Source organism: Bombus affinis, unplaced genomic scaffold (assembly GCF_024516045.1).
Source record: "Bombus affinis isolate iyBomAffi1 unplaced genomic scaffold, iyBomAffi1.2 ctg00000187.1, whole genome shotgun sequence".
NCBI lineage: Eukaryota > Metazoa > Arthropoda > Insecta > Hymenoptera > Apidae > Bombus > Bombus affinis.
In genome coordinates this window covers 9,240-81,328 of record NW_026108894.1, presented here as the reverse complement: position 1 = coordinate 81,328, position 72,089 = coordinate 9,240, and the positions used below count along the sequence as shown (strand labels likewise).

The 72,089-nt window shown below is 38.8% G+C and overlaps 2 protein-coding genes across 3 annotated transcripts; one reads left to right on the top strand and one right to left on the bottom strand.

Moving 5' to 3' along the window:
• Positions 1 to 2,536: 2,536 nt before the first annotated feature.
• LOC126927652 (uncharacterized) lies at positions 2,537 to 3,010 on the bottom strand. Its single transcript, XM_050743692.1, has one exon. The coding sequence runs from the start codon at positions 3,008 to 3,010 to the stop codon at positions 2,537 to 2,539; it is 474 nt and encodes a 157-aa protein (XP_050599649.1).
• Positions 3,011 to 26,836: 23,826 nt separating this feature from the next.
• Positions 26,837 to 48,754, top strand: LOC126927653 (GDP-D-glucose phosphorylase 1-like). Of its 2 annotated transcripts, none has more exons than XM_050743693.1 (4): positions 26,837 to 27,463; positions 27,723 to 28,000; positions 38,461 to 38,563; positions 44,661 to 48,660. In XM_050743693.1, the coding sequence occupies exons 2-4, from the start codon at positions 27,812 to 27,814 to the stop codon at positions 44,918 to 44,920; spliced, it is 552 nt and encodes a 183-aa protein (XP_050599650.1). In that variant the 5' UTR covers positions 26,837 to 27,463; positions 27,723 to 27,811; the 3' UTR covers positions 44,921 to 48,660. The 2 variants fall into 2 exon arrangements, with proteins under 2 accessions (XP_050599650.1, XP_050599651.1); XM_050743694.1 differs by lacking the exon at positions 26,837 to 27,463 and adding an exon at positions 30,716 to 30,996 and having other exon boundaries at positions 48,619 to 48,754.
• Positions 48,755 to 72,089: the final 23,335 nt, after the last annotated feature.

The following is a 72,089-nucleotide window of genomic DNA, read 5'->3' as shown; positions in this document are numbered from 1 at the left end:
TTCGTTATAACGTACAACGTCATATAGTATTACCATATAAGGTATAACGTTATATACTATTACGTAATAACGTATAACGTTGTATATTATTACGTAATAACGTATAACGTTGTGTATTATTACGCAATAACGTATATCGTTGTATATTGTCACGTTATAACGTATAACGTCATATAGTATTACCATATAACGAATAACGTTATATAGTATTACCATATTACAAATAACGTTATATAGTATTACCATATAACGTATAACGATATATACTATTACGTAATAACGTAAAACGTTAGATAGTACTACTTCCCTATTGCTTCGATGCGTGACAGAGCGTCGGCTACGTTGTTAACTAGGCCCTTTATGTGACGTATATCGGTGCTGAATTGACCGATGTAGTCTACATATCGAAATTGTCGCGGCGAACACTTTTCTAACTTTTGTCTGAGCGCGTAAGTGAGAGGTTTGTGGTCGGTATATATTACGAAGTTTCTGCCTTCTAAAGCGTATCGAAAGTGTTTGATTGCGGTGTATATTGCGATTAGTTCGCGATCGTACGCGCTATATTTTTGCTGAGCGGGGGTCAGAGATTTCGTTGCGAACCCTAGCGGTTGCAATTCGTTATTCGCGTGTTGTTGTAATACTGCTCCCACTGCGTAGTCGGATACATCTACCGTGAGGCTGATAGGCGCGCCTGGTATCGGATGCGCCAGGATCATGGAATCCACGAGAGCACGTTGCGATTCGCGAAAGCTGTTTTCCGACTGTTCCGACCACTCTATGGGCTCGTTGCCCTTTTTCGCGCCTTTTAACAAGTCATTGAGCGGTTCGAGTGGTTCTGCGGCCCCCGGTATAAAACGTCGGTAGAAGTTTATCATACCGAGGTACCTACGTAGTTGCTTAGCGTTCGCGAGTTTCGACAATTTTATAATCGCTTCGACGCGTTCGGGCGGCGGCTTAATTCCGTCGGAGTTTACCGAGTATCCGGGGAAAGTAATTTCGTGCACGCTGAATTCGCATTTCGTGGGGTTTATCACGACGCCGTAATTATTGAGGCGGTTGAACAGAATTTTCAAATGTTCGCAATGTTGACTTTCATCGTCCGATGCTATGAGGAAATCATCGATGTACGCGTAGACGAAATCGAGCCCCCGTGTGATTTCGTCGACAAATCGCTGACATGTTTGCGCGGCGTTCCGAAGTCCAAACATCATGTTTGTTGCTTCGAAAAGTCCGAAAGGTGTTGCTATCGCGGTTTTTTCGATGTCTTCGAGCGCGATCGGAATTTGATGGTACGCGCGGACGAAATCGATCTTTGAGAAGATTCGCTTACGATGCAGATGATGCATGGTAAGTCTTCGATCGAAGTCTTCGATATGTGGCGGTGAGTACCTGTCGGGTACGGTGGGGGCGTTCAACGCACGGTAGTCGCCACATGGTCGCAGGTTTCCGTCCTTTTTCAGCACTACGTGCAGAGGTGATGCCCACGGGCTTTTCGATGGTCGCATCACGCCTTGCTCGATCATGAGCTCGAATTCCTCCTTTACCTGTTTAAGTCGATCAGGTGCGAGACGGCGGGGTTTGTTGTAGACCGGCGGGCCAGGCGTGGTTTCGATGTGGTGTACCACACCGTGTCGAGTCTTCTCTTTTCCAAAAATCGGTGGGCGGGTGAGGTCCGGGAGTTCTGCCAGGAGTTGGTGATATGGTGATTCGCCGATAATGGTCTTAACGGACACTTCGTCTGTCGTGGCGGTGTATCCCATCGATGACATTTGGGTTGCCGTGTCGATGAGGCTTTTGTTTCGCGCGTCCACGAGCAACCCGTAATGGCTTAGGAAGTCCACGCCGATGATGGGTGTTTTGACGTCGGCTACCGTGAAGTTCCATTTGAATGCTCTGCGTAGGGACAGGTTTAGATTGATCGCGACGGTATCGTATGTTGTGATCCGTGTCCCGTTGGCCGCGAACAACTCGTACTCGCTTTTGCTCACGGGCCCGTGTAACATGCTGCCCGGGAATACGCAAATATCGGCGCCGGTATCGATAAGGTAGGAGATTCGCGAGTTCCTATCCGTTACGAATATGCGGCGAGATGCTAAACCGTCGTCGTTTGCCACTTTTACGGACGGCTGGTTCCGTTTCCCGAATTCCAAGAGCATGGGAATGTGCACTTTCTCGTGCGTTCTCGGTGCTGTGCGTGGTAGTAGCATAGTCCATCTTGCCGCGGCTGCTCGCGGGAACGCGGACGGCGGCGGAATTGTGTACGCGAACGCAATTGTGATCGTGGTCGGCGATGTACGTCAGTTCTCAGCTCGGCAAATTGCGCTCGCATCTGGGCCATACAGGCGTCCATTCGCGCTAACCGTTCGTTCAACGTGTTGAAGGCGGTTGCCACGGGGTGCCCTATTCCGCTGTTCTGACCGGTTGTGTGGGTTGCCGCGGGTAGTTGGACTGCGCTGGTCGCGACGATCTGCCCTGTTTCCATGGTGGTTTCGAAGATGCTATCGGCGATTTGGATGCGGGTTTCTGGGTCTTTGCTCTATACGGAGGCTAGGATGCTCCTCACGCGCAGCGGGAGTCGGCCTTCCCAGACAGTAAGAATGAAATCGTCCGCTAACGCGTTGGTGGATAAATTTTTTAGATCTCGGTAGAACTGGGATGGCTTCCTATCGCCCATTTGTTCCTTCTTGATTACTTGTCGGAGTCTCTTGGCGTCCGATTCTCCCAGTCTCTTGATGAGCTCCTTTTTGACGAACTCGTAACATCTGGTCGCCGGCGGGGCGGTCAATACGTCTCGGATTAATCTCGCGTGCGACTTATCGAGGTGTGCAACAGCGGTCTGGAATTTTTCCTGGTCGCTCGTGATCCGAGCGGTTGCGAACTGCACTTCCAGCATCGTAAACCACAATTCAACATCGTCAGGCCAGAAAGGTGGTACACGGAGGAGCGCGTTTATCGAGTCTACGTTGCTACCCCCGACCGTCGCATGTTCAAAATCGGCGGTATCGGTCATTTTGCACTGTCTTAACTTCGCGGCGTTTGAAATCTCACAAGCACTATCACGATCACCTCATTCACTTAAAATCACGTCGGGGTCACCAATTTGAGGTGGCCGTGAGTTATAGTTGTGTAGTAGTTGGGCCTGGTCCGCTGTAATTGTCACTGGGGGTTGTAGATGTACTGCTGCTGGGTGCTGCTGATTTTTCCTCCGTTTTTTGGTGCGTGGGAGTAAAATCGGACTCCGGTCGCCGGGATTCGAACCCGGGTTCCGAACGTTCGCAACCTAAGACGTTAACCACTGCGCTGCCGTCGTCCAGCACTAGTTAGTGTCGAGTGGTGGTATTTGGCTTGTCGAGTGCCGCCACAAGTGTTTTGTAGGATTTTCGCTGCCCCCGGTATGAAACGTCTGTTACGCCACGAGGCTTGCCACACGCTGTATTTTCTAACCGTCGCTCGCAGCCCTACAATGTCGCAGGCAGATCGTTTCATCTGACCGCCAGATCATATATAATGTATCGACTAGCGCATAGCTGTCGCCAAGCAGCGAGTTCTGGAAACGTCGAATTTTGTCCGTTACGTTTTTCACGCAAGAACAGACATACGTGATCATAGGCGCGAACGGTGGCGTGACCTAAGTAGAGTGGGGGTCGTCTTAAACATGAGACAAAGGAATCATCTAAAGTCAGTTAGTTCCTTGTGACACGTCGAACGTTACACATTGAATCGAATCTAACACATAACGTCTGTCTCAAGCTGCGAAGTGCGATAGATCTCGTTATAAGCAAACCGCTAAACAAACCTTGACTGTTATCTTTTTCGTTTTTAATTGTTGATCTTTGACTGAACTTGTTGTTTCGTTATTTTTATTAAACTTTTATCAACCAACCCAGTATAGTTGTTCATATACACTCAAACCTAACCACCTCCATTCTCGTAATAGAAATAGGGGATCAATCAGTTCGTGGCGTCGATTGTTTAATCGTAACGAGAATTTACGACTCTCGTTGACGCGTTATCTAGCGATCGCGTCTCTCCGCGAACGGCCGAAACATTTTGGTCCTTTGAACCGGATTCAGTGTCAAGTGAAAAGTGCACGCCAGTGACACCCACTATCATACAGTGCCACGTGAACCCAACACAACCAGCAGCGGAAGCGTTACTACCCCGGCGAGGTCAGTAACGTAAAGGGTCGTCACCTTTGAAGAGGTATAATTCGGTGGTTGAAACGCAACCACACAACCTCTTGCCCCAAAGTGGACAATCACCAAACAGAAGTAATTTCAAACGATTTCTCTCTCAATTACATAACAAATAATGGCAACCGGAAACGAACTCGCCACCTTGCGTCGTCGCCGGGGCTACTATATCGCCCAGTTTACACGCTTCGCAAAAAAACTGGACGACATCGAAAAATCAGGCTGTCCGGAAGAGATCGACTTGATACAAATTAAAGAGCGTCTAGAAACCTACGATACGGAACTCCGTGCCTTACAAAACCAGATCATAGCTATAGACGAGGGAGAGATCGCGAGCGGCATTGAACTAGCGGAAGCACACGAAAAACTACAACGCCGAATAACGAAACAATTAATCAATATACGACGAAGTACGCCGTCACAATCGACAAGCGGCGAATCAGCATCCGGTCGCGAGTCTGCTTCGCTTAAACTACCGGAGGTTCGGATACCTACATTTGATGGCGCCCTCGAGGATTGGCAGTCATTTTACGATTCCTTCTCGACAACAATAGATCAAAATGAACATTTAACACCGGTTCAGAAATTTTATCATCTCCGATCAGCCCTGACTGGATGGGCCGCGCGAAGCATACAATCATTAGCCATCACCGAGGCAAATTACGCAATCGCCATGGACGTTCTTAAGGAAAAATTCGACTGCCACCGTCAAATCTGCATGCGTCACTGGGACTTGATTTTCGACTATCCGAAGATAACTAAGGAAACACCCGAAGCTATAGACGATCTTATCGAGACAGTCAAGGTAAATCTCCAAGCGTTAGAAAAACTCGGGGACCCAGTCACGTCAAACGCCATTCTCTTAAAGCTTTTCACGTCGAAGCTACCCTCAGCAATCATTCGCAAATGGCAACGTACACTACCGGACAAGAAACTGCCGTCATACACGCACTTGGTAGATTTTCTGAAAACACGGACGAATGGCGATAGAACGTGTTCAGCATCAACCGTCAAAAAAAGGGCGTCCGATCAACACGACCGTCGGCGACAGAACGCGCCGCGAAGTTATACATTCATAACTACACATAATACGTTGGTTTGTCCGAACTGCCACGGATAACACGAATTGTGGAATTGTCATGCCTTCAAAGCGAAGTCGCCCAAAGAACGCCTGTAAATCGCCAAAAGGGCGTCGCTCTGTACCAATTGTTTAGTCAAGGGACACGCTCTTACTCAATGCTCCGCTGGGTCATGTCGCATCTGTAGACAGCGACACCAAGACCTTATTGGTATCTGCACCATGACCATGGGCATAGCAAACCACGAACACGTGTCAACCGAACATCGAGCGGTCGATCGTCGAGCGACCGATCATCCAACGGTCGTTCTTCGCCTAGTTCACCGACCCCGCGTTCGTCATGTAGCGGTACTTGTCGACAAAGTCATTATGGTTTTTGCCCAGCAAATCCGCTACACAAGAAACCGTGTTTACTCAAACACGAGCTAATTATAGATCTATCGACCGTAGGCGGTTCCGATCATTAGTCAAAATCCGTCGTTTTTGCCGTGACCATAGGCTCGTGAGTCAGCTACCCAAAAAGCCAACAATTGTAAACAAGGTCGCGATCTCGGCGCCCGTTGGGACGTTTCGAGAACATCCTCGAAATTCAAATCCCAACGCCTGTCGTCAACTCCGGCGGATATAAATATAGCGGACAGGGTAGCGACGCATTCCTTAGTTACCGAGAGACACGAGCAGCGACAATTAACCGATACTTCTTTGCGCTGATCTATTAGCGACCGCGAAAAGAAACAGCAAGTATATTGTACAACTAGTGTACGCATCGGGTATATTCTAATAAACTACGTAGTTAGGTATACTCCGGTGTTTGTGTGAATTAATCAACACCTTATCACCTCAACTGGCGACCCCGACGTGATTTTTTTTTAATGTAAGAGGTGACAGTGATAGACTAGTCGCAGTGTGAACAGTATTGTCCGCAAATCACACGATGGAAAAGGAGAGCAAACCAACTCTAACCGGTGCTTCATTCCGCGTGCCGCCATTTATGCCTACGAAGACCGGGATCTGGTTTTCGATCCTAGAGAAGTATTTCGGCGTGGTCGGCATTAGCCACGACGACCAGAAAGCCTTAGCCCTCATGGGATTCCTCGATCCACAATACCTGGCGAAGATAGAGGATACCGTGTCCAACCTCCCCGCCACCAGCCAGTACGATAAACTGAAGAGCGAGCTGATCCGCGTCCTGACAGACTCGGACAGCGCCAAGGTTGAAAGGTTAGTTGAACGCGAAGAGATGGGCGACAGAAAGCCCTCGCAGTTTTACAACGACTTAAAGAAACTAGCCAGCCCGCTCGCGTCCGATGAGTTCATTCTAAACCTGTGGAGGAACCGCCTCCCAGATCGTATCAGGAAGTCCTGGCTGCAGTTCAAGATACGAGCATAGACAAACTGACCAGGACTGCGGATAGAATCGACGAGGCGTACGATCGTATCGGCCAGCGCGCGCACAGAGTGGGCACAATCGCCGAGCCAGCGGCATCGCATGCAGACAAAAACGACGCGCTGGCCGCCGAAGTCAGCAGGCTGAGGGAGGAAATTAAGGCTTTAAAAATCGGCGGGTATCGTCGACCGCGAAGACGCTCGAACTCTCTTACTCGACTCCGCCGCCGTTCCCATTCGCGAGACAACCCACGTCAGGACGGAATTTGTTTTTATCACGCGAGATTCGGCGATCGCGCCACAAAATGCACCATCCCGTGTAAGTGGAAGTCGGAAAACGACCGTAAAAGCGGCGGACGACGACGGCTTGGGATCTCGCCGCATCTTTATCGTGGATCAGAGAACGAAAACCTCGTTCTTAGTGGACACCGGGGCCGACATCAGCGTTTATCCCCCAAGCAGGCTATCCAGGGACGTGAAGAAAACAGCGTATGAATTATTCGCTGCTAATGGGACGCCCATCGCAACGTACGGCACCTTGGCGATGGAGCTGAACCTGTCCCTCAGACGTGCCTTCAAATGGCACTTTACCGTCGCCGATGTACAAACCTCCATCATCGGCCTGGACTTCCTAAGCTATTACAGGTTGCTTGTGGACCCAAGAAAAAGACGTCTTCTTGACACAACAACCCAGCTAACGACCCGGGAATACGCCGTCAACTGCGAACAACTCATGATTAAGACCGTAAAGGGGGATTCGGTCTATCACCAACTGTTTGCAAAATATCCAGATCTAACTCGCCCACCGGCCTTTGGGCGAGAGAAAATCCGGCACGGCGTGGAGCACCACATAGAAACCACACCAGGCCCACCCGTGTACTGCAAACCCCGCCGGCTCGCACCAGACCGGCTCAAGCAAGTCAAGGCGGAATTCGCAAGGCTGACTGAACAAGGAGTCATGCGCCCATCATGGGCATCTCCGCTACACGTCATCCTAAAGAAGGATGGAAGTCTTCGACCCTGCGGCGACTACAGGGCGCTGAACGCCCGCACTGTTCCCGACAGGTACTCTCCACCGCACATACAAGACTTCGCTCATCATTTACACGGACGGCGAATATTCTCTAAAATTGATTTAGTGCGCGCCTACCATCTAATCCCGATCGCGCCTGAGGATGTTAAAAAAACCGCGATTGCGACACCATTCGGCCTTTTCGAGACAACCAACATGATGTTTGGGTTTTGAAATGCCGCGCAAACGTGTCAAAGATTTGTTGACGAAATCACGCGAGGCTTAGATTTCGTATACGCGTACATCGATGACTTCCTGGTAGCTTCGGAAACTGAGGAACAGCACCGCGAGCACTTGCGGATTTTGTTCGAACGTCTAAATCATTACGGCGTTGTAATCAACCTAGCAAAGTGCGAGTTCGGCGTCGATGAGATAGCCTTCCTAGGCCATACGGTAAACGCGCAGGGTATAAAACCGCTCGCCGATCGAGTAAAAGCCGTAACTGAAGCACCGCTCCCCGCGAACATCAAAGCTCTCCGTAGGTACCTCAGTATGATTAACTTTTATCGACGTTTCGTACCGGGGGCAGCCAAAATCTTGCAACCCCTCAACGATTTGCTGCGAGGGGCGAAAAAGGGCAACATGCCCATTACCTGGTCGGAGGACGCCAAAACGAACTTTAGCGAGTCGAAACGCGTCCTTGCTAACGCTACGATGTTAGCGCATCCTATACCTGGCGCGCCCATCAGCCTCGCTGTAGACGCGTCCGACTTTGCAATAGGAGCGGTGTTGCAGCAACGCGCGAACGACACTTGGCAACCGTTGGGTTTCTTAACTAAACCCTTAAACGCCGCGCAGCGAAAATATAGCGCGTATGACCGCGAATTGCTCGCTATGTACACCGCGGTCAAATGATTTAGACACGCCGTAGAGGGGAGAAATTTCATTATCTTCAATGACCATAAACCCCTCACTTATGTGTTCGGTCAAAATCCCGACAAGTGCTCGCCGAGACAGTTCCGGCAGCTAGATTATATCAGTCAGTTCACGACCGATATAAGGCATATAAAAGGGCTGAACAATAATGTTGCCGACGCCCTATCGCGCATCGAAGCTATAGGAAAATCCGTGGATCACAAAACCCTCGCCGCCGCGCAAGAAAACGATGAAGAACTCCGCAATATTGTTAACTCCGGTACATCCGCGTTACAGCTTAAGAAAATTCGTTTTCCGGATTACGACGCGGAAATATACTGTGACGTGTCAAGCGACATCGTACGACCGTACGTACCGAAATCCTTGCGGCGCGACGTATTTAATGCACTTCACAGACTTTCCCACCCAGGAATTCGCGCAACTCAAAAACTAGTAAAATCGCGTTTTGTTTGGCCTGCGTTAAACAAAGATTGCCAAACATGGACACGGCAATGTATCCCCTGTCAGCAATGTAAAATAACGCGACACGTATCGACGCCGTCCGGAACATTCGGAGAGCTCGCAGGACGATTCGAGCATATACATTTAGACATTATCGTCATGCAGTACTCTCAAGGCTGCCGATATTGTCTAACATGTATCGATCGTTTTTCACGTTGGCCCGAAGCGATTCCTATACCAGATATGGAAGCAACGACCGTTGCCTCGGCTCTTCTTTCCACATGGATAGCGCGGTTTGGCGTCCCAGCAAAAATAACAACTGACCAAGGACGCCAATTTGAATCCAATCTCTTCAAAGAACTATGCCGGATGCTCGGCATTAAGCATTTGCGTACCACAGCCTATCATCCCGCGTCCAACGGGATGGTAGAGCGCTTCCACCGGCAGCTTAAAGCCGCAATCAAATGCCACAATTCGAGCAACTGGGTCGAAAGCCTTCCCATAGTTCTTCTAGGCATTAGAACCGCTATCAAGGAAGATCTGGGCGCAACGGCAGCCGAAATGATCTATGGTACGGGCATACGATTGCCAGCGGAATTTTTCGTACCAGCAAAACAACAGGGCAACGCGGAATTCGCAAACCGTCTGCGAGAGCGAATGAGCGAAATCAGACCTCTGCCGACTTCACAACACGGCGAGAAGAAGACATTCATGTTCCGCGATTTAGAAACGTCGCCGTATGTGTTCGTTCGTCACGATGCAATCGGAGGCCCTCTGCAACCGCCGTACAATGGCCCCTATCAAGTGATACAGCGTGGGGAAAAAACCTTTACCATACGCGTGAAGGATAAAAGCGTAAAAGTCTCCGTAGACCGTCTAAAACCCGCCTTCATCGTGTCGGAAGATATTGAGCACCTAGAAAGGAACGCACAAGCCCACGACGTGTTTGTACCTAGGAAAATCTTCCGACCGCAAAGCAGCGAGCAAGCGCAACAAAGCGACGGAGACGCAAGAGCGCATTACACCACGCGTTCGGGCCGGAAAGTTCGTTTTCCCGACCGCTTTCAAGCGGGTTTGAATTAAGCGGTTAGCAAGGGCACCCCCGCTATCATAAGTAAGCTAACATAAAAAAAGAACGTTAACACTGGCAGGGGGGTACTGTAGCGGTACTTATCGACAAAAGTCATTATGGTTTTTGCCCAGCAAATCCGCTACACAAGAAACCGTGTTTACTCAAACACGAGCTAATTATAGATCTATCGACCTTAGGCGGTTTCGATCATTAGGCCAAATCCGTTGTTTTTGCCGTGACCATAGGCTCGTGAGTCAGCTACCCAAAAAACCAACAATTGTAAACAGGTCGCGTGCTCGGCGCGCGTTGGAACGTTTCGAGAACATCCTCGAAATTCAAATCCCAACGCCTGCCGTCAACTCCGGCGGATATAAATATAGCGGACAGGGTAGCGACGCATTCCTTAGTTATCGAGAGATACGAGCAGCGACAATTTACCGATACTTTTTTGCGCCGATCTATTAGCAACCGCGAAACGAAACAGCAAGTATATTGTACAACTAGTGTACGCATCGGGTATATTCTAATAAACTACGTAGTTAGGTATATTCCGGTGTTTGCGTGAATTAATCGACACCTTATCACCTCAGTACTAAGAAGATTTTATTTATTGGTTTTCATTAACGATTTTTTAACGGTTTCATTAATGGTTTTCATTATTTTCATTAACACGTTCACGTCGGCGTGTTTAATTATGTTGTTAATTTTCCTGGTGATTTAGTTCCTTCAGTTCGTTACTTATTGAACTATAGTGTTGGTTGTAGGATGCATTCATCTATATACTACCTTACAGCTTCTATTCTTCTTTAGTTGGTAAGTGTAGAAGTTTGCATTCTATCTTTTAATACGAGAGTAAGTTCTCTATAAATTTCAGGAGTATTAACTTGGACTTTGACCTGATTATCTTTCATTTGTTTGAGAGTACAGTCATCATTGGCTATTTTTTCCATTAGTTCCGTGAGTGGTTCTTTGACTTGAGCTTCGATTTATATTGGTGAAGATTTTGGTAGCTGCTTTTCGATGGCAGTTGTGTTGCTTCCTATAGATTTGTGGCGGCACTCGACCTCGGAAATTTCCAACGGTTTCGCGGTACAAAGCGCTTTATCTTAAAAGCGCTATGCCGACAAGCCTTAGGTGTCATCGATATCCCTACGGCTCCTTCGCCGAATTTTCGGGAGACCGCACACGTGGCAGTCGTCGCGGACTTCTAACAAACGCGCGCGATATCGATGGCCAATAAAAAAAAGAATCGGCGTGGCTTTTGAATCAAAGAGATTCAGTGTGCCCCGAGCTGCGAAGTGCGAAGGATTACGCGAAACGAGCGCTCGACTTCCTATAACCTGCGTCAAACATTGATCGTTACCAAGCGTTGCTAATTGTTAATTGTCAACTGTTGTTAATTGTTGTTTGTTGCTAGTTACACCGTATTAGATCGCGTCTCAGGGTGACGGCCGCGTTTCTGCCCGTTACTCCTCGGTTTGAGGCGAATACGCAGCAAAAGTACAAAATGTGTCTTGACTTCTCGTTTACGCATCGTGTTTAACCTGACAGATCCCTGAGTTAATGCTTGAAAGCTTGAGCTCTGAGACGTAAAGACCTGTTTCAGATATTAATCAATGGATCTGTGTATATAATTGATACGGTTACAATGTAGTACAATAGCACTTCCTATAACGCGAGATATACGTTCCGTTACGAATTCAAGAGTGCAAAAAAATATAATTAAGTATGTCGGGTTGGCGTTAAGATTAGAGTTAGGGTTAAGGGCGTGAAACGAATCCCTATTAGCGCTAGACGTGATCATTATGCAATAGAGGAGATATTTACTAGTGCAAATATGACTATGATGGAATTGGACAAGTAATCGCGATAATTAGATACTCGAGAAGCTAATGACAATGATCCTAGGCTCAATAACGAATCCACGGTCAACGGGATGACGAACTCTACTCTTCGTTAGCGTCTAAGTTGTACTCAATGTTAATGCATGGGGCAATCACTACGTATCTGAGAGTTACTTGAATCGTCGTCGAGATCGTACCGGAGAGTAACTCTCCGTCCCGACGATGCCGTCGAGGAAAATTATAATGGGTGGGTCTAAGGAAATGAGTTCCTCGGATTCGTCAAAGAAAGCTTTCGTTCCAAAGGTGAGGGAAATTAGCGCTGTTGCTAATTGGTCGATCTCCATATCGGCGTTTTGAAAGAGATGCTGGCCGCTCTTGAGGGGAGGTTGTTGACGGGGGCATCGTTCGTGGAAGATAGGCTTCTCCTATCGTCCCGTAGTTGCAACAAGGACTGTTTGTCTAAATGAAGAACTTTGCTTGACTAAATCTTAAGATTTATTGCGGGTTCTCAAGTTAGCTAAACATACTGCGGAGGTATATTGACATCTGGAGATCATCTTACCCGAAGGATAGGATCTGCGTGTGGCGAGCCACGGAACGGAAACCTTTGAAATATTTACTGCCACGTGTCGCTACGGCTATTTCTTTAAAGGAGAGGTATAGAGTTACTCTGTGCCTTTGTTAGATAAAACGTTCATCCCTTTGACCGCGGCTACGTTCGGCGACTGATTGTCGCCTCGAGCCCAAGCTCATGATCATAAATCTCGAACAATCGGAGCGACATTTGTTTATGCTAAGTTACAGAGTTACGGTATTCCCGCGAATCCAAGGAGAGGTTCCGGTGTTTTTCCATCTCCGACATATATATATATATATATATATACATATATGAGATATATATATATATATATATATATATATATTACATATATTACATATATATATATATATATACATTTATATACATTTATATTACATATATTACATATATATATATATATATATATATATATATATATATATGTCGGAGATGGAAAAACACCGGAACCTCTCCTTGGATTCGCGGGAATACCGTAACTCTGTAACTTAGCATAAACAAATGTCGCTCCGATTGTTCGAGATTTATGATCATGAGCTTGGGCTCGAGGCGACAATCAGTCGCCGAACGTAGCCGCGGTCAAAGGGATGAACGTTTTATCTAACAAATATATATATATATATATATATATATATATATATGTATCTATATATATATATATATATATATATATATATATTTGTTAGATTGATATATATATATATATATATTTGTTAGATTATATATATGTATATATATATATATATATATACATATATATATATATATATATATATATATACATATATATATATATATATATATATATATATATGAATATATATATATATATATATATATATATATATATATATATATGAAAGAACACCGGAGCCTCCCCTTTGGAGCGGTGGGAGGACCCCCTTAGCGCTGTAATCCAGATTTCATCATAGCCGCACTAAGAAACTGTTGTAATTCGATCCGACTGTACTTATTCGAAATTTATGATAGTGAGCTCGGGCTCGAGGTGACAACCGGTCGCCGAACGTAGTCGCGGTCAAGGGATGAACGTTTTATCTAACAGAGGCATGAAGTAACTCTATAGCTTTCCTTAAAAGAAATACTTGGGACGGGGCACGACGGTAAACATTTCAACGATTTCTGTCCCGTGGCTCGCCACACGCAGACTTTGTCCTTCGGGTAAGACGATTGCCAGATGCCAACGCATCTTCACAGTATATGTTTAGCTGGGCGAGGACCCGCTACGAATATTAAATTTCAATTACACAAAGTCTCTCAAATAGACAAATGGCCTGTGCCCCGACTACGGGAAGATAAGAGAAATCTATCCTTCCACGAACGACGCTTCTCGCTAGCAACTTTCCCCAAGGACAGCTAATATCTTTCTCTAACCACCAACATGGAAATTGACCAATTAACAGCAACGTCAATTTCCCTCACCCTTCGAGCGAAGACTTTTCTCCGCGAATCCGATGATCTCGTGCCCTTAGGCACACCCATCATAGTTTTCTTCGACAGCGTCACCGCGACGGAGAGTCACTCTCTAGTGCGATCTCATCAGTAATCGACCTGTCTTTCGTATACGAAATAATTGCCCCCGTGCTCTAACATATAGTGTAACTTAGACGCAAACGAAGGGTAAAGTCCAGTATCCGTTGACCGCGGAAACGTTGCCGGAGCCGAGACCATTGTCATAGTGCCGCGAATATCGAAACCTTGCGATTATCTATCGACGCTGTAGATCTCCCTAATTTGTGTCAATAAACTCAACCATTGTTACACCGCACCTATGGCTAATTCCAACGAAGATTCACCGAACACCCCCGCCCCCAATCCTGACGTGCGTCCGACATATATATTTATATATATATATATATATATATATATGTATAATAATATATATATATATATGTATAATAATATATATATATTCTATAAAGTATAGTAATATACAGGTGTAAAAGAATTTAAGGGGTGATTTTTGAAGAAAAGTAAAGATGGAAATCAAGAATAAAGAAATTGCGTTTTCAACTTTGTTTTTTAGTTATTGTCAGTTAAAATTAGCTAAAATGCCCCTGTACGCATGCAAACCTCCTCACATGGACGAGAATAGGTCAGCTTGAGCTGCAGGCCGCACAGCGATCCGTGTCGAACGATATGTGTGCAGCAGCTTACCCGGTACAAGTCGTAGAGAAGAAGATCATGACATTCGAAGACGTAAACTATCCCGCGCAACATTTTGTGAGAAAAATCGTAGATTAAAAGTATTACACCTGTCTACTAATTAAAATCCATAACAACATAAAACTCATGAAATTTTCAACTAGAAAAAATTGATGTCTCCTTTAATTCTTTGCGTCCATAAGTAATTAATAAATAATAACACATATAAACAACGTTTATTGTTGTTGTTACATGTTACACAGGAAAACCACACACGTACCACAGGTGTCCAGGCTGTACATAGAAAAATTGCAACGAAAATAGCAATCGTTTTATATTACAGTATGTGTTCAATATATGCTCCATTTTCTTGGAAACGAAATACACAATAAGCACGGTACATACAACACGCACTATATACACTACACACTTCACACACCCAAATCACTCGCGTTGGAACTAAAAAAAAGATTCAAAAAATAAAAAGAATACAAAAATAAAGGAGATAAAAATATTCAAAAAATTAAAAGTGAAGAAGCTAAAAAAAGACTACAGCGGAATAACTTAAATCTATATTAAATCTACAATTAACCCCAGCTTTATGTTTATACAATTTTCCTAACAAAATCACTAGAATATGTTACATAACGAGGTAGCAGTGGAGAGTTCGTTCAGAAAAAAGTTTACGATATCCTTTACCAACACTTTCGTTTTCTTTGTATAATTTTCTCGAAATTAACCAGGGTCAAAGAGGATAGCTAAGCTGCTCCTTTCAAAAGTATTATTGGGTATACCTACTGAGAAAACGAACAAGCTGCTTACCAGAAACTTAAAAGAGTTATTCAACGCAATAAGTATAATTATTTATTTGCTGCACATTAATTTGTGTTGACATTTTTATATATATGTCGGGTTCACATTATGATTAAGATTAGGGACATGGAGCGAATCTTCATTTGGATTAGACATTGTTGTTATGCATTAGAGAAGATATTTACTAGCATAATTCCGATCATTACAGAATTTGACAAGTAACCGTGGTAATTACATGCTAATGACAATGATCTTAGGTTCAATAACGAATCCGCGGTCAACGGGATAACAAAATGCGCTTTTTTCTAAAGCAAAAGTTATACTTGACTTGCACGTCTACGGTACAAGTATTACTAAATAAACTTTTTGTTAAAACATAGACTCTTCACCGAGCGTAAAGACACTATGTAACTCGCTAATCAGACCTCACGAGAGAATAACTTTCCGTCGCGGTGATGCTGCAGTGGGAAACTATGATGGGGTGTGTCTCAAGACGTCGTCGAGAAAAATCTTCGTTCGAGCAGTGAGGGAAATGGGCGTTGCTGTTAATTGGTTAATTTTTACGTTGTTGATTAGAGAAGGATGCTAGCCGGCCTTGAGAGAAAATTGCTAGCGCGAAGCATCATCCGTGAGAAAAGCAGATTTCCCGTAGTAGGTGATAGATTTAGGGACTGTTAGGATAAAGACTGTTTGTCCGTTTGAAGGACCTTAGTTAACTAAACCCTAAGATTTATAGCGGCTCCTCAGACTAGCTGAACATGTACTGTGAAGATGCATCGACATCTGATAATCATCTTTCTCGAAGAATAGGGTCTGTGTGTGGCGAGCCACGCGACAGAAACCGTTGGAATGTTTACTGTCGCGTGCCGCTACAACTATTTCTTTTAAGGAGAGCTATAGAATTACTCCATCCCTATGTTAAGTAAAAGCGTTCATCCCGTGGCCGCGGCCACGTTCAGCGACTTGTTGTCGCCTCGAGCCCAAGCTCGCTATCACAAATCTCGGACAATTGTAATTGAGTTAAATTATAGAGACTAAAATGTTGGGGGTTTTCCGAAGAATTCCAAAGGGAAGGCCCCGGTGTCCTTTCATCTCCGACGTATATATATCGGAATAGAGAGAAAAAACGCATGGGTGAACGTATTATAGAAATGCTTTATTCAGAAATGTTAGAAATTCGAATTTCCAATGGTTTTTATTCGATAGAATAATGTATTGATAGATGTATTTATTACAGTGGATTAAACAGAAAACGATGATTATTTAACGTGAACTTAATGCAGTAGTATGATATGACAACTCTCGATTAACGACTCTTGACTCTAGACTTTCAGGTGGCCAACTGAACATCAATGGCTGCGGTGCTGAAATATATTGATGGTCGTTAGACCTATTGAAGTTTCTCGACCCTTTCGGTTTATCGGCATTTGCGCTTTATCATCGACATTGTCTGTATTGTCGGCGATCTTTCCGCGGTACTATAATAAAGACCAAAGAAGCCGCTGTAAAGAGGATCGTTGTACCAAAGACTAAACACTAGAGAAGATGTAGGGTTTTCCTAGCAGTGAGACTCACTGCAACAATTTGTATTATTACACATTACTCCATAAAACGACTTTTTTATTCTTGATTTTCATCTTATTTTAGCTTTAATAATCATCCCTTAAATTTTTTTACATCTGTAATCGAACACCCTGTATATAACTCGTTGTTCAGAAGAAGGCACTTGGAACGAATGTAGCTTTCATTTTTGTTGGTTTGGATAGCCTCAATCATAAAAATAGATATGCGTGTCGGCTAAAAACTTTGTATCTACAAATAAGACCATGAGGCATCGTGTGATGGTGAGCGAGTTAGCGGAATAATGTTCTTGCTGCTCTGCAGTCTCAAATGTAATTTTCTGAGCAACAAATAGTACAGCATATTCCATATTCTTTTGTGCAAAACGGTGTTGGCATATCCTATGACTAAAAATAAGGGAGAAAATGTTGTGTTAATGCATTTCTAAAAAGTTAGAACACAAACGCGAAACAATCGACTAATTTTTCGCTCGATAAAAGGTATAGATTGACGATATTTATATCAATTTTATTTGTTCCAGTCGAAATGCAAAAAAAGTAACCTCGTTATATTACAAACTTCTCATTGATTTCTTTATATTGATTCCTGACGTGCATTAAATCATGTTACATAAATTTCTTCGTTTACAATTAAAAATCACAATTAAAAATCTGGTTGAACCAAAGAATTACTCGACGTTGTTGAGGTGCGACATTGTTGATACTCGTTGCCTGTTATATTTAAACGAAAATTTCGCTAATTTCGCATCATCATTACAACTTTTTAATAAAAAGTTTATAAGCCTATGTTTATATGATTCTTTTATTCTTAATTATGGAATATGCTGGCAATGTTTTACGATGAGTGAATAGAATACTCTATATTACACGTGTACATATGTGTGTTGAACATTTTGGCTCTACTTAACAAGTAATGTGTTATTGAACGTTTTGTCTGTCATTCGGACAAATGTGAATGCTAAGGCAAAACGACTGACGTCTACATAAACATTTTGTAGTGTAAAGTTAAATTGTTTATCATTTATCTAGTATTTCTATATATTAACCTTTTTTGCCGTTTTCATATTTACAAATAATTTGATATCACATAAATGATCTGTATATATACATATAGAAGCATTATTATGACTAAGAACACGCAAAGCAATTTTTAAAGAAGTAATAGGCTCTTTTAACTGTTTCTTAACTGTACACACAGGGTAGTCGACGAAAGTCGACAAAAAGACGTTGAGAATACCAAATCAATTTTATAGAAATTAGTCACAGTACTATTACAAAATAGATTTCAATTGCAAACTGTTGATTACATATACAAATAGCCAAGTCCATGTTGATTGAAAATATTACAATGTCGATTGAAAAAAATTACAACAAAATAATTTTCCAATATTTATGTAAATATCCATGCTTCTCTCTTCCCCTCTTTGTAAGTAAGACAACAAGTAATTTAAAATATTAGCTTTTGTTACAGCCATTCTTCAAAACATAAACGAATCATCAACTATGTGGACATCATTATATGTTACAATAGAAATTTGCTAATAATTGGATTGAGTATTTTTATGCAAATTCATCTTTTTGAGAATATAGATAGGGAGGAAAATTCTTTTATCACATTATACGCACTTTATGTAATTTTACACTTTAAAATTTCCTATGAATACCTAATATGGTCATCTACTGAGAATATTTAATATAGGGGATGAAGGTAACCGGAACCACTTCGATCACTGTGCATGTCATGATTTTAGTGACAAATTTTTCAGATATAAGTTGGTTTCAAAGATGCACAGAAGGTCAAGTTTTGTTTTTTGTGAACTGCTCGAATTCAAGTTACTATTTTTAGAGGTATCGCAGTGGCTACAGTTATGCCACTTATAAACTAATGTTTTTTTATATGAATAGGTTAATTCTTTTCTATATAGAATTATGAGTTGGATCGACTAACATAATAAAAAGTATATGATTTTATTTAAAAAGATAGATCTGACCTTCATATGTATTTTCGCATTCTCCTACAAAGATACTAATCGCGTCAAATTCTGTCCTCTTTGCAACCATTCAACTTTTATCTGAAATACTTTTCACTAAAATAGTGAAGATGTAGTGATCGAAGTGGTTCCAGCTGTATGACCTGTTCGTGTATGTATATACATACATTTATGCTAAGGGACTGTTTCTTGTGTATACTTGTACCTCTCATAGGTGAAAATAAATCAACGGTGTAAAGGATCACTTACAATGGTAGAATTAAAAATTTTCGCGCGAGATTAAGAAATTATGTGCCCGTTTCTGTAAGCAATTCAACTATCGAGTATAAGGCGATGTGACCAATTCGTCAAAAATCGTGTCGAATAAATTGTCTGTTCTTAGCCTAAATCTTCTAGATAAATGCAACTGTATGAATTTGTATGAAATATTTTAGGAGACCACATTTCTATATGTTATACGGATCCATTGTGGGGTACTGCAAACAGAAGACACCATCTTCTTAAAACAAAATTTTTTGAATGTACTTGTGATCGATGCAAGGATCCCACAGAATTTGGAACAATGTTTAATGCTTTAAAGTGCAATCGAATGTAAGTTAAGTTAAAAATTAAGTCTTATAGAAATTATTATGAAAACGAAGAATGGATTACTATAAATAAAAATATTTTCCCACTTTACAATATTGTACAAAACTGATGCAAGTACAGTAGAGTCTTCTTTATGCGAATTTATAAGCAGATATACTCTTCGGATAATGGAATTTTCTGATACTATAACAATCATTATTCTCGTGTGAAATTTCATTTATTTCAAATACAAATTAAGATTAATCGATAGCTTCTCTAAATATTGAATATCAATATCTTTTTGACTGCTAAGTCACGTAATTCTTTCAACATAAGTAATTACATCGCAGCGGAAGACTTCACACACATACAAAGCACACGCTATAGGATTCAAGAATTAACACACCTCGAAGTAGAACACTAGAAACATTTACTAGAACTAGTGATCTCAACATATTATTCACAGGAAGACCAACACACTGGCAGACGGATCTAAACAAAATTCCTGACTTGCTTAATTTTGCAGGTATAAAAAGTGTAAACGCAAACAAATTAAAAGTAAGATGGGAGCTTAGCTCCCATCATACACCGTTAATAATAGAATACGCAAGCAAACTAATACTTTATAACAAATCAGAGTCGCTTTGCAATAGAAGCACCAAATGGCAAACATAAAGAACTAATCAAGAGCGAAATCAACTGCAATATTCCATTGAAAACACCTGAACGCATCGAACAGGCAGTAACAACATTGACAGAAATTATGCAAGAAGCAGCAGGGGCACCTATTATTTATAAACCAAAAAAAAAACCAAACATCCTTGACAAAATCAAAGAAAAAAGGAAAGCGAAAGTAAAACGGCAGAAACATAGAACATATGAAAACAAAAAACATCTATACAAACTTGCAAAGGAAATAAAAAGTAAAATAAAAGATCATAATAGTAACGAATTCTCAAAATTCATAGAAACACTCTCTGTGGAAAGCCACGAACAAAATAAAGAAGTCAATAAAACTAATCCCAGCAATCAGAAAAGTAGATAACATATGGGCCAGAAGCAACGAAGAGCAAGCTACAGGATTGTTCAACTACCTTTGTAACATATTTACTCTATATAATATTAACAAGAGTAAAACCAAATATCATTGAGACGAAGATGCGCAAAATACTAGTAGCTCAACTGACAAGCACCGTACCATACCGAATACAACAGTTCAAGAAATGAGAATCATAATGGAGAAAACAAAAAACAATAAAGCACCAGGAATCGACCCAATCTGTGGTAAAATCTTGAAAAACCTTCCCCCAAAAGCAATACGTTTAATCATAATAATATTCAATGCAATTTTAAGAATTCAATACTTTCCTAATCTATGGAAGTTAGCACAGATCATAATGTTAGCCAAACCAGGCAAAGACCCACACCAAACTGTATCTTACAGAGCAATATCACTACTTCCAGTGTTTTCCAAAATAGTAGAGAAAATAATATAACCAACAATAGAACAAGAAAAATTAATACCAGATTACCAATTTGGATTCAGAAAAGAACACTCCACGATAGAGCAAAAGGCACAGGCTTCGTCAACGAAATTTTACCAGCAATAGAAAGGAAACAATACTGTACAGGCCCCTTCATGGGCATTGCGAAAGCATTTGACAAAGTGAACCATGAAAGCCTCTTACTAACAATCAAAAAACACTTCCCGGAATAAATCCATCACTTACGCAAATCATACCCAAGCAACAGAACCTTTATAGTAAAAATAAAGGATGTATATTCTGAAGTAAAAGACGCTGCCTGAAGGCAGGGGTACCACAAGGAAGCGTCTTAGGCCCAATATTATACACACTATACACGGCCGGCATACCAACATCTACCAACAGCAAAATACTGACATTCGCGGACAACACGGCTGTGCTAGTCAGGCATACTAATCCAGCAACAGTAGCTACATTACTACAAGAGCACATCACAAAAATAGAAAAGTGGTTACAAGATAAACAAATAAAAGTAAACCCCAATAAATGCCACCATATTACATTTACACTAAGAAAACAGAAACCACCAAATATCCAATTGACTGGCACGCACATAACACAAACAAGGCAAGTTAACACGTTGACGCCGGCGCCGATATTCAGGGTTTTCTCTACGATGTGGCGCCCGACTGCACGGTCCGCTTCGTACGGCTGCGCAGCGCCAGATTAGACTGTTCAGCACAGTTAATTTATAGCAAAATTACAAAAGCTATACGATTCCTGTTGGGTTCAATGAATTCCGTGGACTTCAACTAATACATTGATATAGAATAGTTTGGCAATATCAATTTGCAGATATCTATAAATATTAAGTAAAGCTGACGGGACCAACTTTGACCCTAATTTTGGAGTACTCTTTTCGATTTTTCTCAAACAGTAGAGATCTGACGCGAATTCCGACTATCGCAACGTATACCAAACAGTGCAAATAAACCAATATACTTTGCATCATTAGTCTACATCCACCTTGAGCGGTAATATCGTTCAAGGACCGCAACCTCAAGATAACAGTTGCTCCTGACTCATCCCCGTCTAATTGATAGGTCGCAACAAGTTCTGTATCAAATTCTTACAATTAGCAGTCACTCAATTGAATTAAGGAAAAAATACATTGTATACGAACACCGATACAATATGTACATGTCTGAAACAGAAAAGGGCACCTATTACTGAGAAGTATCATGTTGGAATAGCAGAACGTTCGAATAGTACTGTATTCGGATAATGGATGTTCAGATAAAGAAGGCTCTACTGTAATAGAATTTAGGAAAGGAAGCACAATTTCGTAATTGTTCTTATATTCGCGGAGATATAGAGGATGTTTCAAACTATTACATTATATTTCGAATATAAATCTTTTAACACTTAGCCAACTGGCGCGCGTCACAATGAGTTATACGTTTCCACCGCGCATTTTTCCAAGTTTCGAGGACCAATATTCAGTACATAAGAAACAAAAAGGTCTAAAAATTATTTAAGTAATTAATTATATTTTGTGGTAATGATTTTATTTTACGATTTCACATATTGTTTATGCAATACATTGCGTTTAAAAGTATAAAAAAATATAGGTAATATTAAAAACGTTCAAGACGATTAAAGATAAATAACACAACTTGAACGTGAAATTAAAAATTATTATTACAAACTGTTCTATCACGTTGTCCCTCAATATATCCGACGCGTCTTCGTGACCGTCAGCCTGCCCGTCGGCCGTCATTACCTTCGTAAATTCACCCGAGGTCTCATTGTCAGCGGAACCCAAACCATCAAACTTAAGTTTACAATTTCCTAGCGGTGGTGATCCTAACCTCGCATACTCGTCTGATCGTATGAACGTGAGATCACTACCCGTATCCACTAACGATGTAATCTTACAGTCATCTATCGACACTTCTTTTACGTACTCCTTCTTCTCAGGTCTCGAGATGACGTAAATCTTTTTCGGTTGTGCTGTACACCTTGACGCCATGTGTCCAAGTTCGTTGCACCTGAAGCACCTCACACCTTTCTCTTTCTTCGGACACGTAACACTTAAGTGACCGTCACCGCCGCAACTGAAGCACTTTTTGGTATCACTGCTCGTTTGTCTCGTCTGACTCCGCATTGCTGATCGTTCTGCTTTATCGCCCTTACGTTCCCCAAATTTTGTTTTCGCCTTCATGTCACTTTTCATCGCTTCATACTGCTTGAAGCGTTCCTTCAGCTGCTGCATATTCCTGGCCCCGTATAGTATGGCTTTATTCGCGACCTCATCGGGAATACCCTGGATAATATAGTCGATTACCGACTGTGTATCGACTCTTCCTTGTCCCGCAATCTCACGCATATTATACATATACTGAAGCAGACTCTCGTCTGTTCTTTTCGTTCTATGTGCTAATTCTTGATGAACCTCCCGGTCACTCACTATGTCTGGGAATTCATCTACCAACGCCTTTTTAAACTTCGCCCAGGACTTCGTGCATCGTTCTTGGCGTGCGAAAGCTTGAGCAGAGCCTGTGAGAAGCTTCCTAGCGAAAACCACCATGTGGATGTCCGACCAGCCACACACTTCCGCCATTTCCTCGAAATCCCTTATCCATTGGCTTACATTCAGTAGGTCATCTCCGCTGAATTTTCCTAACGAGTCTTTTACGTCTTCAAACGTTAACACCGTGCACTTAGGCTCGTCTTGCCCTCGTCGTCTTACCACTGGAGTCACCCGAACTCCGCCGTCTTGACTACTGAGATCTTGATTCCCTGGACCGTTGCCGTCTAAACGGTCCCCAATCACGCCCATCTCATCGTCGTCGTCGTCTTCTAAAACATCATCGTCGTCGTCGTCTTCTTCTCGTGCAACGTGTTCCCGCTCTAAGCGTACCGCAGCCAGCAATCGCGCTACCAGCTCGCGCTTTCTGCCCGCTAATCTCAGCCGTCGTTTTCTCAACTCGTCTTTTAACTCAGGTATTCGCATCTGAGCCACCTGCTCGTCAGTCAAATCTGCTTCTCCTGCATTGTAGTCACTCATCGTTCCGAAATATCACTTTCACTTGTCACTTAGCGCTCTAGATCCCGGAGGGGCCCCCAAAATTATGTAGTATCTAAATGGGTCTTAGAGGAAAAGGACAAGTAATGATGTTTTGATTTAATTAATAATATTCGAAGCAACGAAATGATCACAATGCTGTCGTACGTCTTATTCTCATACGCGGCTTCCGACTTCCCGATTCACACTCTTCGGCTTCTACACTCGCTTGCTCTCGCTTCTCAATTCACACCCTGCACACCTTTTGCATCCGTCCTCTCCGGCTTCTCAACTAATACTGACTTTAACGTCTCTTTGTCTTTTTCCGCCGTTCGAAACACGTGTCCCGAAACGCCCGTGGCCAGGGTCACGCAGGCCCTTTCCACGAAACTATCCACTTAAAAAGAACCGACGACACATTGATGTACCCGACAATGCCGCGGCTCTCGCGACATTGTTTACGATTCGGCCGATATCTTAGGCCTTTTGTCCACGATACTACATGTATTAGCATTCTTTGATTGAGGGGTTCATTTTTAGCACATGTTAGAAAAATTAACACATGAATCAATGATATAATTTATATTAACGTTCTCTTTATTTGGTAAGTAATTTTAGAAACTTCTAACGAATCAACAATCTTAGTTCTTCTGAAAGGGATACGACGATAGAATAAATTCTCCACATGCTTTATATATATTTTGCCGGCAGCGAAAAATACTGAAAAAATACCGAATGTACAACAGAGAGGGATATAGTAGGGGTACAATACAGTACAGGGCGGAAACGATAGAAAAAGATTAAAAGTTTATGTATCAGGGAATATTACCGTTGCAACAACAAACCTTCTTTCTTTTCGGTTCCTTGTGAAAAAAGATTTTGCTACTGGCGAACCTTTTTTGAATAAAGTGAGATCGAACATGATACAATTTGATTCATATTTATTTATCTAATTAATAATTCGTTCTTTCTAATATCGTTTCTGGTAAATTCAAAATAATTTCAATAAACAAATAAATTCAACAATATTATTATTATAAAATAATAATTTACTAATACTATTAATGAAATAGTAAAATAATATAACTATAATATATAATTATAATAATACAAAATTATATATACAAAATAATATATAACAATAATAAATAATTATATATTATATAATAAATAGTATATAATAATATACTAACATATATGTATAACTGATTTGCTTTATATATATATATCATATATGTATCATATATACACATATGTATGTAGTATCGTGGACAAAAGGCCTAAGATATCTGCCGAATCGTAGACAATGTCGCGAGAGCCGCGGCATCGTCGGGTACATCAAGGTGTCGTCGGTCCTTTTTAAGTTTCGTGGAAAGGGCCCGCGTGACCCTGGCCACGCGCGTTTCGGGACACGTGTCTCGAACGACGGGAAAAGACAAAAGAGACGTTAAAGTCAGTATTAGTTGAGAAGCTGGAGAGAACGGATGCAAAAGGTGTGCAGAGTGTGAATTGAGAAGCGAGAGCGAGCGAGTGTAGAAGCCGAAGAGTGTGAATCGGGAAGTCGAAAGCCGCGTCTGAAAATAAGACGTACGACAGCATTGTAATTATTTCGTTGCTTCGAATATTATTAATTAAATCAAAACATCATTACTTGTCCTTTCCTCTAAGACCCATTAAGATACTACATGTATGAGAGAGGAAATTTCCTCTGTGATATTATATAGATATATATAGAGTATAGCTATTTTATATTGTTCTTTATGTAGGTTCCAAATTTATGTGGTACAAAACAGAGTAATGCAAGTAAATTATGACTGGCAATACAAAAGAATTGTAATAAAAAATTGTTAATTTTTAACTCACAAACATAGACCAGACAATATTCAGACTTTGCTATACTACATTAGAAAATGGAAGAGCATAAAGAAAGCAAATAAGATTCAGAAATGAAAGAAATAAAAGAAAACACAAAAACATCTAGAAGCACAGTGAAATATAGAAAATATATTTACCGTAGTGATTATTATTTGTAAATATAAAATAATTATTAGGAATTCAAGTGTCCTGCGACATTTGTGCGTGTTTGATGAATGCGTATATGGATGTCGCTGGCGTGCTGTTTGTAACATAGCGTTGATACACTTCTTGTTCTCTTTCCTTATTTATGGTTTTCCATTGATTTTTCGGTTCGGCATGCATAGTCTCGAAAGTCGACCCTTGTGCGTGTGTTGTAACGAATAGACAATATAATCGACGTGCGCGTTTCCAAGTTTTAACAATGATTTTCATAATATCAGATAGTAAAAATAACAATGAAAAGGAAGTAGAAGAAAATTTAAATCAAAATATTCCCAAAGTTACAATAGAAAAAAATTGTTCTTTTATATTTTTCAACAAAAAGTTAAATCTAATACAAGATTTCATTAAAAATTAATAAAATTTCAAATTAACATCAGAATGAAAAAATTAATTCAGAGATCAAACATTAAAATAACAATTTTTTAAACTAATTATCTTTATTTACTTATACTTACTAGCTTTAATACCACTATGAGAAACTTTTAACAGAGATCAACAAATTCAATATGAAATACAAATTTTAAATGTAACTTAATGTCTTCTTTTAATTTCTTCTTTGTTAAATTTTGTACTATTAATTTTTTATTAATGTATTAACCCTTTGCACTCCTATGTCGAGTATGACTCAACATCAGTTTTTATTTCAGGAGCTACTTTGTCGAGTCTCACTCCACATTCTTTCAATTCCACCTTTTTTTGTGAAATGTGCGAAAGAAAACAAGGATTGCATCCTGGAAATTGTTTCAAGATACACTTAATACTTACATACATAATACATACACTTAAAAATTACAAAATACAACAATAGCGTGAATAAAACTGGTATTTAAATGAATTTGTTTCTTCCTTTATTTATTTAAATTGTCTTATTTTTTAGTTAAAGTAAATTTCAAATAAAACACTTAAAAGCGTTAGGAGCTGCTGGTAACAAAATTGAAATAAAATTTGGAGTGCAAAGGATTAAACATATTTTCTAATATAATAAAGATATCATGCTTTAATTCTTTAAAAAAGTCATATCATAACTTTCATGTAACTAGTGTTACAGTAATACAATGATATTGTTAATTAATAAGATCTTAATGTAAAAAAAATTATGTAATACTATCATATTGTAGATTAAAATACCTAAGATAAAAGATAAAAAATAAATATTTAATATTATACAACACTTCTCACTTCATCTAAGTAATTGTGATACACAAAAAAATAGTAAATATAACTACTTAATCTAAATATGGTATAAATTCGTTTTACATGTATTGTATTCACTATTGCATATTCTAACTCACTGTATTATAATATTTTTATCGTGTCAGTATCATTTAATTTCGCAGGAAATCTATGGAGAAGTACATACATACATATGTATATATATATATATTACATAGAATATTAACTAGGTTATGTTTCGATCACCACATAGTTTATACCTAAAATAGGTGTGGTTAGTTGTGCTAAATGATTTCATATTATTTAAATCTACATAACAAAATCCGACACAGTCATGTCCTACAATTCTTCTACTGAAGCGAATTGTGTTTGTAGTGAAGATATTAAAAAAGATGAGGAATCTAATTTTGATTTGGTTTTAAAAGAAAAGTGGATGGAAGCCCAGAAGAATGGAGTGTTTCGTTATATATTAAACATTCAAGATTCGAAAATATTGGAAGGCAAATATCACTTTTTAGTCCAGGTAATGTTATTAAATAATTAATTATAATAAATATTTGTTTAATTTATTTTTAAATATTTTTTAGTTGTTACAATTTTGTTTAAGTAATATAGTAATTTACAGGATAAAATATTTCACATGTTTTTATTGTTCACTTGTCATATGTGTAAATGTATGCTTTAATTTTACCATCCCTTGCATAAATATTCGTAAGATAATTTTCTAGTTCAAATTTTAATAATTACAAATATGTTTTGTGTATTAATGTCATTAATACCTATAAATCTTGTTACGTATGCTTATCTCTTAGTTTTAATACTTACAAGTACAGTTTGTTGATAACTTATAAAATAAAAATAAGCAGACAAAACAAAAATATTTACAAAATCAATGACAATTTACAAAAATAAAAATGAAATAAATATTATGTAACTGTAATTATATCTAATAATATAATATAGATAATATTGTTTATTCTAGGAATTTTTATAACAATAAAATTATATAAATTAATTTTATAGTGCAAAATCATATATAAAATAACAGTTAAAGAAGTAGCAATGAATATATCATATTTGTTATTATATTGCCAAGACAATATCAGGATTGTTTATTTATTAATCAATGTATTATACTTTTAGGAATTTATACGTATTAGTGAACTGAAATTATTTAATGTTTTATGATTTATGATTGTGAGAATCATAATGTCTCTATCCCCGATTGTATTTCAAAGAACTTATAATCCTTTAACACATTGGCATCAGAGCATTTAGAAACTCATCTATATATATCATTTAGGTTCTAGCAGAGGAATCCAAATGACATATATGTGAGTCATGGTGCTAATGTGTTAAGTTACTCTAGTATGACTTAGTTAATATAATTATTTAACACAATGAAAAGAAAAAAATAATTATATCGACTCATATATATGTAAATTCATAATTAACAAATAACAAGGGAACTGCAAGACATTTGTATTACTGATTTAGTTAAAATTCTGCATATGGGAAGATCCTCACTCTGCAAAAGTATTCCATTATAAGGGCAAAGATCCAATATTTTTTGAAACATTAGTGATTGAAATTTTACTACTACGCTAAAATGTGATTCAACTATGGTATTTAACAAACAATGCGATAGTATGATGGTAATCCGTTAAAGTCCTATGCTAAGATTCAGGATTCAATTCTTCTGTATACATATAATGTCTGTTTTTCAATATTTTTTTTATTCTATTTTTTTATTCTATTCTAGTTTTTATTCTATTTTGACATAAATGTTTCTTCTCTTCTTACCTTATTCTTATGATAAATAGCATTTTATATATACAATCATAAATATAACATTTATAAATGAAACATAAATGTAATATTGTTTTTTCTGCATAGTAAATAAATTTGAAATACTGTAGTATTCAGTACTTTAATGTCCATAGAGTGCATGATATATTGTTAGAAAACTTGTAAGTAGAGGAGTTCAATGATGAAAGTTTTGGCTACCGCCAACCTCACATTCAGAAAACTTAATATTTGAGAAAAATCATATTGCGTGCCACAGTACATTTATTGGAGTATACAATTGCTGATTAACCAGTTAGCTGTTGTGCCTTCTTTGAAAACTTTGAAAATTGTGTACCTAAAATGTATCACAAAAAGTAAGCGATGAAGTATAATGGCCAAATACAGAGTATGTGTGGCTGTTATAATATAGAATTAAGTTGTAATGAAATGACGGTTTTATTTTTTAATTTTATTACTGATATGAATCGCCATAACACAAAATATTGCCATTTTTTGACATGATGAGTATACCCTGGTTAAACATGCCTCCCTGCTATAAACGTCGCCTATTACTAAGTTGTTGTGACTAGCATCTCGTTAACATCTTTTTGCAAAAAAGATTAATATGTGTGCGTTGCCAGAGTGTTAGTTGGCAAAATGAGTTGGTATTGATTTGAACAATAATGTGGTTACCTATGATATGCCGGACCTACACAATTTTATCTATCTTCTCAGCATCGGACATTTATGGTGGCTGAGACTTTGTTGGAAGACTTCTGAACTCATTAGCTTGTACCTGTACCTGTATCTGTTTGCCAATAATGTACTTTATCTTCCAATGGGATGTTGCACCTTCATTTGTACATTTAGTCATTAACCAGATCTTGGAATACTTGTGTCTTGTGAATATGACTTCCGTTAATTTAATCCATAGAAATTGTGGTTAAAAATTTGCAAAATATCTAAACATTGTAAGGAATACAAAATTAGTAAAATAGCAGTTTTTATCTAAAGCTACTTTTATCTAAAAAGTATAGCCAGTGAACGGGGTCAAAAGAGTCCTACAACCGAATTTATGTAATGGTGTGCCATATAATAGTTTACCAAAAAAAAAAACATCTTATATCAAATTTCAAATTTTTTTCTCATCTAAAAAATAATTAATCTTATACTGATGAAGATAAAATAGTAATGTATATTAGATTGATTCTTATATGTACTGATATTTTCTATTCATTAGACATAGGCATTAAATATCTAAAATATTTAATGATTCAAATTTTTATAAAAGTTTTATATGAACAATCCAATTATATATTGTCCTCTGACAAAACATACCATACAAACTTGTTTTAATCATTATATAAATTTTCTTTATTATTGGTAATCTTATAATAAATAATATTTACTTTTTTTAATATTTAATACTGACCATTTTTATTAATTTTAGCTAAATATTGATCGCGGTTATAAAACAAGATCTCCAGAAAATATTATTTCAATGAACTAACCTTTCAATGAGAAAGATTTTAACTTTACAAAACTTGTGTCAGAAGAACAAATAATGAATTTAAATAATACAGACAAAGATGATATAATTGCAATTAATGCTAGTCCGATTGAATACTGTCATTCTCTGCTGTTGCCACAAAGATGTAAACAATTACCTCAACTTGTAACAAAACATAGTTTAGTGAAAGCTGTTGAGTTGTTTTCCTTGAGTTTGTCTTCGTAAGTATATTCCACCTTTGAAGCAAAAATAACAGAAATTAAATCTTTAATTAATTTATAAATACATATGTTGATTGTTAAAAAGTGCAATGTCAAAGGAAAGTTAATAAAACATACACAGTACTCTCATAAATTTCATTTTTCTTAATAATATTTATTAAGCATTATTCAGTTAATAAAATAAGATTATTGTAGTAATGCATTATGAGTAAAGAAGTAATTATTTTATGATTCTATTTTATTTTTGAAACTTTAATTGTTATAGCATAAAGCTTAATCAGTGATGCAATTCCAATTTAATAGGAAAAATAAAAATTTTGAAATTTTGGCATGATTTATTAACATTTTCTGACATTTAAAAATATTTACATTATAACTATTTACAATATCACATTGTTGTTTACAGTTTATAAGTATTTTCAATTAACATTATTGTATCATTAAGCTTTTAACCTACAACGTCGTGTTAGAGACGTGGTATATCCTTCGGGCCAAACATAAACAACACGTGCACTTTGTACGTGAAACTTTGTATATTTGTTGGGATACATGCGACAAATGCTTTTTTTTCTTGTCCGCATTCGGAGGTGCAGTATATTTTCTTGAAAAATATTATAAAGGTACCCCTAAAAATAACTTTAAAAAGAATGTTAAGCGTTGTTGAGGACATTGAAAGTTCTGCTAACATCGCAAAAAGTGATTTAATAGATATTTTAAATAGTGATAGTGACAGTAGTGATATTTCACTTTCTGTACGAGAACGTTGTAAGCGACTGGTTATCGAAGATGATACCGACGACGAAGATCACAGTAATCATCAACAACTAGAGCTATGGATTTGGAAAGAAGAAACTAATGTACCAAAAATTTGAAACTATACAGAGATTTGTGGTATAAAAGTGGCAACTTTGAGTAAGTTAGGTGAAAACAAAAAAGAAGTAGATGTTTTTAATATAATATTTGATAATATATTTTGGGAAAATATTGTTATGGAAATGAATCGATATGCAAATCAAATAATGAACAATGGAAATAAAAAACTAAAACTAGACGAAACTTGGTTTCCTGTAAACTGTGGTGGAATCAAAGTATATTTTGCACTATGTATAATAATGACTGATGTTAAGAAACTAACAATACAAATAAATTGATCTAAGAGAGCAGTCATAGAAACTCCAATTTTCAGAAAAACGATGTCATTCAAAAGATTTCTGTAAGTAACTAGATGTTTGCATTTTGCAGATAACAATTTGGCTAACAATACAGATAAATTATGTAAAATAAAACCTTTTTTAAACCTTTTTTTTGAATCAAAGATTTATAAGAAGCATATACAACGCAAGAGGACATTGTTACCAATGAATCATTGATGAATTATAAGGGACGCTTATCCTACAAACAATTTAATCCATTGGGAGGGACAAGATCCGGTATAAAATTTTATAAATTATGTGAGTCAAAATTGCTATGATTTTAAAATATACATTAGTAGTGATAAAATATATTCTAGTGACAGTGCATCCTAAAGTGTTGTCAAAGAACTATCACAGTCAATATTACATAAAGGACTGTTTAAATCTGTAATTAACAGTAAAAGTAATGTTGTTGGAACAGTGTGCTCCAACAGAAATAATATGCCAAAAGATTTTTCTAAAGTAAAATTAAAAAAGGGTGAATATAGAATGAGGAACTGCAATGGAATACTGGCATTGAAATGGAAAAATAAACAAGACTTTTATATTCTTTCTTCAAAACACGAAACAGCAAAAATGATTGAACCAGACAAAAATCGATTCAATTGTACTTTGAAACCAAAATGTGTCATTGAGTATAATAAAGGAATGATTGGAATTGATCGGTAAGACCAAATGTTAGCATGCTTCCCTGTGATGAGGAAATGTATGAAAGGATACCACCAAAAAGTTTTCTTTTACCTCTTTGATATTGCTTTGTTTAACTCGTACATTTTATTCAACAAAATAAATACTAGGAAAAAACGGTTTTACACTGAATATAGGATTGAGATAGCTGAATCATTACTAAAAAATATACCGTTACCAGAGTATAAACGAAGAGGACGATTATCGAAGGGAGATTTACCAGTGAGACTGTACGCGAAATATTGGAGTTGTTTTCCAAAGCATATAGACGCAACAATATCGAAATCAAGGCCAGCAAGAGCCTGTAAAGTTTACACAAAACATAAAAAACGTTATTGCTTAGTCTGTGCCTTTCGGCTTTGGACGAGCTTTCGATTTTACGTTTCGTTTACCTATTACACTTCTTATATATCTACATCCCCTCTTATCCACTCTATTATATTGCACTCCCTTAATTATTCTGTCTCTAAAATTATGGCAACTTTTGGGCTTTTGCCTCCTTGCTATGCTTCCTTATTCCTCCCCGTCTTGTATTGCCCTTCTCTTCTCCATTATTGTTTTCAGTTCTGTTAGTCCTCCAGTCTCGTTTAGTATTTTTTCTGTGTCCTTTGGTCCTCCCGTTATTTGGCATTCTTCTTCTATTACACGTTTTACTTCTTTCCTTTTACATAGCCTGCATCTTTTTTTCCCCTCTTCTTTCCAGTATTCTCTTGCTTTAGTCTCGTTTCCACATCTGAATCTCGCTAATATTTTTCTGTCCTTCCGCTTCAGTCTTCCTTTTAAGTATTTTGATTCGCTTGTCCTTCTCCTCCTCTCTTCTGCTTCTTTTTTTCTCCTTTCTTCTATAATTTGGTGTACTGCCATCCTTTCTTGCTCTTCTCTTGCTTCCATCTGTATCCCTCCATTTCTTACCTCTTCTAGTCCTTTCTTTCTCTTTCTTGCTCTTTTCCCTTCTTGGCCATTCCTCCAGTTTCTCTCTCTTTACTTTATGCACTCCTTTACTAGTTCCTTTTTTTCACTCTATGGCTTTCCCTTCATACCTTGCTGCTTTTCTTAATGCTTTTTTTTTATTTCTGTTAGCTTGCATTCTTCTATCAACATATAATTCGGTGTTGTCATATCTGAACCTAAGATCTATTTCACATATCTTCTTTGTATTCTATCCAGCTTTTCTTCCATGTTCCAGTTCCACACCTCTGTTCCAAACAGTGCCACGCTCTCTACCAGTGCTCCAAACACCTTCGTTCTCCTCTTGTAGTCCTGTTTGAAAATTTGTTCTCCCACGCTCCATGTTTTCTTCATTGCTATTATTGTTCTCTTTTTCCTATCTTGTATGTGTTTCTCATCACTGCCGTTTTTCTGTAGTATGTACCCTAGGTATCTTATCTCGTCCACTCCCCTAATTTTCATTTTCTTTGTCTCCTCTTGTTCTTTCTTTTTTCGAAAACTAATATCTTGGTCTTTTCTGTGCTCAGCTCCAATTCGGTTTCCTTTGAAAATTTTTCGAATTTCTTTAGCATTTCCTTTAGCTCCCCTTCTCTATCCGCCATCAGCACAATATCGTTTGCATATGCCAATGACCATACCTTCCTTTCTCCTACCATTATGTTCCCGACTTGTCCTTTCCTTTATTTTTCTTTCAGCCCCGCCACGTAGACGTTGAATAACGTCGGGCTCAACGAGCATCCTTGTCTGACTCCCCTTACTGCCCAAAATTCTTTTGTGTTGTTATCCTTGATTCTCGCCACATTCTTTGTTTCTGCGTACAACTCTTTTGTCCTTTGAATTAGTTTTTTGTTAATCCCCATTTTTCTCATTTTCTCCTCCAATTTCTCTCTGTTTAGCCTGTCGAACGCCGCTTCTAAGTCTGCAAAGCAGGCATATAGTTTCCCTTTTTCTCTACTCAACTGTTTGTCTATAATATGGTTTATCACAAATACCGCGTCGGTCACTTCTCTTCCTTTTCTAAATCCGAATTGACTCTCTTCCAGTTTGGTTTCAATCTCTGCTTTCAGCCGTTCGTCCAGTATCCCTGCGTAGATCTTGTATGATGTGTCCATTAATGTTACTCCTCTGTAACTTTTCGCTACTTTCTTGTCCCTCTTCTTGTATATCGGACATATTACTCGTTTTTTCCAATCTTCTGATATCCCCTTCCCATTTCATATTTTCCTTAACAAATCCCATAATGCTTCCCCTACTTCCTTCGGTGCATACTTCCATACTTCATTTTCTAACCCGTCTTTCCCCATTGCTTTCTTCTCCTTCAAGTTTCTTAGTTGGTAGATCACCTCTTCTCCATATTATCTTGTCTCTCCTTCATTATTTTCTCTTCTGCTCGATGCTTCCGTTTTTCTGCCCTCTTTGTGCTCTGTTCCTTCTAAAATTTCCATAAAGTGATTTTTCCACTCTTCTTCGTTTATTTCTTCATCTATACTCTCTCTTCTTCTTTTATATTTATTTATGTATTTCCATACTTTTTGTTTTGTTCTGATCTTCTTGATTTTCACCATTCCTTCTTCTTCGTGTCTTTCCTTTCTTTGTTTGCGTCACTGTTTGAATGTCTTTTTTTCCTCTATGAGCGCTTCCCTACTGCATTTTCTTTTCAGAAACTTTGTCATTTTCCTTTTCATCTCTTTTTTCCTCTTTTTCCACTCCTTGTCGTACCACTCTTTCTCTTCCATGCCCCATTTCCTTATCTTCACTTTCTTCTTTGGCATTGCTTCGTTTATCTTGTTTTTGATTTCTGTCCACATTTCCTCTACTGTTCTTCCATTCCAGGTCCAATCCTTACATTCCTCCAAGTATTTTTCTACACTTTCATTTGTCCATTCCCTTTTCTCCTGCTCTTCTTCTTTCTTTTTTTCATTTTTTTATAATCCCCCCCCCCCCTATTTTTATTTCTAACGGTATGTGGTCCGACTCTGTTCTTTTTCCTATTTTCATGTCGATTATTTCTTCTGTCGTCTCCTGATTGTCAATCACACAATCTATTACTGAGTTTCCTCTCTCCCCAATATATGTCCATTCCTCTCCTTCTTTATCTCTGCCATTGATTATCGTCCAGCATCTCTCTTTCAGATACTTTAGCAGTGTCCTTCCTTCCATGTTTATTGTCTTGTCTTTTGATCGTCTGTTTTTTTCTTTCCCTAGGCCCTCGTTTATCGGCCCACCCTCTTCTCCCGTTCTTGTATTCCACTCTCCGCCAATGATCATCACTTCCTCTTGTCTTCCGTCTACTCTTTCCTCTATCTTCTTCCATGTCCCTTTTGTATCTTGATTATAAAGCATCATTATCCTATACGTCTTGTCGTTGTATATTTTTTTTTCTACTTACTATTCCTCTTAGTTCTTTATTTATACCCGTTACTATTCCCCCTTTTGCTCTTCCTTTTTTCCTTACTCTCATTGTTGCCCTGCATTTCCAGTCGAATTCTTTGGGTAGTCTATATTTTAATTTTTCCCATTTGCCTTCCTCTATCCATGTTTCCGTGAGTCCGATCACGTCTTCAGATATTCCCATATCTCCTTGTCCTTACTTATTAGCCCTGCTACATTCCAGAAGCATATTTTCATCCTCTTTTTATCCCCCTTTTCCCCTTTTTTCATTTTTCTCCGCCTCTTTTTCTTTCTTCCTCCAGCCTCTCTTCATTTTCGTTCTATCTGTACCATCTATTTTTTATTTTTAGTTTCTTATATTCAATCCTTACATATTCGCCTTTTTCCCTTCTTACTCTGGCTATCCTTCTCATTTGTTGCTGTACCTCCCTTTCTTTTCTTGTCAGATCGTCATCTATGTATACCGCCTTTTTCAATTTGCTTTTCTCCTTCATTATCCTTATTTTTTCCTTCATCGATTTCATTGTCGCGAATATTATTGTGTTCTTGCCCCCCCCCACACTTTTATCATATGTGCTTTTTCTACTTCTGCCCCTATCCTCATTTTTTCGTTTATAAAGTCGTTTACTGTCTCATCATTGTTTCCTTCGTTCCAGTCCACTTCTTTAATTACTATGTTTCTTCTTCCTTTCTCTCTCTCTCTCTCTCTCTCTCTCTCTCCCTCTCTCTCTCTCTCTGCCCTGTCCTGATCCTCCTCAATTCTTCTGATTCTGTCCAATAATTCTTTCTTTTCCCTTTCCCACTCTCCTTTCTCTCTGGCACTCTCTCTCTCTCTCTTTCCCTTCTTTCCCTTTCCTCTTTCATTTCCCTCTTCAGCTTCTCCACTTGCTTTTCGAATATACCTTTAATTTCCTTTATCATTGCCTCGAATCCTCTTTCGACTCCGGGCAAAACAATGTCGCCGCTACGCATAACTGTCGAATAAAGACGAATTTGAATCTTCCGACTCCCCCCCCCCCCCCCCGCATTGTCCAGTATAAATAAACCGACGCAACCAGAAACAGTTTAGTATCTACGAGTATTTACGAGCATCTTTCTGTATCAACGAGCGATCCAAGTGTTATCACGAGTTATTTACCGAGTTACGGGACGAGTATTTATCCGCGATTTTATTTTGCGATTTATACTTTGTACTAACGACTTAGCGAATATAGGCTGTACATTAATTTATTATTTTAAATAAATTCGACGGTTACGACAACAAACGATAATTTGCAATAAATCTCATGGTCAAACATCCATATATACCTGTCCTCTACAGTTGTACGTTACTCATCAGAAGAACGGTGCGATTTGCACAACTTTGGTGCACTGCCGTTGGTTATAGCACGCGCTATTGGTACTTAAATCGCAAGGCAATGGATTAACTATCTTGGATTTGTGCAACATGCAACAATAAATGTCTTAATCGTTTGAGTCTCAGGAGTCGAAAAATCGCGAACAGCGCGCTAACGCTTGTCTTAATCGATTGCGAAGAGAAACAAGCGGCGCAATAACGCTCGTCATATTTGTTATTTTTCTGACATAGTTTATAAATATTTCAAGTTTTTGTAAAGATATAGAAAGGATTCGGAAATACAAATAATTCCCTTTATTTAGCACACAACAGTTATACATATATCTTAAACTCTAAAGACCTCGAAATCCTATTCGCACGCACGCTTGTTGTCAACCGACTCTTCCAGATACTTCTAACGACTGACTCTTGTCTTTTGTCCCAACTAAGGCCTGGACGTCCTCTGACGCTTACACACACATTCACATGTACAGTGTAAATGTATCATGTTCCTAACAGTTTTGTTCAATAAAAATTATTGAGAAGATAACAATGAAATACAGAATACCGTCAGTCGTCCGTAGCGTTCAAATGTACTGGGACCTTTCGACACAAAATCTAAACAGCGCGATCGCGCTGCTTGGGACGCAAACGGTTAAGTTTGTGATTTTATTGTTCAATAGAATCTAATTGTGAAATTCTGATCAAAGAAATAATATTACATATTTCAAAATCTAATCCATATTATATTTATACTTACAATAAAATAATATTTTTAATCTACTATTTTAAATAACCAAGAGCTTAAATATATTTGAATTTTTGATATGAGATCTACAGAGAATAAAAAAAATAATTGGAGTAAATAAATAAGTAAAACTTAATAATTTGATAATATGTTGTTTGCAGATACATCAGGGTGGCTTTCAACAGTCTTTGTGCTTTTGCATCTGTGAACCATCTTCATTGGCATTTATACTACTTGAAATGGAGGATGTTACTGGAATATATTGTAACTATATTTTTATTCTTTTATTTTTTATATATATATCCCACTAGTCCAGTCGAATTACATCGAATTAAATTATATCCATTTCATTAAAAAATTCAAATTGTTGTCCTATCGTTTAATGTGTTCCTATTGATAATTGAGAATGACAATCTGTTCAAGGTAAGAGATTATTTTCAACAATACACAATCAGTAGTGGTATAATTGTAAAAATCAGCCTCTTCTCTTACTTATTGGTATATATCTGGGGACTGAGTGGAGATAGAGGAAAATATTAAGAATGAATGTTATAGGTGATTAAATAAGCTATAAAATGAGTTGTGTTTTGTTAAGATAGCAGCACCAATTGAACTGCAATTTGGATAACAAATTATTATTATTGTTGAGAAATGCTCAGTTGGTATGACCGCTAGTTACTAAAAGGTTACTAGGTTTATGTTGGTACGACTCCTAACGACGCTTTTTTGTCTTAGGAGTCGACCACGTGTTAATTGCTAAGACGCATTGGGAGAGATTAGACGTTTGCTGTGTGATTTGGTGTTTTGTATAGGAGAGAAAATAAAAGGTGTGATAACCAATCCGAGTGGATCAGCTTGATTATCAACCCCAACCTATATAAAATAACAGGTTATGGGCCCAGAGCAGTAAACTGCGGCAGGAGAGATATATATTTTTGAGTTTTGAATTTTTTTGTGAAATTATCCGAGGAGAAAGCACACTATGTCCGACCAAGAAAGCATGGCCGATGTGGACAAGGAGATGAATCCAATCTTGAGGAAAGGAAATTACGAATACTGGAGAACAATGACGGAAGCTTCGTTGGTCTTTCTGGGCTGCTGGGATGCCGTACAGCCAGGATTTACGCCAGCGGAAATGATGAAGCCAGAATGTATAAAGATCGACAACAAAGCACGTGCGTATATTTTCCGGCATGTACGCCCCCAATACCTTGAGGATATCAGGACCCGGAAAACAGCAAGGGAGTGCTGGAAGGCATTAGAAAATATCCACGGGAGATCCACGGCGATGGACATTGTATTATGCATGCGAGAATTAGGAACAATGGAGAAGACCCCTAGCATGGACGTGTCCGAGTATTGCGGGAGGATACAAGATCTATGCGACAAATTATCCAGCGTAGGTATAAAAAACGAAGACCACGTTAGGGCGTGTTTTCTCTTAGCCGGCCTCGTGGCGGACCCAGATTACTCAACCTATCTCAGAACAACGAGAATCGATAAGGATCTGAGCGCGAGTGTTGTAAAATCTGATTTATTACTCGAGGAGAGGAGACTCGATGTGGCGAAAGGATCACTCGAAAGGGGCAACGCTATGGCGACCCGGAGACAAGGGAAGTCCAAGCAGCACAAAGATGGCGCCAGGCCGAAGACAAAGGACACACATGATCAGAAGTGCTACATATGTGGCAAAATGGGTCACATATCGTATCAATGCCGAGACCAAAAGGGAGACAAGGAGGAAAGGAACCAGAAAGAGAAAAGGAGGGATAGAGGATCGGAAGAAAGGCCAAGGTCTAAGGGACTTATATCGACTCTGGCTTTGTCTTCGATCAGCCAGATGAGTAGGGAGATGATAAGTTACCTGTACTCAGGCGCCTCAAACCACATGACATCGGACAGACACCGATTCGTAGAATTCACGCCTGCGACGGGACAGATCAGAATCGGCAAGGGGTACCTGGAAGTCAAGGGAAGGGGAACAATCATCGTAAAGATGGCGGAGTCCTGCGGTGGCTGGACGCTATCCCTATCCAACGCTCTGTGGGTGCCCGAGCTAGACGTAAATCTAATTTCGATTAGACAACTAGCAAAAAAGGGCGTCACCACAGTGTGCACTAGGGATGAAGCCATTGGAACACGATGACGGAGATGTCGTATTCAACTCAAAGGTTGGAGACGACGTATACTATCTGGAGACGATACCTGCGGAGGAGCACATGGCAGGCCTGTCCATGGAGCATGATCAGGAGAAAGCTAGCCAGGATGACCGAGACATTGAGGTCATTGGGGCAAGGGCATACAAGGGTACCACGTCGTGGCACGAGAGATTGGGTCACTTGCATGGAAATGCAATGAGAAAGATTCCTATAGAAAGTGTGAAGGAGGAGTCCAAGAGACAAGACGAGCTATGTGGAGTATGCGTAAAAGGAAAGATGACAAAGGTGCCATTCCCGAAGACAGCCCACCACATGTGCCAACGTCCTCTAGAAATCGTACACAGCGATGTCAGTGGCAGAGCCCAGTGCAGATCGTTAGGTGGAGGTAATTATTTTGTAACGTTCATAGATGATTTCTCCAGGTACATGTACGTTAAGATCATCAGTAGGAAGAGCGAGGTATTCAGGTGCTTCAAGGAATACCAGATGGAAGTAGAAGCCCTACATCAATCGAGAATCTGTGCCCTTCAGACAGATAACGGAGGAGAGTATACAGGGGTTGACTTTGAGAACTATTTAAAGGAGAGAGGTATCTTGCACAGAAAGAATGTTCCGAGGAACCCTGAGCAAAATGGAGTTTCAGAACGGGCGAACAGGACACTGGTTGAGATGCCTAGATGCCTACTAATCCAATCAGGGCTTCCTGACTATCTGTGGGGAGAAGCGTGAACACTGCATGCCATATCAGGAACCTATGCCCATCCACTGCTATCGGAGATAAGATCCCACTAGAACTGTGGAAAGGTAAGGGATGCGACATCCAAGGGGAGATCAATAGCCTATAAGGGTATTTGGATGCAGAGTCTGGTACCTAAAAAGCCCAGATGAAGGTAAATTCGACAGCAGGGCAGATGAAGGGATATTTTTAGGTTATGACAGACAGGTCAAGGGATATAGAATCTACCTACCGAAGACCAAAAGGGTAATAATTTCTTGTCATGTCAGGTTCGAGGAAAACGTATTCCCCTATAAGCGTATGAAAGTGGATGCAAGGAATATCAAAAGGAGATTCACCGAATGGATATGGGACGTTGAAGACTTCGAACTCCAAGGAGGAGGTAATACAACCGATATAGAGACTCAAAGCGACGGTGAAAACGATGAGGGACACAGTGACTACTTCCTGGATAGCCTAACAAATGAAAACAGTCAGCAAGAAGTTGTGAGTGCACCAATCGTACCTAGGAGATCAGCGAGATTGCACAAACCAAAGACGTGCAATATTTGTGCCTGTGTTGCGACAGCTTGTAGAAAGCAAGGTTCATGTGAGTCAGTGAATGTGCACGATGCTCTGAAGGGGCCAGATGCTCAAAAGTGGACAGATGCAATTGCGAAGGAGTTAGAAAATCTAGCGAACAAAGATGTGTGGGATATAGTGAAAAGACCTTTAGATTGAAATGTGATAGATTGTAGGTGGGTGCTAGTCATGAAAAGAGACCCAGATAGGCATAAAGCTAGACTTGTAGCCCGAGGATTCTGGCAAAGGCCTGGAGTAGACTATTCCGAAACCTTTAGCCCAATAGTAAAGCTAAGGATATTGCTTGCTCTGTGTGCGGAGAATGAGTGGTGTTACGAACACATTGATGTGGAGTGTGCGTATCTAAAGAGTCCTTTGGATGAGGACATATATATGGAGCAACCTGATTTCTACAAGGTTCCGGGGAAGGACAGAACTCAGTATGTGTGTAAGCTTAAAAAGAGTTTATATGGTTTGAAACAAGCGGGGAGAATGTGGTTTAAGTATATAAATTGTATCTTGAGAGATATGAATCTGAACCCATGTGTGAGTGATCCATGCATGTATGTGAACACATCCAAAGATCTCATTGTGGCTGTGTATGTGGATGATATCCTTGTATTCGGTACGGAGGCTATGATTCACGCGTTCAAAACTAGGATTAAGGAGAAACTAGATGTGAGGATGCTAGGAAGCGATACTCAATTCCTATCCATCCACTTGAGTAAGCCAAACAGCACTACCGTGGTGTTCGACCAATCCACGCAGATAAGTCAAATGTTGGAACTGTTTGCATTACTCAAGAGGTTAGAGTGTCTACACCACTAGCCAAGGAGTGCGAGGCTGGTCTAGACATTGTGGATAGTGAACCAGTAGACAATAAGTTGTACGAACAGGCTGTGGGGCATATAATGTACATCGCCACAGTAAGCCGTCCTGATGTCGCGTGCGCAATAGGAAAATTAAGCCAAAGATGTGCGAATCCGACGGTGTCTGACTGGAAGGCAGTGAAACGTGTTTTTAGGTACCTGTTGAAAACTAAAGACTTAAAGTTAGTATACCAAAGGACAGGGCAACCTCTAAAGGTGTTTTGTGATTCAGACTTTGCAGGCTGTGCAATAGATAGGAAGTCTAGAAGCGGTTATGTTTTTATACTTGCTGGTGGAGCGGTGTCTTGGTTGTCGAAGAAACAACCAATCATATCTCAATCGACATGCGAGGCAGAGTTTGTAGCGATGCAAGAGGCAGCTAGAGAGACTGTGTGGATGTCATTATTAAGGGAGTTAGGTCAATCGTCATATTGTCCGCGTCCATGCAAAAATTTTTGTGACAACATTGGAGCGATCTCATGGTCCAAGGATGAAGTAGTGGCCGAGAGTTCTAAACATGTTCAAGTGCGTTACTTTTACGTTAAGAACTGCGTGTCGAAGGGGATACTGGATTATATCTATATATCTAGTTCTGAGAATATTGCCGACATTCTTACCAAAGGGTTAAATAGAGTTAAGACCCAGTATTTTACCAAAGCTATAGGGCTTTTAGAAACTAGCGATCAAAGGGAAGTGTTGAGAAATGCTCAGTTGGTATGACCGCTACTAAAGGTTACTAAAAGGTTACTAGGGTTATGTTGGTACGACTCCTAACGACGCTTTTTTGTCTTAGGAGTCGACCACGTGTTAATTGCTAAGACGCATTGGGAGAGATTAGACGATAATCAGCTTGATTATCAACCCCAACCTATATAAAATAACAATTATCACACAAGAATATCTGTGTGAAAAATTAATAACTTACTGTATTAACAAATTATAACATGTGTTACAAAGTTTTATTCTTTTTAAAAAAACAAATGAAAACTTTAAAATTCATAATTTTGAAATAAACTTATTTTCTGGGTGGTAAAAAGGTGTTTAAGTATACTTATACTTAATTATAATTATATATATTATATACTTGATTGAATGCTGAATGAGGGAGCCATTTTTTATTGATATTCTTGGTGTTTTTATATATATAGTGATTTGGGTAGTTGCTATATCAAAGAATCAATCGATTGGAATAGAGCAGTCATCACGATAATCATGAGTATCAGGATATTATTATAAACTATGGGTGCTTAATAAGAATGTTATGTTGCTATGACAGAGGGGACACATGGTACTCTGTTACTTCCAATTGTATTGATTTCTTTGTGACTTAAACACTCATAAACAATTGAAACATTTAATTATAAATAAATGGAATAACTCTAGAAATAACTACTTAACAGGAATGGCATTTCTTGAATTAAAAAACATTTATTATTTCTTTATTAAAATTTCATAAATCAACAATTTCACATATCGTTTTTTTTTTTTTTTTATTTTTTTTATAACTCGCGAAGCCAATTTTATTTACTAAATATTGTAATAATGATAATAATGCATACGGTGAGCAAGCTAAATTATACAGTTGTATGTACAAAGAAAATTTAAAAGAAAAGTTTTTAGTATTTATATGAACAAAATGATGAGTTAATAATCGTAGCTTTTGTATAAATCATTATTCGCTGTCATAAATAAAATGTGTACAATTATCATGGTTAGAGGAAATATAAGAAATTTTTTGACAATACAGTAGTACTACGTTTATCCAAACGACTCGAAGAACAAGTTCATTTGGATAATAAAAGTTCACTCGCTACCTTCAACAGCTACTCTTATTATAGTAGGATAGTGGATACCGGAAGGTAGTGACTCTACCTCTCCATATGATTACTTATGCCTTGAAAACTATTTAACTCTTATTACTATTTATTTGTATAATGGCTGCGTGATATTCGTTTTATATCAGTTACTACAAAATAAATGAATAAAAAAATTTCAAATAAATGAAGAGGGTAATGAAGTCGATTTATAATGCTCAGGTCTGCCACGATATCTTAGCTTGGTGCTTTTGCTCGGAGTGAAGTTTTGGCTTGACTTTCAACGACCTCGTATCGAATTTTTAATAGAACACTGGATAAGTAATGATGCTGCACTATACATAAGAAATAAAATTATCCATATAAATTGTAATAAATGCTATGAATATGAAGCTAATGCAGAACAAGTAGTGAAAACAATAAATTATAATTTAATAAATTTATATATGCTTGTGGTTTCCCTTCATATCAAGTTGAAATGAAGCAGCAAATTTGAAACGTGCAGTATATATCTAACGTTTAGAGTAATACTCATTAAAAATATCCTCAAACAAACCAGATGGGAAACTAAAGCATATACGCAAAAGCATAAAAAATTGGCTAAAAACTGTAACATTTCTAGTTTTAGATTGTTGTGCAAAAAACTTCGACCTCAGACCCACAGAAAATCTATGGGAATTATTAAAAAGACGAATGTGTGATTCGTATGTTCCATCGCTATCATCGGTCACTCATTGAATTGCATAATAGAATTAATAGAAGCAATGCAAGCGAAAATGAGGAAGAACAAGAGGACTAAAGTGGTAGGATGCAGAATACTGGGAAACGAAAAGGCACTGACAACATGTCTTGGGAAGGCTAAAAAAGTAAAACAAGTATGACATAAGAAGAGTATAAAAGTATAAAGAGCAGAAAAAGAAGAGTATAAAATATTATGCAAAGAAAAGAAGAACAAAGAAAAACAAAGGCAGAAATATGGGCATATGTTAATAAGAAGAGAAAGAAGAAAAGCAAGACAAGTGCTCATATAAAAATGGAAGAGTGGAAATAACATTTCAATGACCTATTATAAGATAAACAAGGGATATGCAGGAGAATTAGAAGAAAGGGAAATAGAGGATTGAATAGGAAGAATAAACAAGAGGAAAGCAGTAAGCAGAGACAAGATAAAAATGAAGCATGAATATATGGTGCAGGAGAAGCCAGAAGGAAACTAAAAGAAATAGTAAGAACAATCTGGAATGAAGAAGACCTCTCAAGAGATTGGAGAAAGGGAGAAATAACAGCCATAAATAAAAATGGTAGTAAACATGAAGTATATAGCTACAGAGGGCTATTACTATTGAACACTGCGTATAAGGTTTACGCAATGATGTTAGAAGAAAAACTAATGAAAAAAGCAGAGAGGTAGAAAATACTCTCAGAAACACAACCAAGATTCAGAATAGGTCGATGCATGATAGATAACATATGTATATATTAAAATGTATATGTAAATTCTATAGAATTTAAATTACTCGCCAACTGACATTTTTACTTTTGCTTTGTTTTATTGGTAGTCATTTTGATGAATAGATTAGATCACGAGAGAAGAATGGTAATTTAGGACTTGGAAAATCGATTATTGATTTTCCAGAATCGATCGTCTGATTTACCCTAAGGATTTACGTTATTACAAATCGATTTTCACTACGTCATGCCGTTGAAGATTATTCTCCGTATCACCATAAACGAAAACACAAAAGGTGAAAGAATAGAATGTGTAGAATCTATAAGAAAACCAAAAGATGAAGTGAATTATGTCTTTTCCGCTGGAATATCAATCAAGAAGTTATCATCCTAGATTATTCAATTCATCAATTGTTAAGAACGCCTCAAAAAGTGTAACCAAGGTAGGCCAATATAGAAATATATCACACTCACGATGGATGATGAGACTGCGACGTCATACATTGATACGAACTTAAACTTTATATTTTAAAATACTTACTTAGAAGAATCAGAAATCATCTCAAAAAAGGAAAATAAAGACTGAAAGTAAATCTAGTTTTGACATGGAAAGACTTTTGGAAATTCTTCAAAAACTAGATAATTATAAAAGAGAAGGAACGTACTTCGCTTTAAAGCAATTTCATGGGACTCAAAAAGCCACAGATTGGATGTTAAACTATGAAACAGAGTGGGAAAAATTCAAGATCCAAATTATGAGTAGAAAATCAAGTGCTTGAAGATGTATTTGGAGAAAATAGCACTGGAGTGGTATCAAACAAATCTGTTGAAGAACAAAGAATATAATTGGGAAGATTGGAGGACTTCATTTTTCAAAGTTTTCAGCAATAAAGTTTGGTCTTCATCACGATACGTGTATAATTTCAAATATATTTCAGGTTCGTTCGTTGATTACGCTAAAAAAAAAAAAGAAAGCTTAATATTTGAAAAAGAGAGGAAGACTATTGAAAACACAAGAATTGGTTTGATTGTTATCAGATTATCTATTCACATTAAGGATAGAATCGATAAAGAAACGATACTCAACAGATGATTTGATAAAAATTTTGGGACAGTATGAAGATAATTATCACAAAAAATTCAATAACGAAGTTCAGATGAAAGGAAAAGAAATGCAGGAGATGAAGGTATGTCTTGATAGAAATTAAAATCTATCATTCGCGAAACTAGCTTTTGTGAATCACTGAATTTTCCTGGCCGATTCCATCCGGTAGAATTATGCAGGAACATAAACAAGAATGTTCAGAAGAATTTCAAACAGGTAAATTCACTTGAGATATTCGCATCCGAAAACAAGAAGTCAATAAGATTGGATGAGAATGAAAAAACTAAAAACCCCGGAGAAGTATATAAACCATTGATAAAACACCGAGTTAGAATCAATGATCAGAAAGATGTTAAAGGTGTTTATGACACTGGAGCCAATGCAAGTTCTATTAACCAAAAGATTGTTGATCAAATAAAAGCAGATCTAACCGAACATAAGAGTATTTTCAAAACTCAGTGGCAATGACTCACGAGTGTCCGGGCGAAACCGCGAATGAAGATAAATAAAATAGAAGAAATAATGGATGTTTTTGTGGTACGCAACGATAAGTTCACATACCACCTTGTCCTAGGGTTGGACGCCATAAAAAGTTCAAATTAATACAAGATAAGGATTTGAGAATTGCTCAAAAAGTTAAAAAAAATTGTTATAGAAAGATAGATGACAAAGAAGAAGAAATAATATCCGGGAAAAATAAAGAAAGAAAGAATGATCAGATGAGAAGAGAGATAAACTTCATTGAGTACATGGAGAATGATAAATTTGTTGACAACCTTGAACATTTAAACAGACCAGAGAAAAAAGAAGTGCTTTGTCTTATAGAGAAATACAGAGAGGTATTCGTTGTAGCGGCACATGATTTAGAGGACAAATCAAATCATGTTGTTGTTCTGTGCCGGAGCATCAAGACCGTTAGAATACAAGTAACGTAAACTCCGGGCAGAACAATGTCGCCGCTACAGGCAACCGTCGGGTCAAGACAAATTCAAATTTTTCGACTCTCCTTCGACCAGTATAAATAAACAGACACGTTCGCGGGCGAGCAGAATATAGTACAGCATCGAGCGAATGTACACAGAAATCATCAGCATTAACGGGTATCTCCGCAATACTTGTATATTGTGTACGTAGGATTATTTAAGGATCAGAAATTCATATAACAAGCTGTGACAGCAATAACTGCTTTTATCATTTCGCACTATCCTTAACCTGTTAAACCTCTACACGTCAAACACAAATTTGTCGTGAGAACTGTGAAACTCCATATATAAAAAAGACCATATAGGTGTTCGATTCCAGATCTATTGTAAATATTCTTAGAAGGAACAGATTGTAAGTTTTTTGCATAAATTACATTGATGGCATCTTGGTTTTTTCTGAAACATTCGACCAGTATATCGGGCATATAGAGCTGTTGATGAGGGCTATTAAGAAATAAGGCTTTCACTTGAAACTGGCCAAATGTAATTTTGCAAAAAATTCAGTGAAATATGTTCGTCACATCATCGAAAATGGCGGTGTGCGACCAGGAAAAGATAACCTCAGAGCAATACGCATATTTGAACGTCCAAAGAACAAAAGAAATGTAAGACAATTGATAGGAAAAATTAATTTTTATTATAGGTACGTAGAAGATGCTTACAAACTCTTGGAATCACTTCATTACTTACTGAGGAAAAATGTGGAATTTAGCTGGACTGAGAAATGTGGGAAGTCATTCCAAAAGCTTAAGAAATATCTCTAAGTTTGACTCTATCAATATATGATCAAAATCAAGAAATATTCATTTATACAGATACAAGTGGGGATCGGTTTAGGAGCTGTTTTGAAGTAACCCCGAGACAACGGAATATTACAGCCTATTGCTTACTTCTCAAGAAAATTGAAACTGACAGAATCGAAGAAGAAAGCGTTCCATCTCGAATGTCTTGTTATTAAAGAAGCGATTCTGTATTGGCAACATTGTTTAATCGGCAGAAACTTTACCGTTTTATCATTTTCATTGATTATTTTTGAAGCGTTACTGTTTATGATAATAAATAATTATTTACACAAAAGCTGAAAATATGGATTCACTTGAACTGTGACTCAGCTTAGTTCTTTAGTGCATGTTATACTTACCGTCATAGCGCAAAATTGGTTTTCGAAATTCAAAAAATGCAAAAAATGCCATTCTTATTAAGTAATTACCGAAGAATCGAAATAAAATATCTTTGTTCTGGAATTATTCCACATGATTTAAAAAAGAAAACGTTTCTCTAGGACCAATTGGCTCTAAGATCAATCTAAAAAAGAATCGTCAATACTAAACAATTAAACAATAAAAGATGAAACATGTGCCATTTTAAAGTTTATTACTTGTATTATATATGGATTGTTTTTCGTACTGATTGGATAGAAGAACGTTTGCAGAGTTGTTTGGAGTGTACAGTCCCGAGAACTTCAGCGTTGCGGGTGTCACATAGAAGACACAGAAAATCGCGAAATTAATAGATCACCGGTTGTCTCCTCACGTCGTAGTTCGAACTTTTCGCAAGTAAGGTAAAAATTTCGGACTTTATATATGATAGTAAAATTTATTATATGAATCCAACAGAGTAACGGTTCAGAGTGTTATAATAAAAGCGTATTAAGTGCTGAATTTGGGAAGGTTTATATACTAAGGTTTGATTCCTCTGAAGGAGTTATCGTCGGGTGCCTAACAGACGTAGCTGTCCTGTTACTGTCTGGTTATTGTTTCGATGACTGTGGTATGCAGGATGTTTTGTCAGCCGTGGTTATCCTATTACTATCTATCTATTACTATACTATCCTATATGCTATATATTCAACACGCTTCTTTACATTTATATTTGTTACAATAGTAATGTATTGTAGTGTCGTGTACTATTATGATTAGTTTATTTATTATAAATGGATTAAACAGATGCTGATTAAATAGGAAACGATGGTTGTTCAACGTGAACTAATAACAACAACGTATTATAATTAAGACAACTAGATAATTAATTAGCAATTCTCCTTACCACGGATTCAACTCTCTCTCTCTCTCTCTCTCTTTATTTTGTTTAAATTTTAAACTATATATATTTATATATGAATTTTTATATAATATAAATATTTATATTAAAATTATAATTTATTTATTTTTATAATTAATAATTATATGTTAATATATACTTATACATACGATAATTCATTTTTTCCAAAAAATAATGCATTTTTTTACAAAAATATTAAATATTTTTATAAAATATTATATTATATCATATTATATTATTATTATATAATACAATTTAATATAATATATAATATATATATATATATTCGATCAAATTTTTATATATTTTAACTTTATTAAATTTCCATTAAAAAAAAAGGAAATTATAAAATATTGTAATAATTTATTAATAATTTAAATTTTTATTAATTTTAATTATTAAATTTTTAAATATTAAATATTTATTTTAATTTAACTTCAATATTTTAAATAAATTATATATATATTTAATATTTTTAACTTAAATAATAATAATAATAATAATATTTATATAAATAAACATAATAAATTAAATTTAAATCAATATATTTATACTCTATAATAAATTTAAAAATTTTTTATTTAACATTGAACTAATATTAATCTAATTCTTTAAATAAATTATAAACAATAATAACATATTTCTAAAATTTTTTATTTTTAATAAATATACATATTAATAAATTTATATACTTTTAATAATTTTTTAAATTTTATTATTAGATCAAAAAATAATTAATATATTTTTTAATAAACTATAAAAATTTTAAAAAATTTAAAATTATTAAAGAATATTTAAATCAACATTTATATAGTAAGCTAAGTTCAAGCTAATAGGCTCATGCCCTGTTGTTACGCCGCGCAACACATCTGCATTCCATCCCGCGCGGCTTGACAGCCAACGGTCTATGTGCCGTCCTTCGAACCCTCCATAGGCCTAAGGACCCACCATGAAGTTGAAATCCTAACTGCATTGTTCGCACACATGGTTTAAGTCAATCTGTTGCCCGAAAAGACTTTCTAATTCTAGAAGTGTTTTCGGCCGGTTTTTAGAAAGGTCCTTGGGTTTATTACGTGCTCTTAAGAATTACGGAGAAAGCGGGTAGTAGCCTAACGAAAAAAGCGGAGATCTACCTAACGGAAAATCTGAGTTTCCCCATAAACAATGTCGCCTAGGACTCAAGTTGCTAGGAGGCTTCTTCCTCCTATCTTCCTTCCTAACATTGGTCATAACCAATCGGCATCGCGGATCATAATAATAATTCCTAACTAAAAATGTAAGCAACGAATCCGCGTTCTTCGTTCAAAGGGCACGCCCATACCGAGCTTTCCTCCGTATTCACATCAGAATAAACTTGAGAGTTACATCATCTCTCACGGTGACTAGAGTTCCTGTATTCCCTATAACTCACACCGTTCCTACATCTCTAAGAGTTCCATCATCTTTCGCGGTGCCTAGAGTTCCTACAGTCCCTATAGCTCTCACCGTTCCTACATCTCTAAGAATTTCATCATCTTTCGCGGTCACTCCTGCTCGGACAGCCGAGGAGGACGGACGTGTCTAGACGGTCGTCCTCTCCAGGTATAAGTGAATAGTGAAAAAGTGCTTCAAAGTAATAGTGCTGCAAAGTGATAGTGAGGAGGAAACAAAATAACAATACAGATACCAACTATAAACATAGCAACAAAAGGTGAAACATATTATATAAAAACCAAACAAATTAACATTGAGACAGAAGAAACAAAAGAGCATCGGGGACAGGAAGATAGCAATTCAGAACATGAAAGATACTACTAGGACGAAAGCTGGAAGCCAGCGAAGGCTAGCAAAAAACGCAAAACAACCACAGACATAAGTGCCATAGAAAACCCAGTTACAGAAAAGCAGCGATGGCTGCAAGAATTACCATTAAGTAACTCCTTCAACTCACTAACGGAAGAAATAGACGCTGACCCCGTAAATAAAACCACTATCCAAACAAATCATATTACAAAACCACCACCAATCTTTGTTGAGGCCCAAATAATAGACCCGCTCATCGATCTACTAAATAATCTAGATGAGAAAAACAACTACACAATAAAGCAAACAAAATTGGATCAAGTAAAAATACAAACAAACACACCAGAAACATTTAGGAAAGTTATAAAAGCATTAAAAGAAAAAAACGCTATCTACCACACGTATCAGCTTAAAACTGAAAGGAGCTATAAAATTGTCATAAGAGGATTGCATCCTAAAACCAACATACATAAACTAAGCGATGAGTTAGCTAAAATTGGACATCAAACAAGAACAATAAACAATATAACAAGATTCGACACAAAGCAACCACTACCACTATTCTTAATAGAACTTGAACCCAGAATCAATAACAAGGAAATATATGATATCAAACAAATACTAAACACAATAGTAACAGTCCAACCACCACGACACAAAAAAGATATACCTCAATGCATGTGGTGTCAACAATACGGACACACTAAAAACTATTGCAACAGAAGCCCAGCTTGCGTCAAGTGCACAAAAAATCACTTAACTGTACACTGCCCATATTCAGGAAAAATAGAAAAAGTTAAATGCTTCAACTGTAACGGAAACCACCCAGCCAGCTATAAAGGATGTGAAGTAAGAAAACAACTACAACGTAAATTGTTCCCGCCCCTACGAAGCAGGACAAGCACTAACACACAAGCCCATCAGGACAGCACAAAACCTGAAATATTACCAAATACAGAGCAAGCAATAAACACCAAACCTATCAGCACCAACACCATTGGTGCTCTAAGCTATGCTCAAGTAACCAGCCAACCAACACATACACACAACCAATACCACAGCAATAGTAACAATGACACTGCAGAAATCAAAGAACTACTCAAACAATCCATAAAGAACACCGAAATGCTAACCAGAATGATAAGCGAACAAAACGCAGTACTCAGACAGCAAACTCAACAAATCACAGTCATGCTACAACTAATTACAAACGTGCTAAGCAAAAAATAAAAACGGACACTCTAAAAATAGCAGCCTGGATCTCAAATGGCCTGCAACAACGGGCCCTCGAAATTAAAACATTCATGTACAATAACAATATAGACATACTACTTGTCTCAGAAACACACTTCACTACAAAAAGCTACTTGAAAATACCATACTACACCATATATGATACCAAACACCCCTCAGGAAAAGCTCACGGAGGGACAGCAGTGATAGTCAGAAACGATATCAAACATTATCTACACAGCCAAGTTAACAAAGAATATTTACAAGCAACCACTGTTACAGTTCAAACTAGCAGCAACTACTTCCAGTTGTCAGCAGTATATGTGCCTCCGCGACACAAAATAACAACACAAATGTGGGAAGAATACTTCCAGGACCTAGGGGACAAGTACATCGCAGCGGGAGACTACAACTCAAAGCACACGCTTTGGGGGTCAAGAAACACCTCGAGGTAGAACACTGGAAAAATACATAAGAAATAATAACCTCAATATATTACCCACAGGAACACCGACACATTGGCCGACTGACCTGAACAAAAAACCAGATCTTCTGGACTTTGCAGTTACAAGGGGACTAAACACAAATAAACTAAAAATAACACCCAACCTCGAGCTCAGCTCCGATCATACACCCATAATAATTGAATACAGAAACAAACCAATTCACTATAGCAAACCAGAAACACTATGCAACAAAACCACCAAATGGCAAACTTTCAAAGAAATAATAGAAAGCAAAATAAACTGCAACATCCCGTTAAAAACTCCTCAACACATAGAACAGGCAGTAGCAGCATTGACAGCAACTATTCAGGAAGCAGCAAGGACAACCACTACTCCCGAACCAACCAGCAGACAAACAATAACAATCCTGCAAGAAATACTCGACAAAATCAAAGAAAAAAGAAAAGCAAAAGCAAAATGGCGAAAATACAGAACCCGAGAAAACAAGAAACACTTAAACAAACTTGCAAAGGAAATAAAAAACAAAATAAAGGAGCACAACGATAACGAATTCGCAAAGTTCATAGGGACACTCTCCACACACGAGAACACCAACTATTCACTATGGAAAGCCACGAAAAAAATAAGGAAGCCAATAATACCCGTCCCGGCAATCAGAAAAGCAGATAACACATGGGCAAGAAGCAACGAAGAACAAGCTGAAGAATTCTCCAACCACTTCTGCAACACATTCACACCACACATTATCAACAACAGCAACCTCAAAAGTCATACGGAGGAGGATCCACAAACCACTACTACCACAGCCGACAAGGAATACACCATACCTAAAACATCGGCACAAGAAATTAAAAACATAATTGTTAAAACAAAAAACAACAAAGCGCCAGGAATCGACCTAATCAATGGTAAAATCTTGAAAAACCTTCCGCCAAAAGCAATAAGACTAATTACAATAATATTCAATGCAATTCTAAGAATTCAATACTTCCCCAAACCATGGAAATTAGCACAAATCAAAATGTTACATAAACCAGGCAAAGACCCGCACCAAACTGCATCTTACAGACCAATATCACTGCTCCCAGTATTTTCCAAAATACTGGAAAAGATAATATACGACCGCATAAAACCAATAATAGAGACAAAAAAACTAATACCGGATCACCAATTTGGTTTCAGAAACAAACACTCCACGATAGAGCAAATGCACAGGCTTATAAACGAAATAATAGTTTTTTTTTTATTTATTTATTTAAATTCACTATTTGTCCAATTTGGACATTTGGTGGAATTTTTTAGCGGTTACATTAGCATGTTGGTTGCTACCCCCAGCGGGGTACCATCCTCGTGTTTGTTAGGTTATGTCCTTTATAAGGTCTGCTGGGTGCTTCCTTTTTAGTCTTCTGTCCATATTTGTAATTTTGTATGTTTCCGCAGCTAGCCGGTTTATGTGTGTTGCTATTCTTGATTTGTATTTCTCGGAGTATCTGTTGATTTCTTCCTTGACCGTTGGCATTCCCAGGTCCCTTCGTATATCTTCGTTTCTGACGTACCAAGGTCCGTTTACTATTGTTCTGAGGATTTTAGCCTGTATTACCTCTATTTTGTTTATATGGCTCATTGCTGCCGTCCCCCATAGTGGTATTCCGTACGTCCAGATTGGTTTTATGATCGTTTTATATATTTTTATTTTATTTTCTGTGCTTAGTTTGGATTTTCGGCTAGTTAGCCAATGCATTTGTCTCCTTGTTTTCTGTATTTTTTCTACTATTGATCTGATGTGTAGTTTCCAGGTGAGTTTTTGATCTAAGTGGAGTCCTATGTATTTGACATGCTTTGTTTGCGTTATATGCGTGCCGTTCAATAGGATGTTTGGTGGTATCTTTTTCCGTAGCGTGAATGTAATATGGTTGCATTTATTGGGGTTTGCTTTTAATTGTTTTTCTTGTAGCCAATTTTCTATTTTTACGATATGTTCTTGTAGTATTTTGACTGCCGTTTCTGGGTTAGTATGCCTGACTAGTATAGCTGTGTCGTCCGCGAATGTCAATACTGTGCTGTTGGTAGTTGTTGGTATGTTCGCCGTGTATAATGTGTATAGTATTGGGCCTAGGACGCTTCCTTGTGGTACCCCGGCCTTGATGTCTTTAACTTGAGAATGTGTGTCCTTGATTTTTATTACGAAGGTTCTGCTGCTTAGGTAGGATTTTATTAAGTGGTGTATTTGCTCCGGGAATTGTTTCCTAATTGTTTGTAGTAGACTTTCATGGTTAATTTTATCGAATGCTTTCTCTATGTCTATAAAGAGGGCTGTGCAGTATTCCTTGTTTTCTAGTGCTACTATTATTTCGTTTATAAGCCTGTGCATTTGCTCTATCGTGGAGTGTTTGTTTCTGAAACCAAATTGGTGATCCGGTATTAGTTTTTTTGTCTCTATTATTGGTTTTATGCGGTCGTATATTATCTTTTCCAGTATTTTGGAAAATACTGGGAGCAGTGATATTGGTCTGTAAGATGCAGTTTGGTGCGGGTCTTTGCCTGGTTTATGTAACATTTTGATTTGTGCTAATTTCCATGGTTTGGGGAAGTATTGAATTCTTAGAATTGCATTGAATATTATTGTAATTAGTCTTATTGCTTTTGGCGGAAGGTTTTTCAAGATTTTACCATTGATTAGGTCGATTCCTGGCGCTTTGTTGTTTTTTGTTTTAACAATTATGTTTTTAATTTCTTGTGCCGATGTTTTAGGTATGGTGTATTCCTTGTCGGCTGTGGTAGTAGTGGTTTGTGGATCCTCCTCCGTATGACTTTTGAGGTTGCTGTTGTTGATAATGTGTGGTGTGAATGTGTTGCAGAAGTGGTTGGAGAATTCTTCAGCTTGTTCTTCGTTACTTCTTGCCCATGTGTTATCTGCTTTTCTGATTGCCGGGACGGGTATTATTGGCTTCCTTATTTTTTTCGTGGCTTTCCATAGTGAATAGTTGGTGTTCTCGTGTGTGGAGAGTGTCCCTATGAACTTTGCGAATTCGTTATCGTTGTGCTCCTTTATTTTGTTTTTTATTTCCTTTGCAAGTTTGTTTAAGTGTTTCTTGTTTTCTCGGGTTCTGTATTTTCGCCATTTTGCTTTTGCTTTTCTTTTTTCTTTGATTTTGTCGAGTATTTCTTGCAGGATTGTTATTGTTTGTCTGCTGGTTGGTTCGGGAGTAGTGGTTGTCCTTGCTGCTTCCTGAATAGTTGCTGTCAATGCTGCTACTGCCTGTTCTATGTGTTGAGGAGTTTTTAACGGGATGTTGCAGTTTATTTTGCTTTCTATTATTTCTTTGAAAGTTTGCCATTTGGTGGTTTTGTTGCATAGTGTTTCTGGTTTGCTATAGTGAATTGGTTTGTTTCTGTATTCAATTATTATGGGTGTATGATCGGAGCTGAGCTCGAGGTTGGGTGTTATTTTTAGTTTATTTGTGTTTAGTCCCCTTGTAACTGCAAAGTCCAGAAGATCTGGTTTTTTGTTCAGGTCAGTCGGCCAATGTGTCGGTGTTCCTGTGGGTAATATATTGAGGTTATTATTTCTTATGTATTTTTCCAGTGTTCTACCTCGAGGTGTTTCTTGACCCCCAAAGCGTGTGCTTTGAGTTGTAGTCTCCCGCTGCGATGTACTTGTCCCCTAGGTCCTGGAAGTATTCTTCCCACATTTGTGTTGTTATTTTGTGTCGCGGAGGCACATATACTGCTGACAACTGGAAGTAGTTGCTGCTAGTTTGAACTGTAACAGTGGTTGCTTGTAAATATTCTTTGTTAACTTGGCTGTGTAGATAATGTTTGATATCGTTTCTGACTATCACTGCTGTCCCTCCGTGAGCTTTTCCTGAGGGGTGTTTGGTATCATATATGGTGTAGTATGGTATTTTCAAGTAGCTTTTTGTAGTGAAGTGTGTTTCTGAGACAAGTAGTATGTCTATATTGTTATTGTATATGAATGTTTTAATTTCGAGGGCCCGTTGTTGCAGGCCATTTGAGATCCAGGCTGCTATTTTTAGAGTGTCCGTTTTTATTTTTTGCTTAGCACGTTTGTAATTAGTTGTAGCATGACTGTGATTTGTTGAGTTTGCTGTTTTAGTACTGCATTTTGTTCGCTTATCATTCTGGTTAGCATTTCGGTGTTCTTTATGGATTGTTTGAGTAGTTCTTTGATTTCAGCAGTGTCATTGTTACTGTTGAGGTTATTCAGTATATAAAGAGAGAAAAACGCGTGGATGAAGTGTAAGATACAAAGTATATATTTGACTTAATAATGAAATACAGGAATACAATTTGATCTGGTCCAGATCCGCACGCTAACAGTGTTACTTTATGACTGAAAACCCCGAAGCCAACGTCGCCTGTCTACAGTTTATGGTCTGCCTCCCTGCTATTCTTTTGTCTATATGCTGTCGATGGCTTCAGCGCTTGAGAAAGCTAAAAAGACCAGATGTGGAGTTTTCCTAGAAGTGGTGACCACTTCAACACCCTCCCTAAAACTCTACATCCCAACAAACAATTATATCTGTATATTTTCTAACTCTCGTCGTAAATATCTGAACCTTGATTTTGTCAATGTCTTCACAAATACATTTGCCAGCTGCCTTTCTCTTTTCCATTCAAATTAATTTATTACTAAAAAAAACTACGAGAAGACTAAACAGATCATGTAGAGTTTTTTTTTTTTTTTTATATTAGAAGTGATAGTCACTTCGACACCCTCCCTAAAAACTCTACATCTCTATAAGCAATTACCTCTTAACATCCTTTTTATTTTTCAAACCTAGCTTTTGTCTTAAATATTCAAATCTTGGTTTTGGCAACGCCTTTGTACATATATCTGCCAGTTGCTCTTCGCTTGTTACATATGTTACATCAATTTCGCCTCTATTGTATAAATCTCGCAAAAAGTGGTATCTTACATCAATATGCTTACTTCTTTGATGGAATTCAGGATTCTTAATTAATTTTACGGCACTAGTATTATCTACACATAGCGTATACTTAAATATCTCTATTTTGCATTCGAGAAATATTTTCTTTAGCCACATAATTTCTTTCTTTTCGGATCTCATCGCTTCGTTAAAATCCACTCGTAATTTTTTTCGCTACGTACGTTACTAGGTTACCATAAAAATCGGTTCGCTTGATCTTATCTCTATCTCTCAATTGTCTCACATTCTCGCTAGTTATAAAAGGTTGTTTTTCAGTTTCACTCTCTGCACTTTCATGCGTACATACTCTATCGCTCTGTGCACGCACATCTTCGCGCTCGACAATTTTCGGTAAACTTAAATTAACGAATTTTTCAGTTTCTAATTCGGGCTTAAATATTACGTCACGGCTTAATATCACATTTCTTACGGTCGGCACGTACACTCGATACCCTCGTCCGTCATCTAGATAGCCTACCAAATATCCTTTGTTAGCCTTTCTGTCCAATTTCCTTCTCTTTTCCGCAGGTATGTGTGCAAAGCATTCAGTACCGAAAACTCTAAACTTTTCTACATCTGGCGATTTCCCGTACCACAGTTCATATGGTGTTTTCTTGTCTTGTCTTGTCGGCCCGGTCTTATTTATGACATGCACTGCGGTGTTCATGGCTTCGGCCCATAAAAACAGCGGTAGATTAGATTTCGAATATAACATCGACCTTCCTGCTTCTACTATTGTTCTATTTTCTCTTTCTGCGACGCCATTCTGTTCAGGAGTGTATGGGACGTTAATCGTATGCTTAATTCCCTGACTTCTTAAAAATTCTTTAACTTCTTTATTTTTGAATTCTTTCCCTCCATCGCTATGGATTTCTTTAATCTTATCATTGAATTGATTTTCGACTTCTAGGCAAAAAGTTTTTAACTTTTCGATTACTTCTGACTTATGTCGTAAGAAGTAAATCTTTGTGAATTTGGAAAAATCATCTTTAAACGCAAGAAAATACAATTTTTTGCCTAATGACTCGACTTCCATGGGTCCACATACATCCGTATAAATAATTTCGCGAGGTTTAGTCGCACGCTTGGTTTTCTGGTGAAAACTCGATCTATGTTGTTTCCCGTACGCGCAACCTTCACAGAAAAAGTTACTATCCTCTACAACTTTTATATTCGAATTCTTTAAAAATTCCTTAACGTGTCTGATGTTTTGATGACAGCCGTTCGTGCCATAACTGCAGTGTGTCCGCGTTTGACTCCGCTCTATTGCTAAGATTACAAACTGACGGTATGATAACTCGCATGTCGACCTTATATAAATTTCCAATAACAGAACCCCTTGCTATTATTTTCTGATTTTGTAGAAACATGCAGTTTTTCCCTTCCCTTAGAATACAGAAATCTATACCTCTTCTTGCAACAGATCTAATGGAAAAAAGATTTCTTTTCATACCTGGTACATACAAGACATCGTTCATTGTACATGCTACCCATTTGCCGTCCACAAAAGTCTCTACCTTGATTTTTCCTTTGCCGTACGCATCCATGAACGTACCATCGCCGATTTCTATCTTTACCGTGTTATCGAATTTTTCGAAGACGCTGAACCATTCTTGTCGTCCTGTCATGTGATCCGTAGCTCCTGAGTCGATTATCCAAGCATCATGGTTTGCCATTTGTATCGTTGAGGTGCTTCCTAATAGACCAATTCCGCTGTGATCTCGATTTTCATTTCTGGGTTCCTGGTTGTCTCTGCTGTTGTTTCCTTTCTTATTTTTGAAGCAATTTTTGCTGGTGTGGCCTTTCCTTTTGCATGTAAAGCATCTAAAGCAATCTTTCTTTAGATGGCCAACTTTTCCACAGTTGAAACAGCTTGGTCCTTGTTTCTCGTATTCACGTTTGCTTGACTGCTTCTGCTGTTCCCTTTTATAATTGTTACCTTTTGTTACCAGCGCCACCGATGTTTCCTGGTCGTCTTTCTTCCATCTGATTTCTTCCGCCATCAGCCTGGTACTAAGCCTGTCTAAGGTCTTCTTTTCTTCTTCCACCGAATCCCACGCACTGTGAAAATGGTCAAATTTGTTCGGTAACACCGATAAAATGCGTGTTATCAGCATTTTCTCGCCAATTTCACTCCCAAGAGTTTTCATCTTCGCCGCTATCAATTCCAACTTTGATAAGTTGTAAGATACATTTTCAGATTCTTCCCATTTAAAATTGAAGAACTGCTTCTGGACCATACTTAGATTCTCATCCGACTTCATGTCATATACTGTATTCAACTTTTTCCACATTTCATGTGCTGTTGTGCAACATAAAAGAAGATCCAACGGTTTCTTTCCTACTGAGGTCACAATTAATTTTCTCGCTAGCCGACCTGCCTTCAAAAATCTTTTACGGGCGATTTCTTTCTCCGCACTGTTACCTGGATGACACAGATTCCCTTCACACACGTCGATCAGGTCGTCATCTTCCTCCAAAAGTGTACGCATGACAAAACGCCACTGAAGCCAGTTTTCTTCGCCACGTAACATCTCGATCTTCGCACTTGCAGATTCCATTTTGGCACTATCACTTACTTTACTAAGCACAATACTTTGACAATTTATTCACTTCGCGTTGCTATCTTACACTTTACAGCCCTGGGCCCATAACCTGTTGAGGTTATTCAGTATATAAAGAGAGAAAAACGCGTGGATGAAGTGTAAGATACAAAGTATATATTTGACTTAATAATGAAATACAGGAATACAATTTGATCTGGTCCAGATCCGCACGCTAGCAGTGTTACTTTATGACTGAAAACCCCGAAGCCAACGTCGCCTGTCTACAGTTTATGGTCTGCCTCCCTGCTATTCTTTTGTCTGTGTGCTGTCGATGGCTTCAGCGCTTGAGAAAGCTAAAAAGACCAGATGTGGAGTTTTCCTAGAAGTGGTGACCACTTCAACAGTTACTATTGCTGTGGTATTGGTTGTGTGTATGTGTTGATTGGCTAGTTATTTGAGCATAGCTTAGACCACCAATGGTGTTGGTGCTGATAGGTTTGGTGTTTGTTGCTTGCTCTGTACTTGGAATTATTTCAGGATTTGTGCTGTCCTGTTGGGCTTGTGTGTTAGTGATTGTTCTGCTTCGTAGGGGCGGGAACAGTTTACGTTGTAATTGTTTTCTTACTTCACATCCTTTATAGCTGGCTGGGTGGTTTCCGTTACAGTTGTAGCATTTAACCTCCTCAATTTTTGCCGTGGATGGGCAGTGTGTCGTGAGATGATTTTTTGCGCATTTAACGCATGCCGGGGTTCTATTACAATAGTTTTTGGTGTGTCCGTATTGTTGGCATCTTATGCATTGTGGGATTTCTTTTTTATGTCTGGGTGGCTCCACTTTTACTATTGTGTTTAGTAATTTTTCTATATCGTATATTTCCTTATTGTTGTTTTTAGGTTCTAGTTCAACTAGGAATAGCGGTAGTGGTTGTTTGGTATCGTATTTGTTTATGTTATTTATTGACCTTACTTGGTGTCCGATTTTTGCCAGTTCTTCACTTATTTTTCCAGTATTTGTTTTTGGGTGTAGTCCCCTGATTACTGCTTTGTAGCTTTTGTCTGTTTTGAGCTGAAAAGTGTGATATGCTGCATTTTTTTCCTTTAGTGATCTTGTAATTTTTCTGAATGTTTCTGGGGTGTTGGTTTGTACTTTAACCTGGTCTATTTTTATCTGTTTGATGATGTAGTTGTCTTTCCCTGCGATGTTGTTTAACAGTTCGATGAGGGGGTCAATTATTTTTGCGTCTACGTATATTGGTGGTGGTTTGGGTGTACGGTTTGTCGGACTTTCCGTTGGGTCCGTTGCTGCCTCTTCTGGCAGTGCGCTGAATGGATTGTGCAGTTTGATATCTTGTAGCCATTGTTTTTTTTCATATGTATCAATTTTCCTCGCGCTTGCGAGCGGGGTTACCTTCCGTTTTTTGCTGGAGGTTGCCACCGTCCAACTTTCTTCCTGGTGTATTGGTATGTTTTGCTCTTCGTCGGATTGTGTTGTTTCCATAATATCATCATTTTTCTCAACATATGTAGAGTATGTAGCTTTATTTATGAAAAATGTTTCACCGGAGTTAATTATTTTTATTGGTGGAATCTGCATGATTCCACGTTTTGTCTATTTTTGGCTTTAACTTTGTCCCTATCTCTTCTCTCTTGCCGCACTTTCACTGGAGCACTGTTTCGCACGTCCGTTTAGGTCGCCTGCCCAGGCGGAACTGAAATAATAGTAGCACTAAAAAAACAAGGAATACTGCACAGCCCTCCTTATAGACATAGAGAAAGCATTCGATAAAATTAACCATGAAGGTCTACTACAAACAATTAGGAAACAATTCCCGGAGCAAATATACCACTTAATAAAATCCTACCTAAGCAGCAGAACCTTCGTAATAAAAATCAAGGACACACATTCTCAAGTTAAAGACATCAAGGCCGGGGTACCACAAGGAAGCGTCCTAGGCCCAATACTATACACATTATACACGGCGAACATACCAACAACCACAAACAGCACAGTATTGACATTCGCGGACGACACAGCTATACTAGTCAGGCATACTAACCCAGAAACGGCAGTCAAAATACTACAAGAACATATCGTAAAAATAGAAAATTGGCTACAAGAAAAACAATTAAAAGCAAACCCCAATAAATGCAACCATATTACATTCACGCTACGGAAAAAGATACCACCAAACATCCTATTGAACGGCACGCATATAACGCAAACAAAGCATGTCAAATACATAGGACTCCACTTAGATCAAAAACTCACCTGGAAACTACACATCAGATCAATAGTAGAAAAAATACAGAAAACAAGGAGACAAATGCATTGGCTAACTAGCCGAAAATCCAAACTAAGCACAGAAAATAAAATAAAAATATATAAAACGATCATAAAACCAATCTGGACGTACGGAATACCACTATGGGGGACGGCAGCAATGAGCCATATAAACAAAATAGAGGTAATACAGGCTAAAATCCTCAGAACAATAGTAAACGGACCTTGGTACGTCAGAAACGAAGATATACGAAGGGACCTGGGAATGCCAACGGTCAAGGAAGAAATTAGCAGATACTCCGAGAAATACAAATCAAAAATAGCAACACACATAAACCGGCTAGCTGCGGAAACATACAAAATTACAAATATGGACAGAAGACTAAAAAGGAAGCACCCAGCAGACCTTATAAAGGACATAACCTAACAAACACGAGGATGGTACCCCGCTGGGGGTAGCCACCAACATGCTAATGTAACCGCTAAAAAATTCCACCAAATGTCCAAATTGGACAAATTGTGAATTTTAATAAATAAATAAAAAAAAAATTACATGGCAATGTGAGCGAAAACAATGTGTAGCTCTATCCACAACAGAAGCTGAGTATGTCAGTGCAGTCTCAGGAGCGAAAGAAATTATGTGGCTAAAGAAAATATTTTTTGAACGTAAAATAGAGATCTTTAAGTATATGCTACGTATAGACAATACTAGTGCCGTAAAATTAATTAAGAGTCCAGAATTCCATCAAAGACGTAAGCATATTGACGTAAGATATTATTTCTTGCAAGATTTATACAATAGAGGCGAAATTGATGAGACATATGTAACAAACGAAAAGCAACTGGCAGATATATGTACAAAGGCGTTGTCAAAACCAAGATTTGAATATTTAAGACAAAAGTTAGGTTTGAAAAATAAAAAAGATGTTAAGAGGTAATTGTTTATAGAGATGTAGAGTTTTTAGGGAGGGTGTTGAAGTGGTCACCACTTCTAGGAAAACTCCACATCTGGTCTTTTTAGCTTTCTCAAGCGCTGAAGCCATCGACAGCACACAGACAAAAGAATAGCAGGGAGGCAGACCATAAACTGTAGACAGGCGACGTTGGCTTCGGGGTTTTCAGTCATAAAGTAACACTGCTAGCGTGCGGATCTGGACCAGATCAAATTGTATTCCTGTATTTCATTATTCAGTCAAATATATACTTTGTATCTTACACTTCATCCACGCGTTTTTCTCTCTTTATATACTGAATAACCTCAACAGGTTATGGGCCCAGGGCTGTAAAGTGTAAGATAGCAACGCGAAGTGAATAAATTGTCAAAGTATTGTGCTTAGTAAAGTAAGTGATAGTGCCAAAATGGAATCTGCAAGTGCGAAGATCGAGATGTTACGTGGCGAAGAAAACTGGCTCCAGTGGCGTTTTGTCATGCGTACACTTTTGGAGGAAGATGACGACCTGATCGACGTGTGTGAAGGGAATCTGTGTCATCCAGGTAACAGTGCGGAGAAAGAAATCGCCCGTAAAAGATTTTTGAAGGCAGGTCGGCTAGCGAGAAAATTAATTGTGACCTCAGTAGGAAAGAAACCGTTGGATCTTCTTTTATGTTGCACAACAGCACATGAAATGTGGAAAAAGTTGAATACAGTATATGACATGAAGTCGGATGAGAATCTAAGTATGGTCCAGAAGCAGTTCTTCAATTTTAAATGGGAAGAATCTGAAAATGTATCTTACAACTTATCAAAGTTGGAATTGATAGCGGCGAAGATGAAAACTCTTGGGAGTGAAATTGGCGAGAAAATGCTGATAACACGCATTTTATCGGTGTTACCGAACAAATTTGACCATTTTCACAGTGCGTGGGATTCGGTGGAAGAAGAAAAGAAGACCTTAGACAGGCTTAGTACCAGGCTGATGGCGGAAGAAATCAGATGGAAGAAAGACGACCAGGAAACATCGGTGGCGCTGGTAACAAAAGGTAACAATTATAAAAGGGAACAGCAGAAGCAGTCAAGCAAACGTGAATACGAGAAACAAGGACCAAGCTGTTTCAACTGTGGAAAAGTTGGCCATCTAAAGAAAGATTGCTTTAGATGCTTTACATGCAAAAGGAAAGGCCACACCAGCAAAAATTGCTTCAAAAATAAGAAAGGAAACAACAGCAGAGACAACCAGGAACCCAGAAATGAAAATCGAGATCACAGCGGAATTGGTCTATTAGGAAGCACCTCAACGATACAAATGGCAAACCATGATGCTTGGATAATCGACTCAGGAGCTACGGATCACATGACAGGACGACAAGAATGGTTCAGCGTCTTCGAAAAATTCGATAACACGGTAAAGATAGAAATCGGCGATGGTACGTTCATGGATGCGTACGGCAAAGGAAAAATCAAGGTAGAGACTTTTGTGGACGGCAAATGGGTAGCATGTACAATGAACGATGTCTTGTATGTACCAGGTATGAAAAGAAATCTTTTTTCCATTAGATCTGTTGCAAGAAGAGGTATAGATTTCTGTATTCTAAGGGAAGGGAAAAACTGCATGTTTCTACAAAATCAGAAAATAATAGCAAGGGGTTCTGTTATTGGAAATTTATATAAGGTCGACATGCGAGTTATCATACCGTCAGTTTGTAATCTTAGCAATAGAGCGGAGTCAAACGCGGACACACTGCAGTTATGGCACGAACGGCTGTCATCAAAACATCAGACACGTTAAGGAATTTTTAAAGAATTCGAATATAAAAGTTGTAGAGGATAGTAACTTTTTCTGTGAAGGTTGCGCGTACGGGAAACAACATAGATCGAGTTTTCACCAGAAAACCAAGCGTGCGACTAAACCTCGCGAAATTATTTATACGGATGTATGTGGACCCATGGAAGTCGAGTCATTAGGCAAAAAATTGTATTTTCTTGCGTTTAAAGATGATTTTTCCAAATTCACAAAGATTTACTTCTTACGACATAAGTCAGAAGTAATCGAAAAGTTAAAAACTTTTTGCCTAGAAGTCGAAAATCAATTCAATGATAAGATTAAAGAAATCCATAGCGATGGAGGGAAAGAATTCAAAAATAAAGAAGTTAAAGAATTTTTAAGAAGTCAGGGAATTAAGCATACGATTAACGTCCCATACACTCCTGAACAGAATGGCGTCGCAGAAAGAGAAAATAGAACAATAGTAGAAGCAGGAAGGTCGATGTTATATTCGAAATCTAATCTACCGCTGTTTTTATGGGCCGAAGCAATGAACACCGCAGTGCATGTCATAAATAAGACCGGGCCGACAAGACAAGACAAGAAAACACCATATGAACTGTGGTACGGGAAATCGCCAGATGTAGAAAAGTTTAGAGTTTTCGGTACTGAATGCTTTGCACACATACCTGCGGAAAAGAGAAGGAAATTGGACAGAAAGGCTAACAAAGGATATTTGGTAGGCTATCTAGATGACGGACGAGGGTATCGAATGTACGTGCCGACCGTAAGAAATGTGACATTAAGCCGTGATGTAATATTTAAGCCCGAATTAGAAACTGAAAAATTCGTTAATTTAAGTTTACCGAAAATTGTCGAGCGCGAAGATGTGCGTGCACAGAGCGATAGAGTATGTACGCATGAAAGTGCAGAGAGTGAAACTGAAAAACAACCTTTTATAACTAGCGAGAATGTGAGACAATTGAGAGATAGAGATAAGATCAAGCGAACCGATTTTTATGGTAACCTAGTAACGTACGTAGCGAAAAAAATTACGAGTGGATTTTAACGAAGCGATGAGATCCGAAAAGAAAGAAATTATGTGGCTAAAGAAAATATTTCTCGAATGCAAAATAGAGATATTTAAGTATATGCTATGTGTAGATAATACTAGTGCCGTAAAATTAATTAAGAATCCTGAATTCCATCAAAGAAGTAAGCATATTGATGTAAGATACCACTTTTTGCGAGATTTATACAATAGAGGCGAAATTGATGTAACATATGTAACAAGCGAAGAGCAACTGGCAGATATATGTACAAAGGCGTTGCCAAAACCAAGATTTGAATATTTAAGACAAAAGCTAGGTTTGAAAAATAAAAAGGATGTTAAGAGGTAATTGCTTATAGAGATGTAGAGTTTTTAGGGAGGGTGTTGAAGTGGTCACCACTTCTAGGAAAACTCCACATCTGGTCTTTTTAGCTTTCTCAAGCGCTGAAGCCATCGACAGCATATAGACAAAAGAATAGCAGGGAGGCAGACCATAAACAGTAGACAGGCGGCGTTGGCTTCGGGGTTTTCAGTTATAAAGTAACACTGCTAGCGTGCGGATCTGGACCAGCACAAATTGTATTTCTGTATTTCACTATTAAATCAAATATATTTTGTATCTTACACTTTATCTACGCGTTTTTCTCTCTTTATATACCGAATAACCTCAACAGGGGTAATGAAGCAGAAAAGCAAATTGGAAAAGGGGATATACATAGATGACGATCTGACAAGAAAAGAAAGGGAGGTACAGCAACAAATAAGAAGAATGGGCAGAGTAAGAAGGGATGAGGGCGGATATGTAATGATTGGATATATAGCGGCACTCGACAGCAAACTTCCCAACGGTTTCTGTCCCGTGCCTCGCTACACAAGGAATCTACCTTTCGAACAGATGATTGCCAGATGTCGATACACTCTCTCCGAATATTTACAGCGAGCCTAAGGATCCGCTATAAATCTTAGGATTCATGCAGCTAAGATTCTCTAAAGGAACACATAGTCTTTGTCTCAATAGTCCCTACACATACCACCCACTACGGGAAATCTGCTTTTCCTCACGTACGACTCTCCTCGCTAGCAATTTTCTCTCAAGGGCAATTGTCATCCCTTTCCAACAACCAACTCACGATTTAGCCAATTAACAGCGACGTCCATTTCCTTCACTCTCTGAACTAACGTTTTTCTTAACGAATCCAATGATTCCGCATCCTTAGACACACCCAAGCACAGTTTTCCTAAGGAGCATCATCGCGACACAAATTCATTCTGACCTATCGCGAGTCGCGTGGCAAGTTGGAAGACGCCTATCTGAATTGTTCGTCCGCAGTCGTACGTAATAGCGAATCTGAATTCCTCGACATCTGTGCAATCCTCTCGACTCGAACCACCGCGTAAAGTATCGCGCCGAGCTTGAAATTGTAATCTTGAACCGATAATTGTACCGTGCTTTCGGCGCGCTAGTGTACATCACGAACACAAGCAAATAAACAGTTATTGTTAAACAACACCGAGTGATTCTTCTATACCTATCGCGCCCATCACCTCAAACTGGTGACCCCGACGTGATTTTTGTGTAAGAGGTGACCGTGATAGGCTAGTCGCAGTGTGAATATTACAGTCCGCAACTCACGCCAATGGAAAAGGAGAGCAGACAAACTCCAGCCGGCTCATCGTTCCGCGTGCCGCCCTTTATACCTACGAAGACCGGGATCTGGTTTTCCATTCTGGAGAAATATTTCGGCGTAGCCGGCATCAGCCAAGACGATGAAAAAGCCTTAGCCCTCATGGGATTCCTCGACCCACAATACCTCGCGAAGGTTGAGGACACAGTGACCAACCTGCCCGCCACCGGCCAGTACGATAAATTGAAGAGCGATCTGATCCGCACCCTGACCGTATCGGACAGCACCAAAGTCGAAAGGTTAGTCGAACGGGAAGAGATGGGCGACAGAAAGCCTTCCCAGTTTTACAACGACTTAAAGAAATTAGCTAGCCCCCTCGCGTCCGATGAATTCATCCTCAACTTGTGGAGGAATCGCCTCCTTGATCGTATGAGGGAAGTCCTGGCTGCAGTGGACGACACGAGCATCGAGAAACTGACCAGGACAGCGGATAAAATCGATGAGGCATATCATCGTAACGGGCAGCGCGCTCGCAAAGTGGTTACAATCGCCGAGCCACCGGCATCACACGGAGGTAAAATCGACGCACTGGCCGCCGTCGTCAGCAGGCTGCTAGATGGAATGAAGGCTATGAGAATCGACGGGCATCGTCGACCACGAAAACGCTCGAATTCTCTCACCCGACCCCGCCGCCGTTCGCGTTCGCGAGATAACCCGCGCCAGGACGGAATGTGCTTCTATCATGCGAGGTTCGGTGATCGCGCCATGAAATGTAACGCCCCTTGTAAGTGGAAGTCGGGAAACGACACCAGCCATCCGTAAAAGCGGCGAACAACAACGGCTTGGGACCTCGCCGCATCTTTGTTTTGGACCAGAGAACGAAGACCTCGTTCTTAGTTGACACCGGTGCTGATATCAGCGTTTATCCCCGAAGCAGGCTATCTACGGACGTAAAGAAAGCAGCGTATGAATTATTCGCTACCAATGGGACGCGCATCGCAACGTACGGCACTTTAGCGATGGAGCTAAACCTGTCCCTACGCAGAGCATTCAAATGGAACTTTACGGTAGCCGATGTGCAAACCCCCATCATCGGCATGGACTTCCTAAGCCATTACGGGTTGCTCGTGGACGCGCGAAACAAAAGCCTCACCGACACAGCAACCCAAATGTCATCGAGGGGATACACCGCCACGACAGACGAAGTGTCCGTTAAGACCATTATCGGCGAATCACCATATCACCAACTCCTGGCAGAATTCCCGGACCTCACCCGCCCACCGATTTTTGGAAAAGACTCGACACGGTGTGGTACACCACATCGAAACCACGCCTGGCCCGCCGGTCTACAACAAACCCCGCCGTCTCGCACCTGATCGACTTAAACAGGTAAAGGAGGAATTCGAGCTCATGATCGAGCAGGGCGTGATGCGACCATCGAAAAGCCCGTGGGCATCACCTCTGCACGTAGTGCCAAAAAAGGACGGAAACCTGCGACCATGTGGCGACTACCGTGCGTTGAACGCCCCCACCGTACCCGACAGGTACTCATCGCCGCATATCGAAGACTTCGCGCATCATCTGTATGGTAAGCGAATCTTCTCAAAGATCGATCTCGTCCGTGCGTACCATCAAATTCCGATTGCGCCCGAAGACATCGAAAAAACCGCGATAACAACACCTTTCGGACTTTTCGAAGCAACAAACATGATGTTTGGACTTCGGAACGCCGCGCAAACATGTCAGCGATTCGTCGACGAAATCACACGCGGGCTCGATTTCGTCTACGCGTACATCGATGACTTCCTAATAGCATCGGACGACGAAAGTCAACATCGCGAACATTTGAAAATTCTGTTCGACCGCCTCAATAATTACGGCGTCGTGATAAACCCCACGAAATTCGAATTCGGCGTGCACGAAATTACTTTCCTCGGATACTCGGCAAACTCCGCCCGAACGCGTCGAAGCGATTATAAAACTGTCGAAACCCGCGAACGCTAAGCAGGTACGTAGGTACCTCGGTATAATAAACTTCTACAGACGTTTTATACCGGGGGCCGCAAAAACACTCAAACCGCTGAATGACTCGTTAAAAGGCGCGAAAAAGGTCAACGCGCCCATAGAGTGGCCGGAACAGTCGGAAAACAGCTTTCGCGAATCGCAACGTGCTCTCGTGGATTCCACGATGCTGGCGCATCCGATACCAGGTGCGCCTATCAGCCTCACGGTAGATGCATCCGACTATGCAGTGGGAGCGGTATTACAACAACGCGCGAATAACGAATTGGAACCGCTAGGGTTCGCGACGAAATCTCTGACCTCCGCTCCGCAAAAATATAACGCGTACGATCGCGAACTACTCGCAATATACACCGCAATCAAACACTTCCGACACGCTTTAGAAGGCAGAAACTTCGCAATATATACCGACCACAAACCTCTTACCTACGCGTTCAGACAAAAGTTAGAAAAGTGTTCGCCGCGACAATTTCGATACCTAGACTACATCGGTCAATTCAGCACAGATATACGTTACATAAAGGGGCTAGATAATAACGTAGCCGACGCTCTGTCGCGCATCGAAGCAATAGGGAAGGCCGTGGACCATCAAACTCTCGCCGCCGCGCAAGAAAACGACAACGAACTAAGCGATATCGTCAACTCCGGTACAACCGCGTTACGGTTAAAGAAGATACGCTTTCCTGGTCACGACGCAGAAATATATTGCGACGTATCAACCGATATCGTAAGACCGTACGTACCGAAATCCTTGCGGCGCGACATATTCAATTCGCTCCACGGACTTTCCCACCCAGGGATACGCGCCACACAAAAGTTGGTGACGTCGCGTTTCATTTGGCCGTCCGTAAACAAAGATTGCCGGACTTGGGCACGACAATGTATTCCGTGTCAACGATGCAAAGTCACCAGGCACGTATCCTCACCCGTCGGAACGTTCGAAACAACAGCAGGCCGGTTCGAGCACGTACACATAGACATTATCGCGATGCAATATTCGCAAGGCTACCGATATTGTCTAACGTGCATCGACCGTTTCTCGCGTTGGCCTGAAGCCATCCCCATCGCCGACATGGAAGCGACAACCGTTGCCTCGGCTCTCCTTTCTACATGGATAGCTCGTTTTGGCGTGCCTGCAAAAATAACAACCGACCAAGGACGCCAATTCGAATCAAACTTATTTAACGAACTGTGCCGGTTGCTCGGCATTAAGCATCTACGCACGACAGCCTATCACCCCGCGTCCAACGGGATGGTAGAGCGTTTACATCGGCAATTAAAGGCAGCAATAAAATGTCACAATACGAGCAACTGGGTAGAAATCCTACCAATTGTTTTACTTGGCATAAGAACCGCTATCAAGGAGTACCTGAACGCGACGGCCGCTGAAA

Excerpts from the sequence above, each read along its gene's own strand:
- LOC126927652 (XM_050743692.1), bottom strand. The coding sequence starts at position 3,010 with ATGACCGATACCGCCGATTTTGAACATGCGACGGTCGGGGGTAGCAAC.
- LOC126927653 (XM_050743693.1), top strand. The coding sequence starts at position 27,812 with ATGTCCTACAATTCTTCTACTGAAGCGAATTGTGTTTGTAGTGAAGAT. Across the intron at positions 28,001-38,460 it reads AATATCACTTTTTAGTCCAG|ATACATCAGGGTGGCTTTCA; the intron begins GTAATGTTATTA and ends TGTTGTTTGCAG. Across the intron at positions 38,564-44,660 it reads GGATGTTACTGGAATATATT|GTCTGCCACGATATCTTAGC; the intron begins GTAACTATATTT and ends TATAATGCTCAG.